At 38.8% G+C, this 69,706-nt stretch overlaps 10 protein-coding genes across 11 annotated transcripts in view; 3 read left to right on the top strand and 7 right to left on the bottom strand.

Moving 5' to 3' along the window:
• Positions 1-4,199, top strand: part of LOC133726402 (uncharacterized) — a 5,997-nt gene extending 1,798 nt beyond the window's left edge. The window contains exons 5-12 of one of the 2 annotated variants that reach the window (XM_062153946.1): positions 643-773; positions 879-987; positions 1,123-1,268; positions 1,422-1,498; positions 1,595-1,667; positions 1,829-2,034; positions 2,176-3,515; positions 3,632-4,199. In XM_062153946.1, coding sequence (XP_062009930.1) covers positions 643-773; positions 879-987; positions 1,123-1,268; positions 1,422-1,498; positions 1,595-1,667; positions 1,829-2,034; positions 2,176-3,515; positions 3,632-3,841 — 2,292 coding nt within the window. In that variant the 3' untranslated portion in view covers positions 3,842-4,199. Of the gene's footprint in view, positions 1-642; positions 774-878; positions 988-1,122; positions 1,269-1,421; positions 1,499-1,594; positions 1,668-1,828; positions 2,035-2,172; positions 3,516-3,631 lie in introns of both variants that reach the window. The other variant, XM_062153945.1, reaches the window with a different exon arrangement.
• Positions 4,200-4,941: 742 nt separating this feature from the next.
• On the top strand, positions 4,942-5,904 carry LOC133733840 (NEDD8-specific protease 1-like). The gene has a single exon (XM_062161486.1). It carries the CDS (start codon positions 4,942-4,944, stop codon positions 5,902-5,904), a length of 963 nt encoding a protein of 320 aa, XP_062017470.1.
• Positions 5,905-8,296: 2,392 nt separating this feature from the next.
• On the top strand, positions 8,297-9,686 carry LOC133733832 (FBD-associated F-box protein At1g66310-like). The gene is made up of 2 exons (XM_062161477.1): positions 8,297-9,358; positions 9,447-9,686. Exons 1-2 carry the CDS (start codon positions 8,297-8,299, stop codon positions 9,684-9,686), a joined length of 1,302 nt encoding a protein of 433 aa, XP_062017461.1.
• An 11-nt stretch (positions 9,687-9,697) lies between these two features.
• On the bottom strand, positions 9,698-13,521 carry LOC133726401 (DExH-box ATP-dependent RNA helicase DExH18, mitochondrial). Its single transcript, XM_062153944.1, has 3 exons — positions 10,883-13,521; positions 10,261-10,326; positions 9,698-9,851 (listed from the first exon to the last, which is right to left on the bottom strand). Exons 1-2 carry the CDS (start codon positions 13,258-13,260, stop codon positions 10,272-10,274), a joined length of 2,433 nt encoding a protein of 810 aa, XP_062009928.1. The 5' UTR covers positions 13,261-13,521; the 3' UTR covers positions 9,698-9,851; positions 10,261-10,271.
• A 907-nt stretch (positions 13,522-14,428) lies between these two features.
• LOC133746186 (putative NAC domain-containing protein 94) lies at positions 14,429-16,308 on the bottom strand. Its single transcript, XM_062174354.1, has 3 exons — positions 15,729-16,308; positions 15,259-15,560; positions 14,429-15,161 (listed from the first exon to the last, which is right to left on the bottom strand). Exons 1-3 carry the CDS (start codon positions 15,910-15,912, stop codon positions 14,556-14,558), a joined length of 1,092 nt encoding a protein of 363 aa, XP_062030338.1. The 5' UTR covers positions 15,913-16,308; the 3' UTR covers positions 14,429-14,555.
• Positions 16,309-21,790: 5,482 nt separating this feature from the next.
• On the bottom strand, positions 21,791-25,994 carry LOC133746178 (protease Do-like 8, chloroplastic). Its single transcript, XM_062174342.1, has 13 exons — positions 25,697-25,994; positions 25,396-25,523; positions 24,887-24,969; positions 24,671-24,769; positions 24,449-24,515; positions 23,875-23,950; positions 23,726-23,792; positions 23,241-23,458; positions 22,976-23,043; positions 22,778-22,857; positions 22,439-22,525; positions 22,211-22,318; positions 21,791-22,075 (listed from the first exon to the last, which is right to left on the bottom strand). The coding sequence occupies exons 1-13, from the start codon at positions 25,888-25,890 to the stop codon at positions 21,947-21,949; spliced, it is 1,404 nt and encodes a 467-aa protein (XP_062030326.1). The 5' UTR covers positions 25,891-25,994; the 3' UTR covers positions 21,791-21,946.
• Positions 25,995-26,753: 759 nt separating this feature from the next.
• On the bottom strand, positions 26,754-28,041 carry LOC133746172 (large ribosomal subunit protein eL34). Its single transcript, XM_062174336.1, has 4 exons — positions 27,886-28,041; positions 27,672-27,751; positions 27,135-27,244; positions 26,754-27,034 (listed from the first exon to the last, which is right to left on the bottom strand). The coding sequence occupies exons 1-4, from the start codon at positions 27,962-27,964 to the stop codon at positions 26,941-26,943; spliced, it is 363 nt and encodes a 120-aa protein (XP_062030320.1). The 5' UTR covers positions 27,965-28,041; the 3' UTR covers positions 26,754-26,940.
• Positions 28,042-28,810: 769 nt separating this feature from the next.
• On the bottom strand, positions 28,811-30,236 carry LOC133733826 (uncharacterized protein At5g03900, chloroplastic-like). Its single transcript, XM_062161468.1, has 2 exons — positions 29,267-30,236; positions 28,811-28,897 (listed from the first exon to the last, which is right to left on the bottom strand). Exons 1-2 carry the CDS (start codon positions 30,227-30,229, stop codon positions 28,811-28,813), a joined length of 1,050 nt encoding a protein of 349 aa, XP_062017452.1. The 5' UTR covers positions 30,230-30,236.
• A 16,566-nt stretch (positions 30,237-46,802) lies between these two features.
• Positions 46,803-50,815, bottom strand: LOC133726400 (uncharacterized). The gene is made up of 5 exons (XM_062153943.1): positions 50,132-50,815; positions 48,687-50,047; positions 47,510-47,932; positions 47,181-47,416; positions 46,803-47,088 (listed from the first exon to the last, which is right to left on the bottom strand). Exons 1-5 carry the CDS (start codon positions 50,251-50,253, stop codon positions 46,822-46,824), a joined length of 2,409 nt encoding a protein of 802 aa, XP_062009927.1. The 5' UTR covers positions 50,254-50,815; the 3' UTR covers positions 46,803-46,821.
• Positions 50,816-61,769: 10,954 nt separating this feature from the next.
• LOC133733816 (uncharacterized) lies at positions 61,770-63,032 on the bottom strand. The gene is made up of 2 exons (XM_062161459.1): positions 62,513-63,032; positions 61,770-62,374 (listed from the first exon to the last, which is right to left on the bottom strand). The coding sequence occupies exons 1-2, from the start codon at positions 63,030-63,032 to the stop codon at positions 61,770-61,772; spliced, it is 1,125 nt and encodes a 374-aa protein (XP_062017443.1).
• Between the last annotated feature and the right edge of the window lie 6,674 nt (positions 63,033-69,706).

Genomic DNA, 69,706 nt, shown 5'->3' with positions numbered 1-69,706 from the left:
TCCATATGTCCTGTGGTAGAAATCTCATTTTGCAGTTTTTTCTGATTAGGATGGTCCAATTGAATTATAGACATTGCTACTGGCCGCTAAATTATTGATCTAGTTCTTGTTCTCTTTCTCTATTGTGTTTGGGATTGGGTCCTTCTGGCCTAATGTGGTGGTGGGCCTTGGTGTTTTCTTCATTCCCTTTGTTGTTTTCTTGCTTTCGTTTAATAATGGGTTATATTAAATGGAAACAATTTACTACTCTGTTAGAACTTAGGATTACAGTACTATGCAAAATAAAGGTACATTCAGAATATGTAGCAGAAGCAAATCAAAATATATTGAATTATAATAGTGTTATTTGTGCACATTGCATCATAATAGCATTCTGAATGATCAGTGACAAAAAGCTCTTCATCTTCAAAGTGTTCTGTCTCCACTCTCCAGCATGCATAATAGTTAATCCATACTGGTAGCTTCTGAATAGAATGTAGCTAGAAGAAAATATGCATAGTAGTTGCATGGGAACAAATTTGCTATTGTAGAGCTCTGTTTTTAAATATGGAGTGAGCAATTATCATATACAGTACTTTATATCAATGTCGCTTTGGGATCATATTATGATACGTAAACCATAATTCAACAAAAATTTGATAGGGAGGAGACGAAGCAGTTATTCAGCTGCTTTTGAAGACAAATATAGATGTCAATGATGCTGATGCAGATGGAAATTCTGCTCTTCATTGGATCCTTAAATTGTCCAGATTGTTGTGTCCCCAACAGATCAAGTCTCTCTCTCTCTCTCTCTCTCTCTCTCTCTCACACACACACACACACACACTGATGCAGAGGGTTTAATTACCTTAATAACTTTGTATTCTTTCATTCCCCAGAATTTTATTGCTTCTTATTGATCATGGTGCCCGAGTAAGCCAAAGGAATAGATTGGGGTTGACAGCATTTCATATTGCTGCTGGTAATGGTAATTCAGAGGCACTTGAGGTATCATATGTTTCCTCGTCTACTTCTCCAATTTGCTTAACAAATCAACTTGCTTGGCAACCAGAAATACATTGGTTAACATCACCCTTTAAGTTTTCATGAAACTCAGTAGCCATGAATTTTTTCCATTGACAGGTCCTTCTGTTGGAAGACCCAGTTGGTGTCCAATATAGGACGGAAATGAAAGAAACCCCCCTGTTTTTCGCTGTGAAGAATGAGAGTAAGGAGTGTGCTGAGCTTCTTTTGACGTGGGGAGCAAATAGTGAAGTCCTTAATCTGCGGTAAGGAACAATGAAAAACTTCTTCTTCAGTTCTATTGTGTTTGTATCTTTCCAGTAGTGGGTTCTAGAGCCTCTTTAGTTAAAACTTTGAATGCTAACATTTCTTTTGTACATGTGTCTGCATGAATTTCTGCAAAACTTTTAAAATACCAGTAGACAAAGAGCTATAGACCTGGCAACCTCTCAAGATATGCGTTACATATTGCTGAATCCAACCACTGTTAGCCTCAGTAAGTTCATTATTAAAACATGTGAAAATAATATATCAAGCAACTTTATCCATCTTCTGTATATTTGATTTAACATCCGTACTTTCTCATGTGCAGTTAATCATGCTTTCCCCAATCAACATAAATGTATGGCTTTAGAGTTGACAGATGAAGACACCACTAACGAAAGGTAACCATTGTTATATGCATCAAAGTTGCTTGTTTTCTCTTTCAAAGAAAAGAAAAAATGTTCCGTCTTATATGCTTGTGTGTCAGCAGGCATTTACTCATGCATGTTTATATCTTTACTATGTTCATTGTTCTCAAGTTTCTACTGCCTGCGAATGCTAGAAATGTTAACTCAAGCACCAAGGCAGAGGTTTGTAAGTACTTTGACTCTCATCGAGGATGTGTCAGAGGAGCTAAGTGCTTTTATGCACATTGTGAGGAGGAGTCTCGGAAAGTGAAGGAGGGAGCAGACCGGAGTCATTTTTCTGCTGCTAAACTACTCAAACGCAAAATCTTTGTTGGTGGACTTCCTCCTTCAGTGGACTCTGGTAATGCACCTATGAACTTTTGTCAAAATAATTTATGTTGTAATAAGCATGATTATCTAGCAGGATCAATAATCTAAATAACAGATATGTACAAGTTTATTTTTCGGACTAACATAGTTCTGTATTCACTTTGTGAAGCAGATGATTTGGGAAAGTTCTGTGAAGAGGAGTTTGGATCAGTGGACGATGCTATAGTCATTGTAACTCAAATAGAAAACAAGATACAATCTCGAGGCTTTGGTTTTGTCACATTTAGAGAGGAGAAATCGGCTTCAGAAGCTATGCAAGCGCACTACATCACCATGAGAGGCAAGAAAGTTGAAATAAAAAGTTTAATTCCAAAATTGGTTTTGGGAGCTGAGTTTGAGAAGATGTCACCTCAACAACGACAACAAGAGAAGAATATTCAAAATCAGCTTCCACAGCAGAAGTCGAACGAGAATATTATGGAAGGTGATAACCCTGAACAAGGTTCTTGGGCTGATAGATTAGTCCTTGGACAACCAGTGGGGTGTTCCACTGAACCTCAAGTTACCAAGAGCTCTGAGGATCCAAGCACTCCTACATGGCTAAAGGTTTTCAAGAAGTGGTTTCCTGGTTTCTTACAAGGTCTGTCAAAGCATTCAAATTATGCTCTGTCTTCTCTAAAAGCTGACTTCAGGGCTAAATTTGGGTTAGAACTGGATCACTCATCTGTGGGCTACTCTAAGCTCAGTGACTTTGTGAAATGTTTCTCCGATTTATGTACTGTTGAGATTCTCCCCATCTGCAAACGTGGAACTCCAACTCACGTGATCCTCCGGCCAAAATTTTCTAGGCCTCAACGCCGACTCCTTCCTACACTGAGAACACCTCACACTCTGTCTCTGTCTGCACTGCTTGTCAAAGGCGGTGATACAAAATGTCTTTTGGACCTCTCAAGTGGCGATTGTGGTGATTCAAAGTGTCTTCAGGACCATTTGAAGTGTTTTCAGGACCTTTCAGTTAACAAAGGCAGTGATTCAAAGTGTTTTCAGAACCTTACAATTGAAAGCGTTAGTGATACAAAGTGTCTCCAGGACCTTTCAGCTGACAATGCTGCTAATTCAAAGTGCCTTCAGGACCTTTCACTTGACTTTGGTGGTGATTCAAAGTGTATTGAGGACCTTTCCATTTGCAATGCTGGTGAGAAGTTTGGCTCAAGTGTCACTAGCCATGGGCAAGAGAAACCCTCCTCTGGGTATCCTGAAATGAACTCTGCAGAGGATAAAGTACAATGTGTGCACCCGAGGTTCCTTCAATTCTTAAAACCAGATCCTCTATTCTATGGTCAGAAAGAAACTGACGTGCTAGCCGGAGAGACTGACAATGAAAAGGGACAGTGCAGTGCAGGGGATAAAGGACGTATAAATATTAGGGATCCAAGACGGCATCTCGTTTTGGAGTCCCTGTCCAAGAAATGGAGCAAATCATACTTCCTTCGTGAATTTGATTTCTACAAGGTGATATGGCCTGCAAACTAGATATATTTTGATGTTCTTACTGTTACAGTGCGTGTTAATGTGTTATATGAATCATCTGCATATTATCTATATCTAACTCTATGGTCTTCGTTCAGATTTACAAGGAAAGATTATCGGTAAGAAGGTGTTTTGCATGCAACCAGCAGAAGATGATATGGGCCAATTTCCCTTGTAAACACTTGCTGTGGTGCACTGGCTGTAAGTTGCGGGCAATAGAGGCTTCTGGTCTTTTCCCACACAAATGCGTGCTGTGTGACACCGAAGTACAGAAAATGGATTTAGTACTTCCATTAACTAGTAACTGAGGTAGCCATTGCAGTCTATGTTTCCATGCACAGGAGAACTGCAGGTGAACTATATAGATATGCCGTCTGTTAGATAGGATATATAGTATGTGGGTGTGGAAGAACTATAAGATGCACACCCAGGAAAAGTAAAGAGGAACTGCGGGTTGGGCTAGTGTCCCTCCCGGTCACACTAGACACACACTTTTGAACTGGCGGATTCCGTCCGGCCTAGATTTTGAGCCGACTAGCATGACTGTCACAATAGCGTAAGTTGGTCCTAGCCATATTTCCTAGTACTATTCTACTGATATCATGTTTTGTCTCAGCTTTTGACAATGGAATATGAATATGGAATCAACAAAAGCTGTTTTGTCCATCTATTAGCGCTTTCTGAACCCAAAAGATGGGTACATGTTTGTCTATTACCTTTAACTACTTCCATTCCATAGCATTGATGTCGTTTTCGCTGAATGAATTTCTTCCAGCCAAATGAGAAAAGGTCTCAGGGTTGAAAGAGATGTGTGTTTATAAATCTGATTCGAAGAAGCACTGATGATGAACTGGGTTTATAGATAACCCCATCATGTCATTGGATAACTCTAGTTTGGAAAAGGTTTTGATTAATCAGTTACTTGGCGAACAAGTGTATTGATTAAGATAGTTGACATGGAAATAAGAGCAAGGAAATCAAATCCTGATGAACCTGCATGCAAGGAAACCAAGTCCTTAAAAAAAAAAAAAAAATTACTGACCTTATCCTACAAGGAAATGGAAACGTATAGCTAGCGAGTATTAACAGAAGACAGATCTATTAATATAAGAGCTGAAAGTCAAAAAAAGAGATGTTTATATCATTATCATTAATTAGAATAAATGGTCATATTGTAATAGAAATTAAATTGCATTTTTTTTTTTTTTTTTGAAGGGATTTGGAACCCAGCCCAGCTAGAACCCAACTCCACGCCCGATTCTATTTATTGAATTAAATTTCGTACTGTCAATTTCTAGCATCCTATTTTGTACCATTGATCAGATCTTCTAGTATCGAAAAGAACTATATATATCGATCGATCAATCAGATATATTACAGCAAGTGATTACTTGCTGGTGCTCGCTTGATGGATGAGGAGGTCCTGACTTATAATGGTGTTGTGCTGAAAAGGAGCGACTTGGATCTGCTTAGCGGCCCGCACTACTTAAACGATTGCATTATTCAATTCTATTTCAGTTATCTTACTTCCCAATATGATGATCGCACCCTTCTGGTTTCCCCTACAATCTCTTTTTGGCTGGCGAATTCTCAGAACTCCGAGGCTGATTTTAGAGACTTTGAGGAGTCTCACCAACTTAGTAAAAAGCAAGTTGTGATGTTCACCGTGAATGATAATGAAGACACGAGTCAAAGCGACGGTGGAAAGCATTGGAGCTTGCTTGTGTATTACAGAAAATCGAATACATTCGTGCATTACGACAGCTTTGGGGGTTTCAATAGTTTGGTTGCCAGAAAGTTGTATCGAGCGGTTAAGAACTGCGTGGCAGCTCCAGCAACACAAGCACCAACTCCAGCTGGGACTAGTAGTTTGGTTACCCACATTAGTTCTAAAATGGGACACAAGTACTACTCTAAGCACTTGCGGCGAATTATAAATTATCCCAAGAAGAATATGCTGGTGTCTTTTGTGATCGGATACATCTTCTCAAAGAAGTACTTGCGTCGGTTTATAAATTATCATCCTGTGAAGGTGTGTTATGCCCTGCAAAAGTACATCATAAGTAATAATGGAGATGATGAAGAGACTATCGATAGGGATGATGATGATGATCCTTGGTTTAGAGAAGAGAATGTTATGCCTCAGCAGACAAATTGGTACGACTGCGGTTTATATATGATGGCTATTGCTAGAGTAATCTGTGAATGGTACTACGATGAGGAGAGGGCGGAGCAGGAGCAGCAGAATTGCTTCTTGAAGGACGACCGGTTTCCGAATATCACGAAGCATCTTGACAATTCTTTAGAATACACGATGCGCTCTGAGATGTTGAGGTTCATTCAACACCACATCGAACTTAAAACAAACTAGTGTATAGGAATGTTTTGTATACACAATAAAGATCAAATGGTTGATTCACTTTCAGGAATGCTGTTTGTGTCCCTTTTTTGCATGTCCGACTGCTAAATCCTAATGGTTGGATGAAAGATAGCACAAATAATTCGAAAAGCTATTGTATAGTCCCGAACCACTACGCAGTGTGATGTAGGACGATAGTTGCTCATTCGAAGCATTGAATTTCCAAAATCAAGAGAGAATAGATTACAAAGCACATGATACATCGAGAATAATCCAAGAGGGCACCGTGCATATATAAAGTAGTTAGTAGGGTGACAATAGCCGCACCTGTAATTCAATTACTTTTAGTTTCTTTCCAAATCCTTTAAAGAGATTATGATACATACAAAGAAATAATCATTCTTATTGAATTGAAGATCTAATTCTGATGGGAGCCGGCAATGGAAATTCGTGGTTTATAATTAACTTTGGGTGGTGCTATTCCCACACCCATTTTTTCTATTCACACACCCCTTCTATTTTTTCATTACTTTAATACAATTTTTTTTATAAATTACCCTAACTACCCTCTCTTTTAATTATGTTTCTTTTTCTTTTTTCTTTTTTCTATTTGGCAAGTCAATCATCAATTAAACATCATTATACAATAAACTAATTTTTTCTCATGAATGTCATTGCTGAGTTAGAAAAAAAAATGTTGGGCAAGTCGAAGTGTAATCTGTAAAAAATTCTACAATTAGTGTGGCAACATTTAGGGCTCAGATGAAAAATCACGATGTAACTGATTTTGGGGATTTAGGTATGTCATGATTGCTATATAAAACTGAAGCAAGCTATAGCATATCACCTAAACTAATGGAGATCCAAAACCTCTCACATCTGATTAAGCAACATTGATTTAAGATACCACTCCCAGTGAAAAAGCATTCTGCAGAGTGATGATATGACTAAAGTCAAAATGAAATCAAAGCGTCAACAATTTCAAAATTATCAATCAACTCAAGTCAAAACCATGATTAGCAAGCAAGCCATACCAAAATCAAACTAGGACAAACAGAACGCACACATTTAAAGCTCCCAATCCACCGAATTGCTGAGAAATTGATCTTTTTAGCGGAGAGCGATGGATTGAAATACACCAAAAAAATTTAGTAGAATCTTATCAGGAATGATGAATAGGGCCTCGAATGATCACTACACTCATATCTTCCATGTCTCTATTGCAAATCAGATGTAGAATTTTCTCCAAAGATTGGTCTAAAGTTATTTGTTCTACCATAATTAAACTTCAAAGCATCACGTTAGAGAGATAGAATGACTATGCTAGAGAAGTTTTTTATGGAAAAGAAAAGAGAAAATTGCAAAGAGCCCTAAAGTAATTTGTGTCTGCGGGAAAATAAGGGTTTAAGATTTTGGGATGATTGACTTGCCAAAAAGAAAAAAGAAAAATAAACAGAATTGCAATGGAGGGTAGTTAGGGTACTTCGTAAAAAAAAATTTTAATTAAAGTAATAGATAATAGAGAAGGTGTGTGAATAGAAAAAATAGGTGTGCGAATAGAATTGAACGTTAATTAAAGATCTATAGAATTGAACGTTAATTAAAGATCTACCAAATTGTGTTAATCTGTATGGGGAAGCAGTAGTAGAGTGGATGAATCTTTTGAAGACGAATGCAAGCTTTTATTCCCATGATTATATTAAGGGTAGATTTTTATTTGGTTGTATCATCAGTAGCATAACTAATGACTACTCAACATTCGAGTTTTGATAATAAGACCTCCAAAATTTTTCACCTGACCTCCACAGTTTTATTGATTAATTTACATATCTTCATGCTAAAACGGTAAAGCTGAATTCATTAGAAATCACTTCATGGCTATAGGCATAACAATCTAAATAATTTGGAAAAATCTCTCAAGATTTTCCAAATTAAAATTCTGTAAACCTGACTAGGTATGTATAACCCTAGTTGCATTAAACTAAACTCGGTCATCACCAAAACTGACTAGGAATAGAATTCTTTGTCTCCTTTGTGATTCTTTTCTTTCTCTTTTTATTGTTCAGCTTCCTCGTCTTCATCAACTTTTCAGATTCGTTGGCTTTGCTCCATCTCTATTAGAGTAAGAGTTATGGACAAGAATACAAAAGCTGCAAGCAAAAAGCCTGAAGATGGTCAAAACCAGATAGTTGTGAACACATCTCTTGTAGAATATTCTGTAAATATTTACTTTCTTTGTACGTGTAGATTACGTATTCTGTATAGTTGTAGAAGATTTTTTCCTATTAGGATTACTCTTGTATCTCTTTATAAACCTCCTATTTGGAGATGAATAATATTGAGGTATTGCAAACACACCGAATCCTTATTTTCTACTTCTCTATCAGAGTTACCTGACGTTGCTATGGAGCAAATCCTCGCTGGATCTCTGCTTTCCACCAAAAACACTGCCCGGACATGCATTTTTTCTAAGCAGTGGTTACGTGTATGGCCTTTGATTCCTGCATTGGACATTGATGAGGTTGAGGATAAGAATAATGAGGATGATGAGGATGAGCAGGCACGCCTTGCAAAAAACGGGATTCGACATCAAAGGTTCATGAACTTCTTGAGCATGTGTTTGAAGCGATGTGAGAAATATAACAACACATTAGACAAGTTCAGGCTTCGTATGAGATACTTTGGTGATCGGAACTATGATGATAATGGGATCGTAAGCAGGTGGTTGAGTTATGCTGCTGAAAGAAACAGAAACGTTAAAGAGTTAGACATCTGCTTCATATATATACCAGAGTTACCGGCATACACCCCGTACCGCTTACCACGAACACTTCTCATCAACAATGCAGGATCTTTAACCATTCTAAAGTTGGAGAATGTGATGATACAGGGCAGCAATGACCCTACGAGCTTCCCATGTTTGAGAACTATGTCCCTCAAACTAGTGGAATTCAGTAGCAACTTCGCATTCTTGCAGTTAATTTCCGGGTGCCCTTACATAGCTTACTTGTCCCTCAAGCTATGTACTGGCTTGTCACAGACTCTTAAACTTTCTAGTTTGAGCCTCGAATCCTTGGAAGTTATGCATTGCGGCTCAGTGCGTTTTCAAATTGAAGCTACGAATCTTAAATCTTTTAAACTACATGGAGGGCTGTACAGCTGGGGCAACGTTGACATTGCCTCTTGTAAAAATGTTGAGAGTCTAGAGTTCTTTGATACATGCTTGACAGAAACATGGCTTAGAGGCTTTGCTTCAACGTTTCCCCTCCTGGAGAATTTGGTTTTACATGACTACTGGGAAGGACGAATGAAAAGTACCAAAATCATTCCAAACTTATTGGATGCTACAATTTCAATCCATATAGGGAGGGAGCCTAGCTCGTCTTGGAATCATCTTCGTCTGATTAGATTTCTTGAGAATTTTGATTGCTCCAGAAAATTAAGTCTGCATGCTGCTGCTCCTGAGGTATGTACTATTCACTAGCTTTGTTTGTTCAAATGTCTTATTCCAACTTGTTAAAATCCTATACTTTCTCTGTGTCGTGAATGTCTAGGCTCTCATCTTTCCAGAAGAAGTGAGAAGGTGCCCACCATTACCAAACCTCGAGCATCTTCAGGTAGAGATTAGTTTTACAACCACAGTAAAGATTTTCTCATTGCTGATGGACTCCTTGCATTGGATGGCACCATCTGCGGCGGTTTCTATCCACAGAACAGATATCGATCCATATCCAGAAACAGAATTACTCAAAACAATAATCGGTTCATTTATGAAAACTGATCTTGGTGTTTGATCGGAAGAATCTGTAATGAAAAAGTCTCAATAATTTCATTCTTTTCTTCAAATATTATAAGTACACAATATGAATAACTGTGTTCGTGTATTGCCGATTTCCAATAAGAGCCCTGTGGCCCTGTAACCATTGTTGAATTGTTTGGTCGACCAAATGGAATTAGACCTGCAGTTTTATTGAAAGGACAGATCGTTTAAAGTACAGAAACTTCATATTCGTACAACCTCTACTCTACTACTTGTCATTACATTTTGCAAAACTTTAGCACATCCAAAGATACTTGTCATTTATTTAGAGAACAAAAGAACGACCAAAATTAGTGTAAGCATCTATACATGTACAAAGGTCCAAGATATTAAACTGCCAGCTCAAATCTTTTCACATAATTTCTTTTCACACCATCTGAAGGAAGCAAATCATTTGGCGGACGCTATGGCTTCTTTAGGTCGCTGTTCTGTGTATGCAGACGGAAGCAAATGCATGCTATATTTTGTTTTGAACCCTTAATTTGTTCTCTTAATGCATTGTACACATATTCTAGTCTCCTTCCTATCCATTCTGACAGTAAAATTACCTGCAAGGCCACTAAGCAGCTACCTTCTCTGAGTGCACAGAATTTACAGACTGGTCATGCCTGTTCCTGCAAGTCATAAAAAGGGATCATAACAAGGTCAACAGATCTAAACAAACATATAAAGGATGCAATCCATACACAAATAATTTGAAATAACACACCCTTAAAGTTAGCATACTTCTGCTAAATACATCTGTCCATCCATCTTCTGGTTCTATTATTGATGAGGAGCTTTTATAAGGAGGAAATTAAACATGTTACATTATCATTTACCATGAATAACGGCTATTTCCTGCCACTGTCATATAAATGACACCTCAAAAGCCTCAACCACTACCTTTCAGAACACCATTCACAACCAAAATCATAGGAGCTATCTTTTTATCAATAATAAATTGAGCAAATTTTTGAAGAAACTAATCATTACAATTTTACAAATGTCCTGGAAATCGATAATATCGAGCCAAATAGTAAGAGACAACAATCAAAACACGCACCTTCTTACAAAATAAAAGACAAATGTAGAACCAAGGACTAACTAGAGATGCCATAGTATTTATTTGACTAAACAAAATACACCAGTTCAGTAAAAAGTCATAGAAACAACTATTCAAGAACTTACTTCTGATACAGTTTGATGCGTGACAATGGCCTTTCATGACTATCTTCCTTCCGTTGAGGCTTTGATGCCTGCCTTGATTCTGGTTTCCAGTTAGCGTTGGCTAGAGACTGACCCAGCAATTCAGCAATATCTGTTGCCATTGCTTCAGCCTTCTTCACGTATGGAAAAGTTTCTTCCTTGAAGTGGTTTGACAACCACATATACATAGACAACACTTGATGCTTAGTCTCGAGATCCAAGAGTTCCTTATCATTACGAGCAGAACCCGTTGGCATGCCCATAGCAATATTGACAGGGAGATTCTGGCTATATGATGAAGCGAACTTTAGAAGATGGAACATAGCTTTTGGGTCTCTTATATTTACTGGGGCAAAACAGAAGTTAAAACGATCCTCCAGAGATAGTGCCTGAATCTTCTGTAACATATTTGCAACCTTCTTTATATGATCATGTCGACACAAGAAGTATGACCCATCCAGGCGGCAATTTTCACCAAATTTTTCAAGTAGCTGGCAGAACGTAATGTTAGAAAGTTGCCCTGCAAATAGCTCAACCTGCTCGTAGAAAGGAAACAAGCCCACTTTCTTAACTTCATCAAAAGGCTGCTTTAGACACTCAATCAAGTAATCCAGATCATCTAAATTCAATGTGGTAGTAAGTCCATCTGGATAGATACTTCCTCTCCGACCAGCTCTTCCAGCAATCTGCTTCACCTGAGATGCTGGAACTGGGAGAACTTTGTCACCATTGTATTTTGCAAGACTATAGAATACAACCCTCCTAATATTAAGATTCAGACCCATTCCCACCGCATCAGTAGAAACCAGAACATCATATTCATTATCTTGATCATTAAATAAATTTGCTTGCTGTCTACGAGTTTCTGGCGGCAAGGCACCATAAATAACACAGCAGCGGTGGTTGGTGTGTTTTTCAATTGCAATTTTAACCTCAAATACCTCTCTTCTTGAAAAAGCAACCACACAGTCTCCAGACCTAACATTTTTAAGATCTCCCAATAGCGTTTTTGCTTCAACCACTAATGGCTTAAACCTCTCATAATGCTGCTCATACAACTCATCACCAGTCTCTGAACAGATCTTTCGAACAACATTGAGAACGCTTGGATCTCCACACAAATGTATCTCATCAGCCTTTAAGCCAAGTACTGCTCGCGTCCATGCAAAACCTCTACATGGATCTGCCATCATCTGAATCTCATCAATGACAGCAACATCATACATTTCGTCGGTTGACACCATTTCCACTGTACAAGCAGCATGGTTTGAGAATGGGACAAATTTCTTTTCTTGCCCTGTGTGAAGACTACAATACACCCCAAGCGCATTTACTTTGTCAAAGACTTCCATAGCCAATAATCTCAGAGGACTGCAATAGATACCCCTCTTTGCTTCCATAAACCGTTGCAAGGCATTGAAAGTTTTCCCACTATTGGTTGGACCACAGTGATAAACTATCTTACGCTTCATAGCCCGTGCAAATGGAAACCAAGTATGGGGCTTCGTGAGATCCGCGGATGCAATCATACCACGAAAGCGCTTGATCTCATCAGGAAACTCTTCTAAACAATATTCAACAAACAAAGGAAACAAAAACTTAACTGCTTCATCAGATGGACCAAGGGACACCACATACTTGGCAACATCAGCAGAACACTTCTTGAAGAAAAAGCTCCGAAACTTATACACAGCATTGGGAAAAAATGATCTGCCAATGTATATTGCAAGAGCCTGATCAGTCGCCCAACCCGAATTTCCAAAATACCGGAACGTCTCTTGAAGAGTCTCCCAATCACTCCGTGTCTGCTTTGCACCCTTCTCATTATCACAAAGCTCCCTATACAACTCAACAGGGTCGCGCGACGCAACGTGCTGAAAGCTCACCGCTTTCACTGAACTCACATTGTCATCACCACTTCCCAACTCTTCCACCATTGAATCACTAATAACAGCCTCATTCTCACTATCAACATCATCATCTGATTCCGACCAAATATATTCCTTATTCTCACTCGGAACCTCAAACTCAACAATCTTCCCCACATCCGCATCAAAATCATCAACCACTGTTCTACTATCACTCACATCCTCATCCCCATCTTCCACACCAGTAGAGAATGGCTTAACAAAAACACTATCCCACCCCACAGATTTTGGGTTCTCTGAAGATAACCTAACACGAACTGGGTCCACTAAACTCGTAGAAAATGAACGATTTTGGACCTCTAAAGCAGGAAAATATGTGAACTTTGGTGATACAGAGCGGTCATATTGATTCCAGATCAAAACCCTAAACCTAGATATGTTTTTCTTAGAACCATAAATTCGAAAAAGGGAACTTACAGGGCCTCTAGCCATTGCTTAACACTCAATTCAAACTCAGAAATTCATAGAAGAACAAATCAATAACTTCAATTTCAAATTAAGAACCCAGAAATTTGGGAAAAAGTTGAAGAAAATTAGAGAGCAGGATTATAGGAGCAGACCTGAGACATGAGAAAATGAGTGATTTGAGAGTGAAAGCGCAAACTGTGGGAAAGTGGTGGCGAGGATTTAACACAGCTAAAACCCTAAACCCAAAATTGGGACGACAACGAAGCAGAGTAGAACTCAAACGACGACGTTTGGTATTGAAGTCGGGAAACATCGATTACTGACCCGGATTTCAAAAATTGGACCAACTTTGGAGTGGGCTTATATCATTCATCTGGCCCAAATGTTTTGTACTTTCTAGTTTTCTTCTCTTCTTTTCTTTTCTTTTTTTGATCAGCATTTTTTTTTTCTTTTGGCCAACATTTTTATCTTTTTTCATTTTTTTTTCATTATCAGATTTCTTTGTATAGGCCTCTCCCAAATTCCTCTGTCTTTTATTAAACAAAAAAACTGAAAATAAAAATATAGCAATAATGAGGAATGTGTTCGAGCTCAGGACCTCATATATGTAGGAGGAAGTACTGTTATTTGTTAGTTTACCATAAAATTGTACTAAAATCTCTATAGTAATTTTGGTTTGGGTGCGGCTATTGCCACCCTACTAATTTCTGATTTATTAAACACTAAAATATCATAATATAAAATTACAATAAAGGACAATATCTAACTAAAAATTACAATTATTTTTTCTATTACTCCTACATAATACATACTTAAACTTCATTCTTAATCTTTTCATTGATCGTTCAACCCAATGAGACTGATTGACTAAGATTTCATGAGATTGATTGAGAGAAACGGAAGGAAGCCAAAAACAACTGAGAGAGACGCGGATGGAGTCAAATAGAAAAAGAATTTGAATTCAACCCTATTTAAAAAGGGTATTTTGGGTATTATAAATGGGTGAACAATGTAAACATGAAATTTAAAAAATGTGTAGGGTGAGAAGAGAATATAGGGAGAACAAAGTAGTTAGTAGGGTGGCAATAGCCGCATCCTTTTGATTTTAATGTACTGCTTGTCTTGGTTGGTGTTAGTTAGTAGTTAGAGCTTGAAAGTAAAACTGAACAACCCAAAAGAAGAAACAATATGGTGCCTAAAATGGTATAATTAGAATTTAGGAAACTGTACATTGACTAGTAGCTAATTAACAAACATTACATGGTAGTCTAATTAGAGCGAGAAGAATAGATTCCTTGTACTGTATACTATCAATTCTATCAAGTATAACATTTGCTTGTAGAATAGCTAGTAGACATGTCACTAGGATCATCTGAACCCAAACTGAAAGGAAACCCAATTGATCTGATAGTCCCCCAATGACTATTGTTATTGTTAGCCTGGCTTGTGTTGTTGTTTTGTTGAATCTGATCTTGAGCCAAACTGATTGAGAAGCCATTACTAAACTGTTGTTGTTGTGAGCCATCAAAGTCTATGCTCCCTGAGGTGTGGTTGTTACTCAAGTCACCAACTAAGGCGTGGTTGAAATTGGGTGGTGATGACATTTCAATTGGAGAGAACATGATGCCATTGGGAATGTTTTCTCCGACTAATACAGGATTGAAGTTGGGTTTATAAGGGAGAGCGTCGAAAGCTGAGTAAGTTGAACCTTGTTGATGTTGTAATTCATTGTTGTTACTCCAAAACTGGATGGCTGATCCTAAGTCAGTGGTGCAAGATATGTTGTTTTCGGAACTGAACTGAGGGCATTGAGTTAGAAAACCGGATGCTGTAGGTTCGGGCAGTGTAGATAGCCAAGATTGAGAAAGAGCCCTCTGTGCCATTGAGTTTGTTTTCTTGAAAATCCTGCAAATGGCCCATGCATCCTGTATAACATGACATCTCGAATTAGAGACCGAAAGATCAGCTGAAAAATACAAAGAGGAAAAATGGGAAATAGAACCAACTAGTACTACTACTTACATTTGGAGGAAGGCTTTTATCTAACAGCTTCTTGGGTGGTGATGAGTCTGGGATAGAAGGGAGGCGAAACTCGTGCATCATCCAATCAGTTTTGATTCCTTTAGCAGCTCTGCCTCTGTAGAACACAAGGGACTTCTTTAGGCCTATGCACTTGGAGCCTTCAGATGAATAAATAGGCCTGTCTGTTCCTGTTGCTTTCCAAAACCCGGCTCCTGTGACTCGGTTAGGCCTAGCACTGTTGCGGTATTTTCGATCCCTTGGGCAGTAGAAGTACCACTCTTTCTCCCCAGTACTTGCCAGCTCTGCATCAACATATGAAATAAAACTTCAGTCACAAGAAACAATTGCTAAGCTCACTTAAAATATGTTCTTTCAAACCAAACATGAAAAAAGGGATAAACTTTATGTTGAAAAAGGAACCCAAACATGAAAACTGGTTAAGAAAGAGAAGAACTAGAGTCATTTCTTACTTGGAAGATCCCAGGGATCATATTTATAAATGTCCACTTGCTTAATCAGTTCAATGGGGAGAAGCCTTTGCTGAATTTTTCTCTTGAGGTAAAAACCCACAAGTTCCTCATCAGTTGGATGGAAGCGAAAACCCGGCAACATGACATCATCAACCTTATCCATCTGATCATTCTTCTCTTCCATGCTTCTCTATTTGATAAATTTCAAAGGTGAAAGGTAGAGTTCAAAAGTTCAAACCAGACCCTTGAGAAAAAGACTAATAGGCTTTGAAGCAGTTCTGGTTCTTTAACATATGCTTAAAAGACTAGGCAGTTCGATCTAGTGATGAGTCTCACAAATAAGAGTTTGCTTCATCCAAAGCAATCATGTGCCACCTGAAAAGGGGTCTGGCTCCGAAGCTTCGGCCGCCCTTTCAGGGGTGAGTAATGGAGAGTACGATTGCACAAAAATCGCGGTGACTTGGTAAAGAAGAAGCTGAGACTCGCAACCCTCTTTAAGAACAGCTACCAAGGAACACAAGTCAAGTACTGAATTGGATTATTGAATTGGGAATTTGGGAGGCTTTTTAAGTTGGTGATTCTTGAGGTACTGCATAAGGGTCTTATTTAAACCAAATTAAGGATCTCAAAAGAGGTCTACAAATTCAGCAAATTTTGGAATTTTTAATTACCAAGTTGCTATCACAGTTGCTCATGTTCAGTTTTCAGAGAAACCACCCTCATTTATCTTCAAAGAACCAAATACAATATGACAAATACTGGTTCCTTGTCAAACTATTATAATCTAACCCTTAAAATAAACTATTTTTTCTTTGGCTTCATAATACATTTAAATAATCATCATGTATAAATGGACCAACTTCCAAAACTAAAAAGCTTAATATTACAGTCAAACTAAGAGATATGTATGCAAAAATTGGAAATTCCTCTCAGACCCCTTTTCAGTTTTTAATCTAAGGAAATAATGAGTTAATATCATTTGACATCCCTGGATCCAAAAATGTCATCTCTATTCTAAATATTCTGAGAGCTTCTATTTCTTCATCTGCCACATATGAAAATCTAACATGTCAGTGGATATTATAATATTAAGATATGGCCAAACTAGTGATTAAGTTTAGCTCAAGCACATCAACCTCTCTTCTATTGGTCAACCAGAAGAAAAGGCCACCATGCAAAATAAACAAGGGGACTAATTAATGTTTAAGAATTTTCGGGTTACATACTTTTTTTGAAAATTTTGGCCTACATTGTCAAAATATATTAAAATATTACAATATGGGAAAGAAAGGATGATGGTAAATTAGTAAAAGTTAACTTCTAGCACCAGCATATCCAGAAATTCTGAAATTCCAAATATAGACCAACTGCACTGCTGCAGTGACTAGTGAGGACAAGGTTAGGCAAACTGTACTAATTTGAACTCTAATTAGTATTGGAGTACAGTATTTAAGGTAAATTTTGTTCACCAAACTGTGAAAAAGGGGAGTTCAACTACTAGAGACTAGAGTTTATGGTTATACTACTGATGTCATCTGACATCAGGAGCGCAATTGTCTTATTTTATGACTACAACAAAGTCTGAACAAACAAAAGAAAAGTACCAATAGTTCATAGTTGATCTTTAATGCAGAAAAGTATGTTTAGCTTTGAACCCTTTTCTGTTTGGTTTGATATGAATCATATTGGAGCAAGGAAAGGATCCACCTAAATTTTCTCAAGACTTGCCATTAGCTAATAAGAAATTGGAAGGCATAGGTCAATCCCCTTGATTTCAAGAACATTGGAATCCAAAATCCCTAATCTCCAAACTTTTTGGTATTTCCAGACACCAATTTTGAGCTGCTGCATTTCTTCTAAAGGGTAGAGATTAGGGCTTTTTCTATTCATTTTATTCTTTCTATGGTGTTCGTTAAACCATTTTAGTTTCGAAATTTAAGGGTTCATCACTTTGAGTTAAATGTATAAAGATTTTTTATAATTCTAAAATGACGAAGTTTTAGAATCTAATAATTAAGCCCCAAGTCATCACAAAAATTTCAGCAAAGGACCCGAATCCAATGAAAGGGATGCCAAACTAATCTAATTGTCGGTTGCTCAAGTTTTGCTAACCATATCTACTATATATAAATAGCAAAACATGAAGCATTAGTTAATTAATAGATTATGGCCAGGGTCATGAAGATCATTAGGTCAAAAACAAATATGGCCAAATGGGAACTCAAATTTAGTGAAGTTCCCCAGATATAGACCGTCGTTTGCAACCCTTTTTGTCTGTTTTCTGACCTGGGGTTTTGGAACCCATGCGTGCAACCTAAGTTTTAAAATTGGATCAAAACTCTTCCAAACACAAACTTTCTGACCTCTTTCTCAGCAAACATCAGCTATCCAAGCATAACCATGTTCCCTACAGGACAAATCCACATCAATGATATTGACTAATGCATTGTTTCAGATACTTTAACTTAATCCTAGCATTAATATATGGTTTTATTTCCTTAGCCACTTCAAATTCCATGATGGCTTAAGATTTTTAATATATGATTTCTATTAGTATTATGTGTATACTTGTTAATTTAGGCTTAATTAGCGTATGGGGATTGTTAGCTGAGTCCAGCATTATTGGTTTTTCTGGAATATAAGAGTATATCTGTGTTTTCAAAGGCTGAAAAATGTGATGCGTACTCGATCAATAGTCAATAATTTAAGTTGGGCAAGTTAATTACTACTGCATGCTTTCACCTAGCTCGTTCTTATCTTCAACTAGATCTTAAACCAATTAAACTACTTAAGATTCCAATTAAGTTCCATGTTTATTTACTGATGCGAGGAAAAATTAAGGTTTACGTTTTCTAAGATAGGAGTCAATAATAGCAACTTCAATTCATACCAATAAATGAGTTCCAAACATACATAATCAACTTGCAATTATTAAGCCAAGTATAACAATAATTAAAGGTTATTTCCTTACAGATTTATGCATCATTGTCAATGTTCTCAATCACATATGTAACCATATAGGCCTAAAAATATATTGCAGCGTAATTAAGTGAGAAAAATCTCTTTGAAAGCAACATCCTTGAATATCATATAATTTAGATAATCCAAATTTTTTCGTCTTGTTGCTTACTTGCTAAGTTACTATTCAAACCTTATCATTAATTTGAGAGCCTTAACTATAATAGACAAAACATAGCTCCACTAAGTCACCTTCATCAAAATATGACTTTTATATGTCACACATTTGTTACAAATGTACTTTCCTATAAATTTTCGCTGTGAGAATCAATTATTATTATGGTGACGGACACTAATGCATTGTACTAAAAGTATTAATTCTTTTTAATACGAACTCTTCTACACTGCTTAAACTTAAACTTATCCAGAGCACGATCTCCATCCCTAATTTGTTCGATCACCTTGATATTCTACAAGAGGAACGATCTCCGTCCTATGTAAAATTTCTGCCCAAAAAGCACTCAACCTTGATTTGATGTTGTTGATACTAAGGAGATCGGTGTAAAAAGTCAGGGGAACAGAGAAGAAATATTTGAATTAAAGTCCTAGATTACTGGAAGTTAATTGGCGATCGATGTCAATTTGATTCGGAGGGTGTGTTCAGCCTTGAACTCTTGAAGCAAAGTGGACAAAGACAACACAAAGACAAATAGTCTTAATAATACTAATTTTAATTTATCTGATAAAAATGTCTTTCACATCAACTACATTAAATAATTTTCTTCATATAGTTTACATGAAAATTAAGGAAAATTTAAAAAGAAAAACTTGCGTTCGGGAATATGTTGATAATACACAAGCTGGTGGTGACTTGTAAAATTAATCAACAAAAGCCAATAGTATGGATGGGAATTTGGAGACATGTGATATGATCAACATCGATAAACATATTAAATTTTCCTTTTGCTGAAAATTCTTTTCACACTTATTCATACATTTTTTTTCTGGCATGTATGTTCATACTAGCTATATGCATGGGCTTTATAATCTGTGTTACATACCTATACCGATACGGGTTGGAAATTTTGGGTTTTTTACCTTCTCATCTATCAGACCAAAAAGAATGGGTTAATTCTAAGAATGTCCTTTTAAGAAAATAAAAATCTTCAATAAAGAAAAAAGGAAAAATCTAATCCAAGAAGGATAAAATTGTGAAGTGAGGAGACAATGCCCACACTACTCACTTTTTAGATTTTGAAGTTTTTTTTTTTTTTTTTCTCTTCAACTCAGATTTTGAAATTTTTCTTCTTTTATTTATTATTATTATTTTTTTTAATCAAATCAACAACTCAGATACAATAACTAGCCTATGGGTTGAACTCACGATCTCTCACTTACAAATGAGAGACTTATGTCATTAGACCAAATGGTACTAGGCAGATTTTGTAAAGTTTTGTTCATTTTTCTACAATTTTATTTTTATTTGGTCAAATTTCTTCTCCCATTTTATATGTTCTTATTCAAGTAAATCCAGAATATTTGTCTAGCTCAAACTCTAGGTTACTTGTGCAAGTTGTAATAGGGTTTGTATTAGAGATATTCTCGGAAATATTCGTAGACATCCAATCATTGTACGATTATGTTTTCATGTACAACTCTGATTCTATACTTGTAATCCTCTATATAAAGAGAACCCTTATTATCAATGAAAGCACATCAAATTCTCTCTCAAATCTCAATTCCCTAAGACAGTTCTAATATTATTTTTTTATTTATTTGAAAAACTAAATGGAAAATTAAGGAGTAGAAAACCTATATTGAATAGGAGAAGGAAACCATTTCAAGTTTTATTTGGAAATGACAAGCCCACCGCTTGTTTCCTTTTCCTATTCCTATTCCTAGGCGGAATTGACTCGACCTCACTCACCAAGTCCGCTTCGAATTAGGAAAACTCTGAAACCTACATATATATCTTTCCCTAATAGACCACACCCTCGATCATTCTCTCTTTCACTGGTACCTAGCTATCTCTCCTACCCTACCCTTCTGTCATGGATGAGATCATTTACAAAAAAAACCAGTTCCAATTCTATCTGAAAGTTAGCTACCTTGAATGTGACGAGACAGAAGTACCTGACTCCGAAGCTCCAGTACCACTTGAGGTTGTGTTCAAGTCCCGTGTCCTTCACTACGCCTTCGATCATTCTTCAGCTACTTTTGATCCCGCTAACGACTTTGTTAGTTGCGATTACAAGAAGACAATATGTGGATGTTGTGATCTTCGCATGTTGTCTTCGTCGACAGAGATTCTTTCTAAGTCGATGTCTGCAGCAAACCCTGACATCAAGCCGGGAAGTGATTTTCACGATGAGATTGTGAATAAAATTGTCAGAGTTGTCAACCACTACTCTGACTCCCAGTACATTGATTGGATCAAGCTATTGAAGGTGAAAGTTGAAATAACTGAACAAGTATTGGATCGCTGCGAGTGCGACGAGTGTAGAGCTACAAGGGAATCGATTTTGATGGCAGAGAGGGAAGCAGAAAAGTTAATAGTACCCGCGAGTGAGTCATCGATCAAGAAGCTACTGAAGAGGGTTAGGGTAGTGGCCGCAGACTTGGAGGAGGGTCATGAAGGTCGTCAAAGAAAAAGAAGAAGAAGTCGTGGCAGTAAGAGTGGTAACAATGTAGTTGCAAGGCCAAGTGATAGCGATTGCTGTATTGTTTGTTCCGATGAGTTTACTGCCGGAAAGTATGCGGTTCAAATGCCATGTTTGCATTCGTTTCATAGATCGTGCATTGAGAAATGGCTGAGACGGAGTCACCATTGCCCTATTTGCCGATATGAGATGCCCGTGGCTGATGTTCAAGAAGATGTAGAGACATTGTTAAGCAGCTAGCTAGTTGCTGTAGCTCCAATTCCATTGTTCAAAAGAATTGCATTCGTTAGTTTAAAGTATCGATGTAGTACTTGTTATTGTTCTATCTATTCAAATCATTTTTATCATTGCATCAACCACTATAGTGGTTGACAGAAATTTTGATTTAAGATGCCAAACGAGGCATTGGCCTCATTTTCTTCTGAAACTGGATGTATTTGAAAATACCCAAGACTGGTTGATTCAACTTATTTTCCAGAACCGTTCAATTTATATACAGGTAATTCCTCATTGTACATCTCAGGACCAAGAATAATAATATACTCATACAAATGAGGAAATGTTATGCTGACTAACAAGTAAAAATCATCAGCAAACCAATTATGAACTCTTTTCCTCTAATATTATGGGAACCTCCAAATTTTCACCGCTTCTCTGAATATTTAAGATTACTTTCTCCCCCACGCTAAATTCATCCAATACGCTGTTCAACTCTGCTTGGTTTTTAACCTGATATAAGATATAGAATCGAGCTAAGTAACTATCTCCATATAAGGGGTTGAGGATTATGTCCAGATTTACTCCAAGTAAATTTTTATCTTAGAAAAGAAGAAAGGATAAGAGTTTGAATAAGCAATAGCTCACAGGTTTGTTGTTAACTCCAACAACGACATCCCCGAGGACTATGTTACCCGCAAATCCCCTTGTGGTAGGAAGTAGGCCAGCCTTCGCCGCAACACTATTTTTAGGGACCTGAAGCATTGCAAAGTTGATTAAAAACTTTTGAAGCAAATTATTAAATGGATGGATATGAATATATGAAGCATGGAGAATATTAATTAATTGATTTTCAACTCGAAATCCACAGGATACCTGTAAAATAAGAGCTCCATAACGAACATTGAGTTGATTTGCAATCAGGTCTGGAGCTATATCCACATTCAAACCAGCTCGAACAACCTGACATGGAGGAATAAAAGAATAAACATCAAGTATTTTCTGGTTGGCATAATCCAAATGCTTCTCTAGTTAATGTTCCAGATAACTGTTTTCAAAAAGGCACAAGTATGTCAACCAGCCAACAAAAGTATAATGGTCAAAGTGCATTGAAGCACACTATACAGGTGTTATTTTGCGTGTTGACTTGCGAAAAGGAACAAAAAAAAAAATCAGAATCAGTGGAAGCTATAAATACTTGGCAAGTATACTTACTTTGCCGAATTGGATCAACTGAGGGACAATTTTTAGCACAGTTGATGATTGGATAGCAAATCCTACACCTGCTGATGTACCTGTCAAACCAATGAAATTTTCAGAAAATCATTACAACTATGTATATTCTCAAATTTCAAGTTTTGAATACATATTAGAGTTTCTATAAGGGACTTTACTTTCATATACATTACTTACCTGTCTGAGTAAATATTGCAGTATTTATCCCAATCAAATTTCCTTTTGAGTTTAGCAGGGGTCCTCCACTGGCAGAGTAAGAAACAGTTAGGAGCAGGTGATGGTCAATTTTTAACACCACTGACTATGAATAAAAGAATATTTTAAGTCCAAACTTCAAAAACGACAGAACAGTGGATGCACTGGCTGCAGCCCCATGTCAAAGAAGAAAATGGGGATGGGAGCTTCTGAACTAAGTCTTTTACATTAGAATGAAGAGACTAACCTGTTCCCAGGATTGATAGCTGCATCGGTTTGAATTCCACCATTAATGGTGACTCCTGCTTGACTAAAAATGTCTCGATTCAGTCCACTAATAACTCCAACAGTAAGGGTATGATCAAATCCAAATGGATTTCCAATTGCTAAACATTGCTGCCCAACTCTTAGAGAAGATGACTGCCCCACAACAATAGGCCTCAACAGATCTTCAGAGGCTTCTACCTAGCAATTTAGAGATATCAGTGCCTAGCTACTAGTAAACTGCTAAGACACTGCAATTTAGAAAGTGCAGCCACAAAATACAAGTGATGAATCAGACTTTAAACTTCAGGTCGACAGTTCAACAAAATAACAGAGGCAGAAGTTAATTGAGTTGACATGTTGAATTAAGCAGAAATTGGGTACCGGACGGCCAAAGTGGACAAAAATCAACAACGGTTTCATTGAACAAAAAATTATCCATGGCACAGAAAGAAAGAAAAAAAATACCTTCAAGACAGCAAGATCCTTCGCACGATCAGCACCAACTAGAGTTCCCTCAAAATTCTTTTGTACCCTAAATCAAGAAAATGAGACAGGTGAGTTTCTTGAGTTAGACAATGCTTAGTAGTCTCTCCATAAATGCACTGAAATCTTACCCTTCCGATGCTAGAATGTTAACTCGTGCAACAACCTGCCCAAGACCTGGATTTCTTGAGAGTGCATTACCAATTACTGGAAGTAAAAGAAACAACTGTCAGCTTCAAATTCCAATCAAAATCAGCAGTGTCATAGTGTGTCAAAAAATGACCCAAAAAATCACAAGTTTAAATCCAAAGCATCTCAAAAGAGCATACAGACAGCAGGACATGAATGTTAATTAGAAAATAAGCTAAAATTTCATCAAATATACTTCCAAAATTATATTGTTTAGAAGTTTGGTTGAAAAAGATGCTGAAAGATGTATGAGATTGCAAGTGAGAACTTGGTTGTGATTCATCAAACATGTAGAAGAATGAAAAGAATAGGATGTACCACATGGAGGGGTATCAAAATACAGATAGTCAGTATCAGTGAACGTGTGAATGTGAAGTCGACAAATATTTTTAGCAATACCATAAATAACATCTCTAGTGGAGAGAATAATGCAAGATATATTCATTTAATGATATGAGGCCAGGCGCACTATTCATTTTATACAATAATAATTAAAGTGGCTTCACCAGCTCCTACCATGATAGTTCGTTACAATGTGTCCTTGTTTATCCCAAACTACTCCTGAACCATTTCCTTCGGGAACCTGCTGATACGTACATAAGATATTATTTGCAGTGACAATATATTTCACACTAATGAGCACTGAAGAAGTTTAATAAGAAAACATAAATTAAAAGAAAGTGAAAGAGTTGATAAGTCTACTTCCAGAAACAAAAAATATAAAGAACAGCCACACACCTCGACCACACCAGTTACATTAAGTTGAGGGCGCAATGTTACATCGAAAATGTTAACAACAGAATTTGTGTTCTTCTCAAAGAGTTCGACAATTCTTTCCTGTCCGTCAGGCGTCAGACACATATTATATAACAATCAAGCATCAAAATCACAAGAATGATAAAAAAAAAACCAACCTTCCTTATAAAGGGACACAAAATGTGGCGAAACACAAACCTCAGTGGGGAAGAGTGCTCCGGAAGCGAAAACTGGGGGAGTTACTTCTTCAATTGTTACAGATGGATCCCCTAAAGCTAGAGCTGTAAATCCATAGAAAACTGCATTATCAGAAGGCAATTGGCATTTGCTAATAAGTACTATAGCTACATTAAGCATCACTGCCCGGTAAATAAGGGGATCGGTTGACCAATTTGGTGCTCAGAGACTCGGCTGGTATTGAGATCCAGCAGACTCATTAGTTACAAACAAAAGAAAGCGTCATGCTGCTAACTTTTAAACAAATACAACTATCGACCACATAGACTCACAGGATACTCTTCTTCTACTCACAATTTAACTTCACAAACTTCAGAAGACAGATGCTTAGAGCCAGCTAACAATCTACATTGCATATGAGAACCTCAACATACAAAAAGTCCAAACGGCTTAATTTGGACACGACATCCTTGACAGGCGTAATAGATCATCCAATTTGAAATGAACACAAAGCCGAAAACTGTGCGAACCTGACAAGTACCTTGAAGGATCATACAACGAGTACATGAATATACTCGCAAACAAAGCCCTCCTTGTTGTGAAAGCAGTACTCTTACGCACTAATGGCTCGATATCCTTGCTCAGTTCTTGAACACTCCTAAAAGGGTCAAAAACCCAGAAACTTAAACCATAATACCATATGATACAAGGTAAAAAGCATCAATATATACCCCCCGAAACTTGAACTAGAATATTCAGAGCTTAGTAACACATATGAGACCAAAAATGGTTCAATTTAAGAAAGTGTGTAATGCAAGGTGCAAAAAGGACCTTGGAGTGGAAATGGGGAAGGGGAAAACGGCGCCGTCTGGGGAATGAGTAGAGGTTGATTGAGATTCAGAGCAAGCGGAGGACATGCCAGTAAAGAAAAGCTGTCTTCTTCCAATGAAGCGGGTCTTGGGGGAGCCCAATCTCAATGCTTGAGATTGCAGAGGAGTACTAGAATTGCATGCCAACACTTGCATTTTTTTCAGTGGTGGCTCTGCAACCCAATATTTCCAATTTTTCAGTGGTAACAATAAAGACAAAACTAAAAATCTCTCTTTTAAGTTTTCTGGGACTTGAGGAAGAAGCAGTAACAAGAGAGATAAGGCTCGTGTACTCTTCGCACCTGTCGCTGATGCGAGGTGATTTACCATTCTACCCTGCTGCGATTTGCAAATTTTGCCATTTTTTTTAAATTTTTTTTTTTTATCTTGAATGAAATTTCATTAAACGGAAGAAAATGTTGTGAGTAGTTTTAACAATACAATCTGGAGATGTTATTCATGTTATAAGTCGGATTAATATATCTGAACATATCTTTTCAAACAAGCTACAAAATCTCCGGTACACCACGAGGCTAGAAAGGTCATGAGACCACAGAGACCCCGACTCAATTAATAGTATGATGAACATCGGCGTCACCAATCAGGTAATGGCTCCAACTGAAGGAATTACATGTGCTCGGATCAACTCCACCTCTTGAGTCGTGAATATTTGAACAAAAACCGTCATCAGCCATCAGCGATGTCCTGCAAATTTTGCAATACTTATGACTGATAATGGTGAGACTTTTGATTCTATTTTTACTCTGGTTCAGTTTCAAATGTCACTGCAATTCCTTCGGGGCAAGGAGACGACCTATACAGTTTAGGGCTCAATATGAGAGCAACGAGCTACATTTTGCGGTCTCAAAATTTTTTGAAGTACGGATTCCAAAGGTTCGTATTAGTTGTTAATGGTGCTAATAGCGGTGCAAGCAAACCCCAACAATTAAAGGGCCGGTTTATCATGAGCTACTGAGCAATAGCATGGCCAGATTACCAGATATTTATTTAGGCAGGAATTTATCACAAGAAAGAAACACAATTGAGTTGTCATTGAAATGAAATAGCCAAGTAATCAAAGTAGCGAATAACAATAAAAGCATTCCAATCTAGCTCCAAATCGTTCATCAACACAACCTAAGTCAAAATCTTTCCTCAAGCATATCTTATAATTCAAAAGGCCTTTGCTTCATTGCCGCATATCATTTAGCTCTTGGCTGCCTGCCTTTCCTTGGCCTTCTGGATCTTCAAAACCTTCTTCACAATCTTTTGCTCTTCTACCAAGAAGGCTCGAATAATCCTACATAAAATTGAAAATAAAGCCCAGTTACTAAACCGGGGAAGAGAAAAAACAAACAAAACAGAATGCAGAACAATTAGAATGATTCATCTTAACATACCTCTCTCTGACAGCACCTCCAGACAAGACACCACCATATGCCCGGTTCACCGTCCTGCGGTTCCTGGACAGTCTGGACCTCTTGTACTCAGCAGGTCTCAAGTGAGGAATCTGCAGATAACAAAGTGAGACACCGACTCCGTGAAAGTAAAAAGTATTCACTCTCAAATCAAATTTGATATAAACGCGCCAGTCTAGAAGCAAGAATCATTATTCAGCAGAATTTCCTAAAAACGAAAATCAATGAACTACCTTCTACATAACCTATATTTAGATATCAGCTAAATGACTTGCAAAGACAGAAGAAGGTTCACATCCAAAAGAACCACACAAACTAGATTTAGATTACACAGTGGATCACAAACCTTCCGCTTAATGCACACTAATTCTAGCTTTTCAAAGACGAACATAGTAATTCCAAGGAAAAAAAATAACACAAAACAATCTAAGGAAACAACTACAGAGAACTCGCGATCATCCATCTAAACTCAAAAACAGAAATTGATGAAGCAAAAGAATAGAGAAGAAGCAAGCATACCCCTTGGATTCTCTTGCCAGTCACAGGGCATTTTGGTCCACTGGCTCTCTTCTTAGTAGTCTGATACACAAGCTTCCCACCTAACATTCAAAACCGACTCAGCTATAGCAACAAAACGACATCGAAATCAAAGCCGCCCGCCGTAACTATTTGAATCTGGAACGGAACATTTACAGAGAAATGGTGAAATCGAAGAGCGAGAAGAGAGACGTACCGGGGGTTTTGACCACGCGGTGCTGGTTTGACTTGGTGGCGTAGCTGTGACGGGAACGGTAGGTTAGCCGCTGCACCATTTTGGAGAGAGCTCTCTGGGGGTTTGGGTGCGACGGATTTGCAACGAAAGGGTTTGAGAGTGAGGAAGAGAGAGCTTATATAGGGTGCTGAGGGCTCTGAAACCCTAGATCTGACGGCTGTGGGGAGTCTTTGTTTGTTTTGACGGTGTGATTTAAATGGGAACGTGGGGAAATATAATCAAGTTTTGAGAATTGTAAATCGGCCCCTCGATTTTAGTGAATTGCTAATGGAACCTCATGTTCAAACTTAATACAACTTCTCGCACTCTCTTTCTTAGTTTCTACACGTTAGAACGTAACATTTGTTTATATTTCCGTAAAATTTGTGAATCAAATGAATCCTAAATGAAAAGGTACATGAGGTTTTCTTCTCCTTTGAAAGTAATATTCCAATTCCAATTGTTGGGTCTTCTTTCATTGATCGAAGTACTACATACTATGATGGTCTTTTGTGAGTCCGATTGTTGGGTCTTCTTTCATTGAAGTGGTACATACTATTATGATTTAATTGTGAGACAGTTTGTTCAATGTTCTTAGAATCCTCTTTTCAATTTACCACGTAGAATGGACTTTCAGTTTGGACTCCCACCATGTAATCAAAACTCTATTATTCGAAATATACGGTATCCGAGAATACCATAGAAAGTCTTTGTAGCAATGTTCATGGACGAAAGTTATATGGCTCATTGCCCTTCCTTAGCCTCCACACAGCCACACTTATCATTAATTGCATGCTTTAGTCATACCGTCAAATATGAAAGAGTTTAGAAATCCATATAATCGACATCCAAATCTAGTTGCAACGAAGCAAAAACAATAAGAAGCTCAAACAATGCAAAAGACTACTCAAATGTCCTCAATCAAATCCCTGCTTCTGTTAGTACTATAGCTAGTACTCCTATTAGTACCATAGACATTAACAGGCATATCCTCCTGGCCCGCAGTCATGACTATAGTCAACCTTTTGGCCATGTCCCGAGCAGCTTGGAGCTTTCGTCTCAGTGCTAGATCCGGGGACTCAAGATCCCGAGCACATCGCTGTCTTGCTAGATTCCTTTTCTTTTTTTTTTTTTTTTTTTTTTGATCGGGTTAGTTGTTAGTAACTCACACACCCATGCAGTGGTATCCCAGCGCCAGGACACCTGCACCGACATTGCGGCGAAAGCCAGGCAAAACCAGACTAATCCACTGCACCGCAGACGCACGAACCCAAAGGTCCCTCAAATCTGCTGGCCACGGGATGGAGCTGGGATTCGAACGCTAGACCTGGGGGTTCCAGACTAGGCCATTCGACCAACACACCACATTCCTTTTCTTAATATCAGCATTTCTCTTAAGGAAAATGATGCAAAACAAAACGAATCTCAACGAAGGAATAGCGGTGATGGAAATAACACAAGCCTGAAGTACTGGAAGCATTGCAGAGAAAAACGTAACATAACCACCGGGTGCAATTGGAGTTTCTAGAAGCAAACCCTCGGTAAGCATAAGAATCCCTTTCCAACAAAGTCCACCAAACCCTACCATCACTGCCTTCTCCAAAGTGCTAGCCTTGCTGAACCACCACTTATTCTCCATGAAAAACTTTTTCTTAAGTAGTTTTCCTTTGACAAAATTAGGATCACTCGATTCCTTGGCTGTGGGTTGTAGAGATATAAACCGGTATAGAACGTTTCCGTCTTCTTCAATCACGGGATGACCCTCGTACCTCATCAGAACCGGTAGCATGTATGTTTCGTCGTTGATCGGAAGGCTGTCATTTTTCCCTTTAGTTTCTAAAGGGTCAAGATATGGAGCAAGTTCTTCAGCTGCAACAACACCGCCCTTGGAGGTTATGTATTGCCCAATCAACTTCCATCTCTCCTCTTTCGTTACCCTATTTGGATCGCCATCGCCAAACATGAATGACCGAATGGATTCGACGAATTGGAGTATGATATTTTTTTTGGGTTCAGATGAGGTCTCATGATCACTCTGTGCTCCGACTGCTCGTGGCCTCCAAGATGGTGATCTTCCACCCTTGAAATCAGCACCGTCGCCGTCTTTTCTAATCCCAGTGGCGGAGCAGAGGCACGCTCTGGAAACCGGGACCAAAACCCTAGGTTCTTGAAGCTTCGCAGAAAAGCATACCTGGAAGATCGGTGTTAGAATAGGATCAGGAAAGGTTTTGAGAGGTCTAGGGTTTGGGAAGAGTGAACTGTTGAAAGCGAGACGAGGATGAAGAGTTGGTTGAAGTGTGAAGCAGGTCGCCACCATGGACGCCATAGCTTGATGTTGCAATCTCAACTTTTCGGGTTTAGGTTTAGGGTTGGGATATATGTATGCAAAGATATTTTACTTCATTGGGTCAAATAGCCCAAATAAATAAGAAACAAACAAATCACACTCTAAAAAGGTAATTAAATAGCTTATCGAACGGATATTATAAACATGATCATCAACCCAATAAGAAACAAACAAATCACACTATCTAAATAAACAGGCCCATGCTTTTCAAAGGTTGTAAGTATGATTCTCTAGATTTAAGGGAGGCCCCATTCTGAAAGAAAGAAAAAATTTACTAATGCATTTTCAGTGCGTAGTATAGGGTCAAGCGGGGGCTTTAGTCTCCAAATCCCGAATTGATTGCATGAATTTTGTAGTACTTCGGTTTTCGATCGCTCTGTGTAACGATTGTTTCAGTTTTTTTGGCTAAAGCTCCGGGTAAGGGTTTAGGAGACTAACATTTTGCTTTTGTTAGTATCAAGGCAATGCCAAGGGATTCACCGATGACCTAGCTCCTGCGGCCGAGCTGGAGGTTGCTTGTCTCAATCGGGTGGGAGGGGAGCTCGCGTGTCCACCCCAGTTGCTACTTTATGGCGGTTGCTAGGTTGCGTCCGTAGGCCTTCGTCTACGACGGTGACTTTTTTATTGTAATTTGGTATCATGTTTGGTGACTACGACAGGACTTGGATATCCCCAAAGTTTAGCTGACATTCGTCAACCTTTGGCATGGGTTTAGGTTGTGGGAAAATCCATACGTGTTTATATTCAAGTATGCACTAAATACTCACTCATCGTTTCGGCGTTGGTCGTCGAATTTGAAGGGAGAAGATTATGAGTATTACTCAAAGATTAATATGCATGCTCTTCAAAACTTCTCAATATATATAGTAAATGATTGAGGAGTACTAATGTCACGCCCCGAATTTTGAATAACAAATTCAAATCCGAAACATAAATAATAATTATTACAATAACGTTCTGAATTTTTTTCTCAGAACAAACACACCTCACACCACCCAATATTACATAACTCAATCCTCAAGGAGTTTATTGATTACAGCACACTCTCTCCAAATATAAATGTAGCTCAAATGAGCATAACACACCTCACAAAAGAAAGTCAGATTCACACAAATGCAGCTACTCTACGCAGCTCGATCACCTTCCTGATTTTCCTGACCTGTAGGATTACCCGCTACACCGTTTGAATAGTGTACCGGGATTGCAACAATACAAACCCGGTAAGCTTTTTGCAAAGCTCGTATGAGTAAATGAAAGGATTGCACGATTTAAAGTAACCAAATCAACTCAAGCATAAATTCAACTCAAGTATTTTCTTTGCATAATAATTGAAGTGTACAACGTCACTTCAAGCATCAATCAACTCACATCTCAACATGACTACTCAAAAACAAACAACTGTTTACTCAATATATACTCACAGGCTTATGATTTATTTATATAAATCATCCCATGCAGTATATTATACTTACATGCTTATGATTAATTATATTAATTACCCCATTCAGTATATCATACTTACAGGCTTATGATTAATTATATTAATCACCCCATTCAGTATATCATACTTACAGGCTTATGATTAATTATATTAATCACCCCATTCAGTATATCATACTTACAGGCTTATGATTAATTATATTAATCACCCCATTCAGTATGTCATACCCAAGGGCATAGATAACTCGTTTATCCCCCAAGCAGTATGATGGCAGACAGACTAGAGCTCTAACTGAATCGTAATGTGTCACCTGGGCCAAGGTTCACGCTTACGAATAACTGCTTTCCTCAATTCACTCGACTCCTCATTTAATTCATCTCAACGACTCAACTATCGCACTTTACTCAATTACTCTTTATCATAGACAACTCAACATCTAAGATAAATCACATATTCCAAAGGGTAATGCTCAAAATATAACTCAGTAAATCACATCAATATTTCACCCGATGTCACACCATCCAATATATATTCTACGTAAATATATATATACGTAGTCACCCACACAAGAGTGACCACTAATACCAACTATAGTTCACATGCAATAAAATCTAGAAATTCATTTTTTATAGTTTAAATACATTTTACTTACCTATGGACCGTAGTTGAGCAAGTCCATATAATTTAAAACAAATATTTATTTTTATAAAACAATTTCCACAAATTCACAATTAAATAAAATCACCGAATTTCGGTTCGTAAATGAACCATGTGCGATTTACTCACATCGATATTCCCGCTGCGTCTTCAATTCAACACAATACACACCGAAACCGCTCACCCAAGGAAGACCGTCAATCACCTAATCAAACATGACCTTAACTCAGCCAACAACTCAAAAACATACTCAAACGACAATCCAACAGTCGGATCGAAATTAAATGATGATCCAACGATCGGATCCTCACAGATCGCCTTAGGATCATCCTCCAAAAATCATCACGAAGATCCAACGGTCGGATCTTCCTGAATCGTCCTTACTAACATCTTCACAAATTTATACGAAAATCCGACGGACGGATTCTCACGAATCGCCTCCCTAATCACTATTTAGCAATTATACGAAGATCCAACGGTCGGATCTTCGCCCATGACCACACAAAGCCACTGGGACAGTCATAAGATCAACATATCAAAACTACAAGTCCATAGGACGGTCCGATCTTCACAGATCATGAATCGAACGATCGAAATCGATCGAAACGTAAAAATTCATAACTTAATCATACGATATCCAAAAATTGCGTATAATATATCGAAATGATCGTATTGAAATATAGAATCTAAAAATGTACAGAAAATATATTGTTGACCCCCGGAGGTGGCCGGAAAGGGCCGCCGGAGTTAGTGGCAGAGCCGCCGCCGCCGCCCACCGCCAATGGTGTCGGGGCCGGGCTGCCCTTCTTCATCTCAACAAGCTTAACAATTTTCATAACTAGCATGAAGTCTGAAAGTGAAAGGAGGTTGCCGAAAATTACCTAGAACAGTTGAGTTTGGCCGGAAATTTTCCAGAAACCCGCGAAGAATTGCAGAAACCGATGTGCTATGATTTCGACGTGAAAACTTCATCCTCCGGCCTCGATCCCTTCTGGAGAGTTGTTAAAAACATCAAGGTGAACTCACTGGTTCAAGAATCAATCAAAACGATGCACTACAGCTCGAGATATCACGATCGAAAGGTTTTGGTTTTCGATCGAAAACCGGTCGAGCTCCGACGAACGTGAAACCGGTCACTCCAGGTGCGATCCTTCTGGTATGATGATCAGCAGGTTGAGGCGAGTTCATAGAGCTAAGGATCGGAAGTTTTGGTGGCCGGAGCTAGGAGAAAACCGGCGTTGACCACAATCGAACTCAAATCGGTTCAAGCTCCCCGCCGCCGCTACAGACCGCGCCGCCGTGGAAGGCTACCACATACGGGTGCGCAAGGACCAGGCGAAGCCAAGGGAAGAAGTTTGGTGAAGATTGGTGGCCGGTGGAGGAAGATATGGCCGGTGGAAGTTTGGAGGCGATTTCCGGCTTCGGGAGGAAATCTGCAGCCGGTTTCCATTTTTGGAAATTCTGAAAATATTTTCGGAAATTTCTGAAAATGGAAGCTTTATACTAAATTGGAAACTTTTCAAAAAAAACATAACTAATTCATACGAACTCCGATTTTTGCGTTCAGCATATGCACGCGATCGTATCGACGAGCTCTACAACTTTCGTGAAGGAAGTTTTCCCAATTTCTGTACGTATAAAAAGTCGATTTTCGCGTGCCCCTAATTAACGTACGTTTTCGAAATAAAATCGTTCGAACTAAATCTACACTTCTCCAAGCTTCGTACATTCTCCCATGACCACGAAATCATTCTAAAATGTTCTCGGAAAATAACTTGAATTTTTCGGGTATTACAACTAAACGAGACGAAAAACATATATTTGAATTAGCCCATGCAAAGTCTATGCAATAACCAAAAATTCATAAGAATTTTGTTCCATTTATGTAGTACCTATTGATTGTGTCTTTCGTAAAATCATTTTGCATTACTTTTAAACAATCCAAATCATCAAAAAGGATGCTAAACCCTGGCTGCTACTACCGGGTAGGGCTCCAACGTCGCCGTCCAGCGCCAATCTTTAGCGGGATTATATATCCTTCCCGCAACTCGAGGCTGTTATATATGCAATCTTCCACCTCGACCGAGTTTGACAAACACCAGACTGAAACTGCACAGATATGGATTGGGATATGTCTTCCACTCCACGGGCATGTCCTCAAGCTAGAGCGAGTTCACAAACAGTTTTGTGGAAATGGGTTGGAAGATCCAACCGGCGAGGGAGCGCCTCAAGGCTCTGAGTGAATTTGGGGGTTCTGATGACTCGTTGGGTTCAAGGAGAACATGGCTGATGACTGGTGTCCGACAACTCGGAGAGCGCCGTATGACTTTGAAGACCGATGGGGGTGACTGAATTTGCAGAGTAATTGCGTTGGTCCAGAGGCGGGTGTCGATCGGTTCTGGCTAGAAGGCGACACAAGGACCCGATGTTCGAACTTCGAAGCAGAGTGCTGAAACGTCTTGTACTCCAATCTGTAGAGGCTGCGGATTGCTTTGTGCTCCGGTCTAGGGAGTGCGGCGGAAAGAGTCTCTAAGACGGCAGACAAGGTTGTGATCGCTGGTGATGCAGATGGAGGGCGGCTCACCTCAAGCTAGGTGCCCAAATTAGTTAGGTGGCCTAAGTCAATGGGGACGCCCAAATCAGTTAGTGAGGTTTGGGTGCCCAAAACATTTGGAATTATGTTGGTTTAAGGCCCGAATGTGGACCAAACAACTGCGTTCTGGTTTCGTGGGGTCTCATATTTGGGATCCCGAAGGATTATTAAGGCAACTAACTACGCTTATATTTACCATAGGTTTGAACGTAGTCTATTTACTATGATTTCTTTTTATAGTGTATAAGCTCGCTTTTAAATAAGTGAACATTGGTTGTCTAATAGGTGATGTTAGGATGTCCCGTCCTAGACTTGCTCGTAAAGATGACAAAGAAATGTATGTATTCGTATCATTCTAGCTTGAGTTGAATGAGAATTGATTGGTATGGATTAAAAAAAAAAAAGTCTAGCAATAACGATATCAGAGAAAAGACATACATACATAAACCACCATTATTAGGAAAATTAGTAAAACTAAACCACACATCTATTAGCACAGTAATCTAGTATCCCATGTACTTTCATATGTCAAAGTGAAGGACTTGTATCTTGCTAGATCTTCCCAGAAGCGGTCAATAAGGTATAACATTGTGATTTGGTTTCAATAGTCTTGATATGTGCCGCTTTATGGAAGAAATAATATTTCTAATACTCAATTAGAGTGTGATCGTGTTTGTATAATACGGATCTCTAATAAAATAGTTATAACTTTATGTAACATTTCGTATTTGTATCTGCTACATTATCAAATATGAAAAGTTAATTAAAAGAAATAAATCAAAATAACTGATCATACCCTTAACTGTCAAATAAGACTTTACAGCAAGGTTATGTGTGGAGCGAAAAGTTGTGAAAGTAACCTATTATATGTTGCTTCTTCAGTACTTCAGAATTCCAGCCATATTCCGAGCACTGGCGATCTTTTGTCTCAGCAACAGATTAGGCGATTCAAGTGCTTCAGCAGCCTGTTGTCGTGCTCGGTTCCGTTTTTCAATGCGAGCATTTTTATAAAGAAAGATGAGGCCAAATAACACAAACCTGAGCAAAGGAATCAATACAAATAAAGAAATAATAGAAATCTGGAGTAGTACGGCACCCCATAACTTAGTACTACCGCTTTTCATAAGTAACCACCCGTTGGTCAGATAAGAAAGGACGTCCCGGAGAACTAAACCAAATAAGACGACCTTTACTCTCTCAAAAAAGCTAGTCTTACTGAATCGCCATTTCTTCTCCATGAAGAATTTATGCTCAACGTCACGCAATTCCTTATCTTTGGGCTGTAGTGACATAAACCGGTAGAGAACGTTCCCGTCTTCATCAATTACAGGATGGCCCTCATATCTTTTTAGAACAGGTAACATGAACTTTTTCTCATTGATTGGGTTGCTCTCAATTTTCCCTAAAGTTTCTAAACCATCAAGATAAGGAGCAAGCTCTTCGGCTGCTATAACACCACCCTTGGAGGTTATGTATTGCTCAATGAACTTCCATCTCTTCTCTTCATGAACTCCTTTGTTTGGATTACCGTCGCCGAAAACGAATGACCAGATAGAATCAGCAAATTTCATCAGGGAGTTCTTATTTCTGGACACTTCCGCCGCCGGAACTAGCTCAGAATGATTTTGCACCACTGGTCTCTTCCAATGGTCACGTTTTCCACAATTGTTATTGTAGGGGCCAACGCTCGCTCTCATAACGGGTATCAAAACCCTAGATTCCCGAACCTTCAAGCATCTTGGGAAAGCCGTTGTTTGGATAAGATCAGGGAAGATCTTGGGAGGTTTAGGGTTAGGGAATCGAGGATGAGGCGTTGGTAGAAGTACTGAGCAGGTCGCGACCATGGGGGCACGAGGCGTTGGTAGAAGTACTGAGCAGGTCGATACCATGGAGGCCATTGGATTCTGGTTTAAAAGTTCTGGCTATGGATACGGTTTTCTAACTTTTCTTCTTTTCTCTTGACGAAGATATATTAAGGGTGTAGGCGCCGTTATTAGGGTTGCGAAAGTAGTGATCACCTTAAATAGTAAAATAAACATATATTATATTCAATGATTATCACATTAGATTGTGGTGACTCACAGTTAGATTTAATTTTAAGGGTTGAAATTAAAATACTTTAAATTCATATTTTTAATTTTAAGCTTTGATATTAAATCTAAGAGTGATTGACAATAAAATTCTTGATAACCTAATAATCGAGTCGGTCGAGCCCGACCGCTGTCTTGCTTGATTTATTTCTTCGGTGCCAGTATTTTTCTGAAGCAAAGATAGCAAAAACCATGCATCACTACCGTCATAAGAAATTAGACATGTAGAAAAAGTAAACCCACAATTAGACTTCATAGATCACATGAAGCCTTACACTACCATAGATTCTCCTAGCCAGCAAGAATATAAGTACCCATACGCCCAGGCCCATAACTCCTCGGTCTTACCCCAACGGACATACCGGTACACCTCTATTGCAATTTGCTCAAGTAATTAAGAACGGAAAAGGCAGCACCGTTAAATACGCAGGAAGGGAACCTCCATTCATGAACACTCATAAACCAAATTAGGTTTTGTATGATCCTAGCAAGGTAGTCACGAGTAATGATAGATTGTGAGGTCTCTAATTTCTCAAGCAAATTTAGTAAAGCTGTAAGAATACCTAGACGAAAACAAAATTCGGGCGGCGAGGACTGGTATTGCAGCACAACGATAAGTCACAAAGGCAGAGAAGAGCAAAAAGTAGAAGAGACCCCGGGCCAAAAAAGCAGCTAGCCATTTAAGGCAACACCAGCACGGCCTAATCAAGCTGAGGAGCTTTCCTCTTAAACAGAACTCCATGAAATTCAAGCTCTCGAATACGTTGCTGTCTTGCTCGAATGTCAGTGTATTTCTTGAGAAGCCTTGCAAGATGAGGAGCATACTCTTCAGGTGGAAGATGAGCACCAGCATTATAGGATATATTCTGCAAAATTGACTCACATCTCTCTTCTAAAATTCCTTTATTTGGATCACCATCCACAGATAAGAATGACAAAATAGAGACGAGGATTTTCATGACCTTGTACAACTCCTCATGAGAAATTTCACCCTCATTGTCAATCTCGCTTTGTATTGCTTGTTGCCTCCAATACTTATACAATGACCTTCATCCGCGCTTCGTCAAATTTGAAGGTAACTCTTTGTTCTTCACAGCACAGCCGCCAAACGCTTCTCGCAACGGGAACTAAAAACCTAGGTTCTCGTACCTTAGCAGAAAAGCCTCTAGGAAAAACCGGTGTTTGGACAGGACGAAATGTTTTGGGAGGAGCGATAGGGAGATTAAGTGATGAGCCTTTGAAAGTGAGACGAGGTTGAGGTGTTGGTGGAAGAGTCGAGCAGGTCGTGACTGTCGCCATAGATTGATTTGTGTTCAAAAGTTGCGTTTTTATTTGGGTTTAGGCCTTTAGGGTTAGGATCAATACACACGTACGCATATAGCAATCTGGGGTAATTTTTTGTTCATAATTTAGTCCTTGAACTAATTTATACTTTCAAAGAAAGTCATTTGGGAATTCTAGAAGAGATCTGTCCATGAACTACGGTAAAACCTCAGGTATTATTCTTAATGTTCTCTATTTATTCTCCTCTCGGCCTCTTCCCTAGGGTTTTCAGGCAGCAGTTTGGTTTTGCCGATCTGGAAGGGAGGTTTCCCTTCCTCTCTGGATCTGAATGGCGGTAGTACTAGCGGTAAGAGGAAGTGGTTGGTGGCCGGCCGGGATTGTGGTTGGCGTGATGATCCATTCCAACGGCAGTGTTGATGGACAAGGCTTGCGGTGGTCTGCAAGAGTCGGTACGGTCCGGCGGAGCTAGGGATTTTGTTGGGCTCTGGGCTTCTTCCTCAGACATTTGGGCCCTGCCTATGGATCTTGTTGGGCATGAAGATTGGTGGCTGGCTTAGGGTGGCTGCTGGTTCTTTTGGGACTTGGGCTTGTCTATAAGCCTTGGGCTCTTCCTATTACTAGTTTTTTTACTTGAACCTGGGGAGCTCCTCCTTACACGGGAGGTCCCAGATTCCCGGATTTCATTGAATAAGTTAGGGTTTTTATTTTCTTTTCTTGCCCTAATATTGTCTCGAGCTTGGTTCTTAGTCCTATTACTATGGTGATTTCTTTACACATCTTTAAGCTGACACCCCTACTGATTCTCCAAAAATAATATAGAGTGTCCCTGCTTTGGCTTTCAATGATGAACAAACACATCATACTATCATAGTATGTAAGCAGAAAAATTGAAGATTTCCTGGAAAAAAGGTTTTTGTTCATCATTGAAAGCTTACAATACTATGATACTATGAGTGATATTGAGTTTCATACTTGCTCGACAGATTATAGGCAGATGAAATATTATAAGTGTCGTTTTGATTTGATTGAATGATATGAACTTTTTACTCAAAAAAAAAAAACACATTAACATATATAACGGGAGCAAAGTTAAAAATGCATTTATCAAACACAAGCATCATTAGGAAAACTGGAATCAAACAACAGATTAAGAATATAATGTCCCACATTCGCAAACAAAGTCTGCAGTACGTATTAACCTCTCTACATTTGTGTTGGAAAGAAGTTTGATAATTTTCCCAAATATACTTAGCAAAGCTGCAAAGATGTAACAATACCAAAACCAATAAAGTCGGCGGTAAAGTTGCTTTGTTACCTATTCCATTAGCAACCGCAGATGATTTTTTGTTTGCGCTCATCATATGTTTACTGTGGGCTTAGACGTTGAACCCGTGCCTACTTTACCGCAGCTACCATGATCATCACTGGAATAAAAATCTTTAGTTGGATCGCTAGCGTCGCTAATCTGACGCTGCTCAACGGCAACAAATTTTTCACTAGACTCGGATTAAAGCTGGGAATGAAGGTGCTCAATGGCAACAAATTTTGCACTACACTGGGATTGATGAACGGCAACAAATTTTTCACTACACTGGGATTGATGGGCGGTGGCGAGGGGGGTGGGTCTGGTCTTCGAACACAACATTTCCAAATAAGAAATACAGGCAAGAGAAAAATACAGAGAACCACACCGATGGCACAAAGTAGCAATAGAATGCAAAACCACGGCGGCCCGCCACTCCAGCTGAAAATCTTTCCTATAAAGTCGAAGAACTTACGAATCCAGCTGAGGACCTTTCTCATTAGAGAGATAATTTTCGAGAGCTTTCGGAAATCAAACTCTCGAGAACGTTGCTCTTGTTCTTGAATATCAGTATGCCACTCCTTAAGCAGCCTAGCAAGACAACGATAATACTCTTCGGCCGGAACAGTTGCACCACCATTAGAGGCTATATACTGCAAAACCAACTCACGTTTCTTTTCTTCAACTCCTTTGTTTGGATCACCATCTACGGATACAAACGACATTATAGAGGCGAGGAGTTTCAGGATCCTGTGCAACTCCTCTTGACATAGAACGAGCCCCTCACCATCATTGTTGGCATACGATGATCTTCCTCCTCCACGCTGCCTGAATTCCGAAGGTGACTCATTGTTTTTTACGGCGTCTCCGCCTCCGCAAAGGCTTGCTCTCGCGCCGGTCACGAAAACCCTAGGTTGTCGAAACTTCCCAGGGAACAGAGAGAAGGTCTTAATAGGAGGATTAGGGAAGTTAAGCGGGCGTTTGAAAGTGAGATGAGGAAGAGGCGTTGGTGAAAGTGTGAAGGAGGTGGTCGTCGTCGACGCCATCGATTGATTTCTATTCAAAAGTGGCGTTTATACATTGGGTTTAGGGTTAGGGACTACCGGACTAGGGTTGAGAGATAATACTGTATTCACTATTTTCCAATTTTGTGTTTTTCATTAAATTCAAATTTAGAAAGAAATGGAAGGGGAGCCAAATTCAATTATATCATGATCCAAAGAGATTGATAGAGAAGGCTGAAATGGAAGGGAAGCCCAAGTTCTATAGTATTATTCCTGATTGCACTGTATCTGTTAGTTTTAAAGCCCAGACGAAACATAAAAGTCATAGAGGTCAGCCCAATGTCCTTATACAAACTAAAAGCCCACATTTCCTTATCCTCTTTTTTTTTTTTTTATACAAAAAAAAGGGGTCATTGACCCAAAGCACTAAAATTGACAAAAATTATCACACTTATCCCAGTAACAGATTTTTATTCTCACTAACACAATTTAAAGTGAAATAACAATTTTGACCTCAGCCTAATCAAAAAACTACATCAATGCCATCGATCTCTCTCCTCTCTCTCTCATTGCTCTCAGAGTCTCAGATCATGCGCTCTCCTCTCTCTCTCGAAGGCTCCGCCACTGTGTTCTTCCTCTTCCCCTCCGACCTGGCCGGATCCAACTCAACCACGTCAGAGTCCAACTCGTCTGAGAAGCTCACCCTGGACATCTCGTTCTCGTTGACAATCAAGGTCTGGAACCGCGACTTCTTCAGATTCCTGCCGCCATCGAACTCACTTCTCCGCCGCCTTCTCCACACCTTGAAAAACATTGTCTCTGCCGGAGATCACGGCGGGGACGAGCTTCTTTCGCCTCGATTCCACTGCAGCCCACCGGAGAATAGTCATCTCCGGCGAGATTTGGGTCTGATTTCAGGGAATTTTGAAGAGGGGAGAGAGGGTTCTTGTTCGGCCCAGTCTCTCCATGTCCGACCAGCTCGACCGTGGGCTAGTGGTGTGGCTCAGCTCCAAGAATCTGTTCGCAGTCGACCCGTCGTGATTGTGGAGGTGATGGCTTCTTCTGCACACACAAGTCAAACAGTACAAATAGCCTCAGTGTCTCACCTTCCAACTCGTTTTGTTCAATACTCTGCTCTGAATCTCTCTTCTCATCTCCCTTCTCCAAAATAGGGAGTGAGTGGATTTTCATTAGTAGCTCAGAGTTTGCATTGTAATGTCTGTTTGGGTATGATTTGTTTCGTTAATTTTTTTTGTTTTTTTTTTTTTAAAAATTTGGATGGAGGTTGCAAAACAGAAGGCCCAGCAAAAAGAAGAAAAAAAAGTTTTATTGGAGGGCAATACGGGTCTATTGGGGGGCAATACATGACTGATAGTCATCTATTGGGGGGCAATACATGGCTGATAGTCGTCTATTGGGGGGCAATAGACGTCAATTAGGGGGCAATAGACTATTGGGGCAATAGACGTGTAATACCCCGAAAAATCCAAATTAATTTCCGTGGATTTTTAGAAATGATTTCACGATAGTGGGAGCGAGTACGAGGCTCGGAGAAGTTGTGGAATTAGTTCGAACGATTTAATTTTCGAAAACGAACATTATTTAGGGGGTCTCAAAAAGTGACTTTTTATACGTTCAAAATTTGGGAAAACTTCCTTCATGAAAGTTGTAGAGCTTGTCGATACGATCTCGTGCATATGTGGAACGCAATATTCGGAGTTCATATGAATAAGTTATGAATATTTGAAAATTGAGAATTTTCTATAAATATGGAAAAATTTCTGATTCTGTCATTAAGGACAGAAAAATCAGAAAAATTGCGTTTTGGCCCCCGGAATCCTCCGTTCTCTCTCCTCCCTACGCGGCCGAACCGCTTGACCCGACCCGGACCCATCTTCGTCCTCCGCCGTCCTCCGGCCACGATCCGGCCATCCCTGGCTTCGCCGTGAGCCGCCCAGTCGCCCTGTGGGAGCGCCTTGCCCTGTCGCCGCCCCCAGACCTGGATCGAAGCCACCCAGCCTCCGATCGGTGACCCGGACGGAAATACACTTTTCCGGCGTCACCTCGGCCGATCCTTTTCATTTTCGTGATCGTCTCTTCCCCCTGATCATCCCCATGTAAGTATTTCATCACGATTTTGAGTGTAGAACACTAGATCAAGGTTTGACTTTTTCGACGTCCCTGATTTAATCTGAAATATGATCGGACGCACAGGATTAATCTGACTTCCAAGCTTGATCTAGGACGATCTAGACCGAATCTCGCTTAGCTCCAGGTATGAAAGTCGATCAACCCTTCATTTTGAACCAGTTTGTAGTTGGTCACTTTGCCATCTGAGGTTGTTGACCTGCGTTGACCGCCACGTTGACCGCCGTCTGACCTCCGGGTGTGGCGGCGCGTCGAACCTTTTTTTGAGTTTTTATTATCTAGGCTATGTTCTACGCATCCATACGAGCGTTTTGATATATTACAAGGTTATGTTAGAAAAAGTTGATAAATAGTGGATTTACGTTTTTACGTTACTATTTAACGTTTTTACGTTTTATCTTCAGTTTACGATCTGCGAAGATCTGACCATCGGTTTTACTTCAAATTTAGATATGTTGATCGTATGACTGTCCCGATAACTTTGTGTGGTCACGGGTGAAGATCCGACCGTTGGATCTTCGTATAATTGAGAAATGGTAATTCGGAAGGCGATTCGTGAGAATCCGACCGTCAGATTTTTTTTATAATTTTGTGGAGATGTTTGTTAGAGTGATTCAAGAAGATCTGACCGTTGGATCTTCGTGATAATTTTGGAGGATGATCCTAAGGGCGATCCGTGAGGATCCGACCGTTGGATCATCGTATAATTTCGATCCGACCGTTGGATCATCTTTAAATTAGAATCCGACCGTTGGATTTCCGTATATGTGTGGTTTATGATTGATTTACTAAGTCAAGATAGTATCTGATTAGGTGATTGACGAATCGAGTTGGTGGACGATTCGGATCGATATTTGGCTTTTAGAAGACGCAGCGGGAATTAGAGGTGAGTAAACCTCACGTGGTTCATATTACGAACCGAATAAATTTAATTACTTTATTTTTGTCGCAATTGTGTGAAAATATTTGTGGAATAAATATTTGTTTTAAATCATATGGACTTGATCAACTACGGTCCATAGGTAAGTAAAATGATTTCATTTATACAAATGAATTTCACGGTTTTTATGCTTGAACTATAGTTGATATTAGTGGTCATCCCTGAGCGGATGATTACGTATATATATATTTACGTAGAATATATATATTGGTTGATGTGTGATTGGTGTGATGAAATGATTGAGAATGGATTGGATATTATTCAAGCTATTAATCTCGCATTTTAATTGTTGAATAATAAAATGTTGATCATGTGGTGTGAAAGCTATTTTATATGCCCAAATGTGATTATGTGGAAATTATTTTAAGAAATAAAGATTTATCTTGAAATAATATGTCTCTTTATGTGGGTGTACATATACATATATACGATCTATAAATCATAAAGATTGTATTTTGTGAATTTGATTATGTCTGAGAAGTACAGTTGTGAAGCCGGGTGATTCCTACAACCCCGTGCTTAAATGAATTACTGGTAAATATGTTTTGGTGTTATGAGACGTTAAGCCTGGGCCCTAGTCCCTACAGATAGTGCACTATTATACTCATAGGAAGGAAGTAGCCGACCTTGGGTATACATACTTTGGAAGTAGCCTTAGTATGCTGCGGCTTACCCGTATTTTGGGTATAGTAGACATACCCTAGTACGTGGATTTGTGATTTGTTACCAGTTAATCCGAAAATTCACTAAAAAGAAAAGTGTACTTATACTATTTTGATCAAGCTTTGCTAATTGTGATATATTTGTGATATATTGTTAATATGTGAAGGAGTTAGTGAAAAGAGAATCAAGCTTTGCTTTAATGTTATTTCACATATTAATGTTGTAATATTTGTTGGTTGTGATCAGTCAAATGTTGAGTTTTAAAAGAAAGCATCAAGAATATACTTATATGTTTCTGTGATTTTTTTTGGAGTTACCTTGTGAGTGTGTTGATTGTTTACTTGAGTTATAATAAATATAATTGAATAAATCAACAGTTCTTTCTTGTTTACTCATACGGGCTGTCAAAAGCTTACCGGGTTTTGTGTTGTTGCAACTCCCGGTACACTATTCAAATTGTGTAGCGGGTAATCCTACAGGTCAGGAGAATCAGGGCAGTGATCGTGCGGTTTAGAGTATTAGTATTGGATTTACAACATTTGTTTTTGTGAGGAGTGTTATGCTCATTTGAGCTTTACACATTGATTTGGTGAGAGTGTGCTGTAATAAGTAACTTGAGGATTTGGTTATGTAATTTTTAAGAGGTGTAAGATGTAGTTGTTTTTGAGAAAAAAATTCTAAGATTATAAACAGGGTATTTGAGTTTCATGCTTCGAATATGAATTACTTATTCAGAATTCGGGGTGTGACAAGACGTCTATTGGAGGCAAAAAAAACTTTCCGGTGAAATTTTCAGCAAATTCCGGTGGGCGGCAGCCGGTGACCGGACTCCGGCGAAGTCTCCCATGGTTTCTCTCTCTCTCTAAGTAACAAAGGGGTGAGGGTAAAATAGTATTAAAAAAATTAAAAAAAAAAAAAAATCTTAATGGGGTATTAGGGAAGACCTCCTTAGAGTGTTTTGGGTAAGAGGGAATTAAAAAAACTTAATGGGGTAAGTGAGAAAAAAATCTCTAAAAATAGTGTAAATAGACAAAAACCCAAAAAAAAAAATTACAATGAAAAGCCACGAACACAACCCTCACCTAGTTGATCCAGATAGAACACTAGGAACACAGAGACGGGAAGACAAGAAAACCACACTGCAGGGTTATCATGACCAAGGTCAGTAACTTGTCAGCTACAAAATTAGCTTCCTGGAAAATATACGCATGGGTTCGTCACCCCCCATTCTCCATGGTTCTGGTTCTCGGTCCTCTTTCGGCAGCCACGACTCTTTCTTGGTTTGGGTCTTGATGGTGGACAGTATATGGTTGTTTTGAGAGATATTCTTCCCTGGGTTGTTGGTTTTCCTATGATTTGTGTTCTGGGTTTTGATTGGCATCGATTATTCATCATGGAACTACTTGGTGTTCTGCTTCCGGCGACACATCGGCGATTCTACGTGGTCGGCGGCGCGAGGTGGTCTGCAGTAGCTAGGTTTTCTGTTTTGGATCGGGCTTGTTCTTTGGGCCTATGCATTAGTTGTTTTACAAGGGTTAATTTCCTTATACTGGCTTTTCTGAGCTCAGTTGGAAATTAAGTTTCCTTTTCTTTTTGTCTGTTTGGGCCTGTCCATCAGACTTAACAGTTGGTTCTATTTTCAGCCTTTTAGGCTAGCTTTGGGGCAGCTTAATTGATCCCCATTTCCAAAAAAAAAAAAAAAAAAAAAAAAAAAAAGCTTCCTGGAAAATATGAATGAAATGAGCCAAGAGACGAATGTCCTGCACAAACAGCTTGATTCTCCAATGAGTTAAAATCTTGTTGAGTTGAGCACACAGTCAATGAGAACTTTTAAGTCGCTCTCAATTCCCTTTTCCTCTTTGGTCGTCCGGAATTCATGAAGTTTCTTTGCATTTGGCAAAGTTGGAATTTAATATACTCGAATTAGGTTTAGCAACTAAAATGTTAGTTAAGGAAGCAACATCTCTAGGACTAATGGAAGAAATTGGAGCACAAGAATAGACTACTGGGGAGACTTGAGAGGACTTTTTGGGTACGGCAACCTCCTTACAAAGGTGAGGCCAACACGATTAGAAAAAGGTCGCCGCATACGGACAATCGCACTTAAGAATTTCTGTTACTGGTGATTGAAGGTCGTTAAAGCTTTCGATGAGTTTTAGGGAAATCACTGAACAACATTACATCGTGAGGGTGATTGTGAAAGTAATGGTGTAATCGTTGATAGGGCTATGATTATCAAACATGTGAGGACTTCCTCCGCTCTACACAGTACACCATCATTTCCAATGTTTGAAAAGTTATCTTCCTTTTTAGAGGCTTGATTATCTGATCCTATAGTCTTCTTTTCTATGACCCTTAATGATGCCCCTGAGGACTCAATATATGAATGATTATGTGCAGTGAAAATGCTAAAGTGACATTCTGCCAAAGACAAAAAGACTAACTTTACTAACATGGAAATAGTAAGAAAGAAGGATCTACACGAATCTTTCGGTTCACAATATGTATCCTGCTTAGCTTATTGTGACACCAGACTAGTTGATCAGTTGTTATGCTTGACATGTTTAAAACCCTCGACACTAATTTGATGTCAACTTGACAAAAGAAGTAGAGGTGTTCTGCGCTCTCTTCTTCCTCTTCTTCTTCATGGTGCTTTTTGAATCTCTTTAGTATGCAGTTCTCACTCCGGGACAGCTCTTTAAGCTTCTTTTCTTTCTGCATTTCAGAATAAAGCAAAAGTTATTTTCATGATTAAAACAGTTTAACATTGATCGAAATAGTATAATATATCACAACATATCAGTAACCTTTTGAAGATCTGCTTGAACTTCCACTAATAGCTTTGGATCCAAGGAGTCTTCAACTTCCAAGTTTAATCTTTTTCGACAAGCATCCGTTGTATTAGCTGATTTATCAGCTCGTATGAATCGCCAAATGGTCCTTATTGATTCCTGCAATATCTCTACTAGAATATCACTTCCAACTGCATCATCATTGTCTTTGCCTTTTCTCTTTGCTTTCTTTTTTTCCTTCATACTGTCCTCTGCATTGCAACATACAGAGGTTGTGTTAGTCTGTCCAAGTTAATCTGTAATATCCCTAAGGAAACACACAAAATTGAATTTAGATTTCTCACCCCTAATCACTGGAATTTGCATAAGATTCCGCATAACACATCGATTTTTGACATAGGTTTCAACCCTTGGCCCTTGAAAGCGTTCATTCTCCACAAATCTTTGCATGAGCACTTGAAATTGTTGAAATTCCTCGGCAACTTCATTATACGAACGTAATCCAAATTCGTCATATTCCCAAAGCTCCAATGCCTTCTCATATTGCCATTGAAGGAATTCCCAAGAAAGGCACAACTGTCCAACATAAACCACTTCCAATTCACTATGCAATTCTCTAATGAACTTAACCATTGGGTCAGAATCAGAATTAGAAATTTTCTTCGGTTTGCATAGCCCAAAGTTCTGCAAAAGAAAGGATTTGATTGCTGGAGTTGAGGATTTGCAGCTTGAAAAGGTTTCGAACGTGTCCTTGGACTGCAAAAATCCTATACATGAGAATTAAAAAAATATAATAAGACCACAAATACAGACCAGAAGTATGAGATCACCTGACAGCAACTTTAGTCAAGTAATTAGACAGTAACTTTTCATGCACATGAATTTCTGCAACTTGTCTTCATAATAGAAACCAACAATATGCTAAGCTCATCAAACTGGTGGAGCACTAAAGCAATTCCATCATTTGGTGGAGCTGAGATCAGCATGCTTAAATAGTTTTAAGCATCATGAGTAATGGATATGAATCTTTCACTTTTAAGAGTCTACCATAAATTAAGTGTAATGGTGAGGCTCTTGGTACTATGTGGATATCCCACTAGAATGTCAGTGGTACTTTACACAATATTTAAACAGTGACACATGCAAAGGAGCCTTTTTTCCTGAAGTACTGACAATTGAGAACCATGAAAGGTATGTCCTAATTAGTTCATGTATTGTGTATAGGTACCTTAATGTAATAATCACTCTCAATGGTTGGGTCCTAAGTCCTAACCAGGCTCATGCTTATTCTGTGATCAACCAACCAGATTTGGTGGGTCCTAACTTAATAAAATCACCTAAGGTAGGTTGAGTTAATCATGTTAATGAGTTGAATTGATTAGAACAGCTAGAACGTCTATTTTGGGTTCTTCCAACAAACCTGAAATGGAGAAACTGGGGAAGAAAACACAAGGACAATGTTTTGAATTTTGAAACCTTAAAGAAATAATAATTGAGAGAAGTTATGAAGTGATAACTGACCTATTGCATATAACTTCTGGTAACTCAAAATGTCGAATTTTCGCAATCGTTCTCTGTAGGTCTTGTAGAACTTGTGAAGCACACTCATTCTGTCTACATGATGGTATTTTTCATCAATCTTCCATGGCTTCAAATCCTCCATATTCGGAGACTCGGATTCTTCAAGGATAGTAGGCAGACCAGAAACCCGGACTTTCTTGAGCTCCATTTTCAACTGTTCTATCAATTCTTGATGTTCCCACAGTGTCTCCAATGTGTTCGGATCCTCAGAATCTTTAGCTGCCATATCTTGACCACTGACCTGTTCAGAATTTTCTAAACCCTCATTTGGTTTTTCATCTTTGGCAGTAAATCCTTCAGGTTTAGACTCTTTTGGGTTGTGATGTTCATCATTCCTAGTTGACTCTTCTAACTCTTTAAGTTGTTCCATTATATCTTCATCTTCTTCATCAAATCCATCAGGCTCATACCCAACATCCAAATTCTGCAAATCGATGTCTTCCAAAGCACCAAATTCAACCCTTTCCCCAAAATCTCTTTCTAACAAAAACCCATCACCACTAAATTGACCTATAAATGAAAGCTCAGGGCTTGAACAAAGAGAATCCGAATCAGAATCAGAAGCAGATTCTACTAAAACAAAGTCCTTTTCTTGCAGAAACTTATCTTCATGAGAAGCAACTTTCTCATCCACAAAGTCATGTTCTTGAGACTTCAATTGTTCCTCTTTATCCGAATGAGAATCTTCCCCGACTTGTTTCTTCTTCGAATCCTGAGGATTTTGAATGTCTTCATGAACACAATCTTCTGTGACCAGTTGCTTAACACTCTCACTTCCGGTCACAATGGAACCAAAATTTGATTTATCAGCAGATTCTTCATCGACAACAAAGCTCGCAACTTTTGCTTCTTCTTCTTGAACACATTCTTCTGTAACCAATTGCTTAACACCCTCGTTTTCAATCACCATGGAACCACAACTCGAGTCATCAGCAGGTGCTTCTCTGACAACAAAGCTTGCAACTTTCGCTTCTTCCTCATAGAAACTAACATTCTTTTTGGCTTGAAACTCGTACCTTCTGCTGCTAAATTTCTCGGGTAGGAACTCACTCTCTTTGTTGGTTCCAACAGAAGAATGACCATAAGCATTCACTTTCTCCATTGCTTCTAACACGGCTTTAGTCTGATACTCAAATTTGAACACAAAACTTGGCTCCGGCGTCTCTTTTTCATCTTCAACATCATAGTACTCCGAATCATCATCGCTTTTTGAAACCTCAGACTCAACTTTTTGGGGCATAGCTGCTGGCTCAATTGAAGAACAAGACTCATTCACCAGAGAACTCTGTTCTTTTTCAAACCTGCGACAAACGAAAACAAAAAAAAAACGTTATTCAGTGTCAGATATAGGAATTAAGAAACACCAAAATCGGAATTTTACATACCTGACAAAGATTGAGCTGAAAAATCTGAACAGAGTGTGCAAAATGGATGAGACAAAAACCGAGAAGGACCCAGAAAGAGGAGACATCTCTTTTTTGAAAATCCAATCAGAAGAACCACCCATGTTCACCAAATCAAAGTTGGTGTTGATTTAGCACAGACTTCTCTGAAATCCATCGATCACTTTATTTCAGTTTGAAGCAAAAACAGAGCAGTTCATGCACACTGTGATTCTCACGTTGAATTTTCATCCAAGAGATGGACTTACCACCTGTAAGAAATCCATATTTAAGATAAAATCCCAAAAAGGTTGCATGAATGCGATCGAAGGAGGTTGAAATCCAACCTAATCAGGGAGATTTTTCGCGAGAGACAGAGAAATCAGGGAAGAAAGGAACGTGGGAGCGACTTGGGTGGGATTGAACTAATCTTATGGATTGCTTAGAGGCGTGGAATTCTGAGGACCGTTATGTAGTGCTTGTGAGTGATTCACAATTTGACAATGGAGGAGACCCGATTACGTTTTGGTTGAGGGGTCTGTTTTTGGCTTCTGTTTCTTTGGGTACTAGAGGAATGAGAATTGGGTAAAATTGAAAGCTTACGCCTTTGATGGGTTTCTTTTATGGTCAATCTTGCCCCTTGACCTCAGCTCAGGAGTCATGGAAGAAACTTAATGCTTATGATTTATGAAGACCAAGTTATACACTTCCCTAATTTTGACAACCGTGTCGTGTTTTACCAGACCAAAATAATGGAGAAGACACAACCCTAGACCCTAGATGAACTATGAACTTGAAAATTGAAATTAACCCCATTTTTAGGATGCAACCATATTACCTTGGGGTTTGGTTGTTTTATCGGTTTTGATAATGCTTATCGTATAAATTTAAGAAATGGATTCATATCTATTCATTTAGTGAATTGTCTTTTTGAATTTTTAATTTCTACCCATTATGATTGGATGACCGTAACTAAGAAAAGCAAAAAAAATACCACTACAATAATCATATTTGTTTCGTTTTTCACATTTGTGAATAAGTAGAGGAATTGAGATCGTGGTGGGTTCGGCGGTGGCGGAGTAGTTTCTGGGTTGGTATAGATCCGGATCTACAGTCGATCGTCCGGTGTAGGGCTGCAATTTCGGCATAGCACCGTGACGGAGAATTCCTGAGTGGGAGAAAGGCGGCAGTGACGCTTCCAAAGCGGGAGTCGATCGGCGAGACAGGTCGGGGTACCGGCTTCCAGTGGGTATTGCAGGGGATCGGATCCTTTCCGACTGGGTCTGATTGTCGGCGCGTAGCAGAAAGCCAGCGGACCCGGGGATGATGATGCAGTGCTGGAGAGGCCGGCCGCCGGAGAGATTGGTGACGGCGGTGATGGGGCGGCAGCAGAATTGGGTTGCTGCTCACTTTATTCAGAGTTGGGTTTGGGTCTTTGGGCCTGGGCTCAAGTTTGAGTTATTGGGCTTCCTGTTATGGGCTAGTAGGGAGGGTGTTTTACCACCCTCATTTGTCACTTAGTGATGAAGGTGGACCTGACCTGAGATGTGGACATTCTTGGGCTTTCAGGTCGACTTTTGGTCCAGAACCAATCGTTTCGGATCAAGACTGCTACGGGAGTTGGTAATTATCTGGAACAAGATTGGCGTTCAAGTGGCTTATGGATAAGGAGTTGCTCCTATTTGTTGGCTAGGAAGTGACTTTCTATTGGTACCACAATTGCGTGATTGGCTAATGGGAGGTTAGAATATGATTTTGCCCTAGAAGACTTTAGAGTTTCTTTGTCTATAAGTTCGCTAATTATAGCGAGCTTATCAGTGACTTGTAATGAGTTTGCTTTGCTTAGACTAGGGTTCCGGATTTTCTTGCCGGCTATCTTTCTGTAAGTGTAGCTAGACTCTAGCCATTGGCTGAATGCCGGGCTATTGATTCTAATGATATCAATTTCTATTCAAAAAAAAAAAAAAGAGGAATTGAGATAAAAAAAACGAAGAAATTAAACACTTTGGACACTTCTTCTTCCAGAAACATCAAAACCGTGTTGATGTAATCAATTTAAAGTTCCAGCCGACTTAAGTGATGAGCTCTTTGTACCTTAATTGCTAGCTAGCCAGCTAGCTTGTTGTGTCGGTAATCCATTCACATCAACCAAAACAAACCAAAAACAAGCCAAAACCATGCTCAAAACTTACAATTCTTTGGCTCTATTAGGTGGTTAATGCAAATCTTTTCTTATACTGACGTTTTTTTATTAATCAAGTAGTTAGAAGATTTAGGGACCCAAATAAGTATTTTATAGATACGCAGAAATAGAATTTGTTCCCAATTATAATATCAGTATTCAGTAACAACAAATGGTATAAGGTTATACATGTATCCTACCTTGACCCCTCTTATCAGTCAAATGAGTACATTCACAAACAAACAACCTAATTACTTATGAAAAAAGCTTAAATATATATATATTGGTCTAGCTTTTTCAATATTATATAAAAGAGCTGTAGATGTACATGTACCACCATATTTGACGATATCTAGATGCATAAAATCAATGGTTTATAATCCATCTGTATGGTCTTTAGCTAAAACGAAGATGCTCAATTTCTTATAAGTTAGTTATGTTTGACAAAATGAAAAATCCAAAATGCATGAATACGTAGTCCAGGGTTCTATTTTGGACTCGGGAGGAGGGCATCGCTGATCTTCTTGTTAATTATCTGCATGCCAACCACGTGGCTAGTCCTATGTATGGGACGATGAGAAAATATCTCAAATTTTTCTACGTGTTCTGGAAGAGAGAGAGAGAGAGAGACTTTGGGTGGGTGCTAACTGGCATATTTACTTGAAATGTAGATTGCTTGGACTCTTGATTTTTTTTTTTTGATCAGGTAGTTAGCGTTTAGTAACTCACACACCCATGCAGTGGTATCTCAGCGCTAGGACACCTGCACCGACATTGCGGCGAAAGCCAGGCAAAGCCAGACTAATCCACTGCACCGCAGACGCATGAATCCAAAGGATCCCTCAAATCTGCTGGCCACGGGATGGAGCTGAGATTCGAACGCTAGACCTGGGAGTTCCAGACTAGGCCGTTCGACCAACACACCACACCACGTGGTTGGACTCTTGACTCTTGAGTAATTCTTTTTGGTAATGAAAGAAAATCGTCGTTTACACAATCGAGTTACCATATATGCTCGTTAATTGTGTGCATGCACCTTAAATACAAATGAATTACATGCATGTATCAGGAAACTTCGTAATTAGCCCAATTAATGGTTACACGGTTACACCTGTAAAAAGGGTGAAGAAAAGGTTTACTCAGAGTCTTGAGCGGATCAACAAAACGTGTTGAGAAGTGAGAATGTGAGAAGACGGTGCATTTGATGAATTGTCTTGATATTTAGATGTTAACTCGATAAACACACACAAATAGGAATTGCATACAAAAATTGGGATACCATAATCGATCCGCAACTGTGTCGGTGTACCAAAAAGTATCAATATTCTGCAACTCCTCGAGAAATCGAAAACATAATCAATATCCGAGCAGACTTGGGTTACAAGCTAAATGGAACCGTATCAAATATGAAACATGCAGGACGAAATTGCAAAATGTGTATAGCCGCACTCACACTCTCAATATTCAAAAACGTGTGGGCTATGTACTATGGCTAAGGTGTCACACTCATGCCACAGGTATTAGTGTGTTACAGCCTCGATTAACTTAATCAGAAAGGGCATGACATACACGAGTCAAAGAATGAAGCTAGAAGCCTAGAATATTATTGGAGGTTTCTTAAGGGGTCGTATTTTCTTACCTTCCCATGGCAGAAAATTCCTTTTATATATTCTCCACTGTCAGCATGAGATGGAGACGCAGGAGAATATTAGGCTAGAAGAGAGAAGAGGACCCCGACACTGCCCCAGTGCTTAACCTTTCTAGAAGAGAGAAAACAAAGCCATGAAGGAGAAGCCACCCCCAAGACCAAGTCGAAACAATAATGCTCAACCTTCTAGATCGATCACTAATCTATCTCTATCAATCTCTAAATATATACACACGGCATTACTACGCCATTGGGATCGTTTAGTTCTTTATTCTTGGTAGTCCTAGTCGTGAGTGGTAAGCCTTGAGCTAATATGAGTGCAAGATCTTCGTAATATATATTCCGACTCAAGCTTCTCGATGATCAATATCACTCATATTTCTCATCGATGGCTTCATGTTTTTCTATGTGAAATTCGTATTCTTAACAATTACCCTCATCTCCCTTCCAATGGACACATGAAATGCTCAGTTGATTACAATTTTCTTTTTCATATTTCCTCTATTTAATTAAAAAAAAAAAATTGAAGATTGATGACAAATTAATGAAATGAGGATTGGACTGGGCCCATCTTTTTTTGGACCGGTCTAGTTCTAGTTGTTCACGTAATGGAGTAAGGTTTTCTTCGGCACCAACAACGTTTAGACCGAGGCCCATGTGGTTTGTACCTCTCTCCAGGTACTCGAGGGGGCAGAAAAAGAGTCTCTTGCCGGAAAAAGGAGCGTGCCATACTTGGTGGGCTTATCAAATGCCTACAATATCCAATCTATTTATATCGCATATGTATGAGATTGGATATTGTATGTTGGATATTGTATGAGATTGGATATTGTCCAATCTAATGCCTACAAAATCCAATATATATATATATGACTTCCTTGTGTACATTTTTTTTTTTTTTTTAATTCACCCAAGCCGGGCGCCAATATATTCATTTAAAGTCAGAATAGGTCATTACATACTCTTCCGCTGTTCATTCAGAGACAGACAAGAAGCTAGTGGTAGTACCCACAAGTGGTACATACATATAGTCCTACTCATTATACACTCAAAAGCGAAAAAATACCGGATATTCTCCTTCGGTACTACGCCAGAGACGCTAGAAAGACATAGAGTGTTCCTAATACAAGGAATTTATTGTAATTAGACAAAACTAAAAACATAGGGATTGTGCCTAGGGCAAAAACCTAGCCCAAACATATCCAGTCCAGAGCAACATCAAGAGAATGCCCGCCTAAGCCCATTAGGTCTGGCTTGGCCCAGACCCAGCCTCCACCTCCAGCAGACGTTGAACCAACACTGTAGTTGCAGTTCCGCCGACCCACGTCACCGCCACGACTGCTCCACCAGGATCCTTGCTGCCACGCACCAAAACGCCACAACTAAAACCCACGAACCAGCCGCCACAACCCGCATCGCCCCGAACCTGCACCGATCTAGTACCCTTCGATCCTTGTCCCCATGCATCGCCGTCGACCCAGGAGCTTCAAAGGAGGACCATCGATCCTGCACCGCATGGCCTCGCATCCCGGAGATTTTGTAATGGAAATCTGAAAAACCAAAAACCAGCCTGCAAGAACTCCAAGCAACACCCCTCTAGATCCCCTGGAATGTTAGCATCAATCCCCGTCTGGCAGCAGACCGAGCGGCGTAGGTGAGCCTATGCCAGGGCCGCCACCGGACGAGGGCGATCTGTCAGTTGGAAAACCTGCCGCCGACTAGGGTTTTGGACGAGGAGAATAATCCTTGCACGACACGGGCAGTGTAGTTTAGTCCTTCCCCAATCAAAAAAGATGATAGTTCACTTTCTTGTGTACATCAATACAAAAGAAAGAGAAAAATTCAGTCACCGTCCCCAAACTATGCTGCCAAGGTCAATTTGATACCCGAACTCTCAAAAGTATCAATGTGATACCTACGGCTGTCAATGGGTCGTGTCAGGTTGGGTTCGTGTCGGGTCAAGGTATTTGTCGTGTCGCAAAATATAAACTCAAACCCAACCCATTTAATAATCGTGTCAAAAATTTAAACCCAAAACCAACTCATTTATTAAACGGGTTACCCGTTTCCAACCCGCTTAACCCATTTAATAAATAGGTCGTGTCTTGTTAGACAAAATGACCCATTTAAGCGTTAACAATGGGACCCATTTAACTAAAAAAATGCCTAAATTGATTAAATTCACTAAAAACTCCACAAGACGAAGAATATAAATAATTATATATAATTCATAAATAATTAAATCCAATAATTAAAAAGCGAAATATTTCAAATTGTCTAATCCTATGATAAAATACTCCGAACGTCCAAAATTTCAAGAAGAAACATAGCACAATTGGGTTATACGGGTTCACTTCGTGTTGGCGGGTTGACCCGTGGCCGACCCATTTATTAAATGAGTCATGGCGGGTTGACCCACCGCCGACCCGCTTTTTAATCGTGCGGGTTCAACCTGCTTTATTTCGTGCGGGTTTCGAGTCGGGTCGGAATTGACAGCCCTAGACTGATACCCAAAGATATATTTTGACATCAACGTGATGCTTCCGTCCAAAATTTGTGACGGTTCCGTTAAAAATGATCACGTGTCATACGTGTGACAGATTTTTAAGGGCAAAGTCGTACTTTTACACCAATTTTGTTGTATATATAAATATTAAAAAAAAATGTATGCTTTTCATCTTCAACTTAAACCGAAGAACAAGAACCCAGGAAGAACAAAAACAGAAGAACAAGAATCCCCAAAATTTCAACTCTCTCTCTCAAAATTAAACTGAATAAGCCCCAAAATTTCATTCTCAAATCGGAAACCAAAATCAACCATGGCAAGTTCCGTCAGCAGCTTCGAAGATTTCAAATTCTTGCAATTCGAAGACTCCGATCAAGACTCTCTCTGGGAATTCATCTACCCCTCCGACGCTTACTCCGACGACAACCTCCCCACCTCAACTCCGACACCGAACCACCACAAAACTCCGAGCTCATTGGGCCCAACACTTCATTCGACTCCCCAATCACTTCGCCCATCGCCGACCTGATCCGGGCCCACACCCGCCGTCGTCAGACCGCTCTCGTTCGCCTTCTCGATCTACCTTTCCTGAGCCCTCTCAATTTCGATGACCGCCGTGGCCATGATGATAATGACGTCGGCGGTGAGCGACAAGTTTTGGCTGGAGAGGATGAGGAAATTGGGGAAGAAGACATTTGCTCAAAGATTGCAAGGAGGTTTCCGGATTGGGTTTTCTCATGTGAAGGTGAGAGATTGAGCTTCAAGTGGTATAATATATTGGTTTTGTGAAGGATTTTTGGAATTTGGTTGATGCTATAAAGGAAAAAGTGTTATGTATGTGAGAGGTTTAATCGTGTTGTGTTGTATTTGTTTTGTACAATGTAGCTCAGGGATTGTGATGTTCTGGATGACTATAAGCTATTGATTTTTGATTAGTTCTTGTATTGATTTGAACTTCGTTGGTTTTGATACAGAAAAAGAGGGCTTTTTGGTGCTTAATTGGGGATTTTGAGATAATGCTGAGGAAGAGGACCAAGTCAACTCAAAAGGATCAAGATCAACACCAAATGGGGCATATGCCAATTTCTAATGCTCAGTCTGAGTCACATTTCCGGTCTAATGTTCTTGGACCGAATCTGAAAAGCAATTTTTTTTTTCATTGTCCCTGGTCTGTTTGTGGGGTTGAGTCCTATAGATTTAACAAATTTTGATTCAGTTAGGAGCCCAACTTCGCCTCTAGATTTTAGGGTGTTTTCGAATCTAGGCAGCCCCTTTAGGTCCCCAAGTCCACCTCTTCATGGGCATAAGAGGAGCTGGGGTAGTAGTAAAGTAGGCTTAAGCATCATCGACTCTCCTGATGATGATGATGATGATGTCAAGTTTTCTGGGAAAGTTCCCAGATCATCAGAGAAGAAGAAGAAGAAGAAGATGAAGAAGAAGGAAAAAGAAAAAGTAAAAAAATGAATTAACAAAAGAAAAGGGTACATTGGTCTTTTTCTTTGTTTTTGGTCTTCATGTGCTTGCCACGTCACTTTTTTAACGGAACCGTCACAAATTTTGGACGGAAGCATCACTTTGATGTCAAAATATGTCTTTGGGTATCACATTGATACTTTTGAGAGTTCGGATATCAAATTGGCCTTGGCAGTATAGTTTGGGGACGGTGACTGAATTTTTCTCCAAAAGAAATCACAATCAAGGCCTACGTCAATTAAGATTCATTTTATAGCCTTTATGGCTACCCCAAAGGGAGATTGGTTAGGATTAGCCCTTGTGGTTAGTTCAAGGGGGGATTGAGAATTGGATTAGCATTATAGATCAAAAATTTGATTCCTCTCCAATATTTCTTGTTTGAGTTTTGCTATTGGAACCTCCAAATTTACTCACTTAATCTCTATGCTTTTTGCACCTCTTATCAAATTTTCAAATACTAAATTTACTCACTAAACCTCACTAAAGTTCCTCAAATAAGCTCGCTCATATAATTTGCAAACAAATTATTATCTTTAAAATAAAAAACTTAGTCATTTCAATGATTTAATTACTCTATAAATCTTAACTACATATACATTTCTTAATCAAACAACATGCATAAATCTCTTTTCCAATAAAAAAAAAAAACCAAACACAAGGTATTGAGTTTCAAGAATTAATTTCTAATCAATAAGAAAATAATATGAACTATTCTTTTTTAATTTTTTTTTCTATTTTAGCTGTGCAAAAATTTCTTTATTTTTTGTACTTCATGATTAATTATTAAAATTTTTTTTTGTTTTTTTATTGCTAGCTAGCTAGCTTTTTTTTTTTTTTTTTTTTTTTTTTCTTTTCTAAATATAATGGATAGAGTTAGATTTAGGTCATAAATAATAATAGGATTTATTATAAATCATAATAAGATTTTTTTTGTTTTCCCTCACCAATATGTGTTTAACATATATATCATGGTTTCATGGTTCTTGTTCTTGAGAGTTCGATTGCTAACGTCCGAGTTTTTGACACCCTTGGTCGCCTTCGTCCTCTCGGGAGCCTCACCTTGCTCTCTTGAGGTGTATCTCCCAAGCTATGGTTACAATCCTGGTTACGGTTACTATTACATTTACACTGCTCTAGTGACATATGCAGTGCAGCGATGCCAGTCGGCATCAAGTCACATGGTTACCTGGTTACCTTTCCTTCTCGATGCGATTGTGCATCTAGTTATGCTTTATTATTTTTTCTTTATTATAGATGCGTCTGTGCATCTCGTTATGTTTTATTGCTTTCTTTCGATGTTTTGTGCATCGCTCCATGTACTCCTCAGTTTCACTTAATATAGCTTGTCGTCATTCCTTAAAAAAAAAAAACATATATATCATACATTTTTTTGTCTCATGATCTTACTCATATTTTTAATTCTCATTGAATATATATATATATATATATATATGAAAATTTTAATGAGTATGTACTGAAATTGAAAAATGAAAATGGGTCCTTGACTAAAAGCCCCAAAATAAGCCAAAGTTATCCCACTTACCCCAACAATAAATTTTTATTCCCACTAACCCAATTTAAAGTAAAATGATCATTCTGACCTCAACCTAATAAATAAATTACATCATTAATCCACTCTCTCCCCTCTCTCTCTCTCTCTCTCCTCTTCGCCGGAGAAAGTTTCCCGGCCACATGGCCGGTAATTCTCGAATTCTAAGGCAGATCCTTCATTATCGCCACCTCGCGCCTCATGTCCTCTGCACGGAGGTGTTACGTCGGCGAAGGTGCAGATCCAATCGAGGCGGCGCCATCGATTGTGCAAGGTAGGCCGGCGGTAATTGTGAGGTTCACGATCGAGCTTAGTGAGAAGCCCAATCTCCGGCGCAACCTTTCCGGACATAAGGAGATTGTAACCCCAGTAAAATGGTTGAAATGCTTACCTGAAGTTGAAGATGGCACCCACCACTGCCGATTCGCTGCTCCTTGAGTCCTTGGTATTATTTCCTTTCAAATTATACAATTTCGTATCAGAAACTCTAGTCCAAAAAGCAAAATGGGTCTGTATGTGTGATAAAGAGTCATTGAGAGATGGAGGAGGAGAGAATTAAGCACCTTTGACTGACTGGGTCGGTGGGTTTTTGGAAGCCATTTTTGATTTTGTTTTTGTTGCTTACGAAATAGGGAGGCTTTAGAAACTTAGTTTTTTGTGAAGCTTTTGCTGTAGGGGGCCAGAGGCAGAGTCTTTGAGGTTTCTATTGCTATTAAAATGTCAAATTTAATGCATTTTGTTGCTTCTGTTCGTGACTTTTTATTTTTTTTTGGATTTGATCATCTTCATCATTAGGTGTGCAGCGGTGCATTATAATTAATACAAAAGAGGTCGCCATGGTAACCACATGAATCAAATACATGTCAAAAACTTGGTCACTTTGAGTCATCCATGTGACACAGACCTTGCCATAATATTATTTTCCCTCCTTTCTTGTCCATCCAATAGCCCACGAACAGACATAATTTGATATGAGTTGTAGAGATTACATGACTATCCTTTGGATTAAATATTGTAGATTTGATTAATATTCATATTTGTTACCTAGGACAAAAAAGAAATCGAGTATTAATATCCATATTTGGAGGCAATAGACGTCTATTGGGGGGCAATAGACGTTTTGAATTAATGTAATATTTTCATTTTTTTTTACTTAATTACAGTTTTATTTGTCTAATCTTAGGAAGATTAGTTCCCATTCCGGCGACCCAAAGTTCTATTAGGGAGTAATAGACGTCTATTGGGGGGCAATAGACGTCTATCAGGGGGCAATACATGGCTGATAGACTTCTATTGGGGGGCAATAGACGTCTATTGCCCTTCTATTGTATTTGTTAAAAGTAAAATGTTGTTATATAGTTTATTGATCGATTTATAAGAAGAGTTTTTTTTTTAAATATTTTATTTACTTAATATTAAATGTAGCTCATGAATGTTAAATCAACGTACTACGACTCGGAAGGTTGCGATTTTGTGTTTGAGCATTGTTGGCAATACTTGAAAAATACGGAAAAGTTTGGGAAAACGCCATCAATGGAAAACACCCACTTTAGTCCTAATCATGTCAACTTGGATAGCGATGAACCACCCACTACTGAGGATGAGCTGCCCTCATCAAGAAAGGCACGTCCTCAAGGACAGAAAGCTCAGAAGCTAGCTAAGAAAAAAAGCAATAAGCAGGATGCGGATGGCCTACGAGTTCAAATGCAGAAATGTTATGAACAAACCGAACGCGAGTACCAACAAAGGCAAAGACAGTTTGAGGAAGGTCAACTAATTGAGCAACGCGCTGAGGATGCTCGCACGATGCAGGTGGATCCATCAATTTTCACCCCAAGAAAGAGGAGTAGTTATTGGGAGAGGAAGCAACAACAAATAATTGATAAGGAGGCCGAAACTTCAAGCATCCCGGAACAATCTCAATATCCTACACCCCCTGAAGGAGACAACACTGGATTGACCACTTATGATCCACTTGGCGAGACATCTTGGATGTAATTAATATTGTTAGTTGCTTTGAATGGTTTGTGTTTTAATTTATGATAATAAAAATTATTATGTTGAGTATATCATCTTCGTAAAAAAGCATTGAACTTTTATTTTCTTGATAAAGCAAACCACGCAAATAAAAAGCACACAACGGAAAGTAAAAGCAAACCACAAATAAAAAGCACACAACACAAAGTAAAAGCATACCACACAACAATACAACCAAAGTAGGCCATGACCACTTATCATGACAACATGGCCACTTATTGAAAGCACAAAACAAAACAAAAATGCTCACTGGTGGTTCTGATCAGCTTGTAACTTCATGGTCCATAGGTGATCGACTAGATCTTCTTGGAGGTTTTTATTCATCACTGGACATCTAACCTCCCTATAACGACGCAAGAATTGATTTAGTTGTTGCGGATTGCGATCAACATCGGTGTCCATTACTGGTCTCTTATATATCTCTGCTTTCCTTGGTCTGGTTGGGATATCATCCGGATCAAATGGCTGCGCTGCATCTTTATCATGCTCATCTTCAATAATCATATTGTGCAAGATAATGCACGTCATCATGATGTATTGAAGGTTCTCCTTACTCCACCCACGTGCTGGTCCTCTTATGATTGCCCAACGAGCTTGGAGAATACCAAATGCTCTCTCCACATCTTTTCTGTATGCTTCCTGCATCCTTGTGAAATGTTGTGTCTGCGGCGACCTCGGGTTTCGGATTGCTTGTACAAAGGATCCCCACTTAGGGTATATGCCATCAACTAGGTAATAACATTGACGATAATGCCTATTATGTACCTGGTAGTTCACTTCAGGGGTTTCACCGGTGCATACGTCATTGAACAACGGTGAACATCCAAGGACGTTAATATCATTCAGGGAACCTGGAAGTCCGAAGAAGGCATGTCAAATCCAAGTATCGTAGGAGGCCACCGCCTCTAAGATGATTGTGGACTTCCCCTTGTAGCCAGTATACTGCCCTGCCCATCCGGTGGGACAATTTTTCCATTGCCAATGCATACAATCAAGACTACCGATCATCCCCGGGAATCCCCGTTCTGCAGCTTTGTCAAGCAGCCGTCGCAAATCTGCCGGTGTTGGTCGGCGGAGGTACGTCTCATGGTACACATTCCAGATTGCTTTTGTGAAGTGCTCAAAAATCTCAATGGCAGTGGACTTCGCAATATCTAGGTAATCATCGCAGAAATCAGCTGTGATGCCATACGCGAGCATTCTCATGGCGCATGTCAGCTTTTGTTCAGTGGATAAGCTGAGTCTCCCACAAGCATCTCTTGTTTGAACAAAATATGGGTCGTAGTTGGCCACGTCGCGCATCATCTTGTCAAAGACCCAAGGTTGCATTCTATATCGCCTGCGAAAAATGTTTGGTTCATACCTGCACGGATCCGTGAAGTATTGAGCTTTGAGTCGAAGATCCATCAGCTCTCGATCCCTGGCCTTATAGGTACGACCTTCTGAAGAACCACCCCATTGTGAATCCTCATATTCCAGAGTTTGGATTTGCAAGGCAGCGGCAGACATCATCAAGTTTCGTCGACGGTTTCTCGTGACGGCCTCTTCTTGATCTTTCTGCAACCATTTCGTCAAACGATTCATTGCAGAAATGGTTTGACAAAATCAAAACGGAAAATAAAGAAAGATTTGTGTGATTTGGATATGAGAAGTGTTTGTGAATTTGTGAGAGATGAGGATGATAATGACCCCATATTTATGGACGGATTAAGTTCATTTCATTAGATAAGATATGACACGTGGCGGACAAAGACTCGACCGTAATTTGGACAGCCAATTAGAGATTGACACGTGGCGCTGATATCACATCGAAATTCGGCTGTTTGGCATATATGCCGACACAAAACATCAAAATATCTTCTAAATAGTTAGATTTTTTGTCGTATGTGCCGACACTTTTGTCGTATATGCCGACACAAAAAAAAAATATTAAAACTTTTTTTAAATTCATTAAATAAATTATCATAGTTTTTAAATATTATGATAAAATGTTAAATTATTTTTTTTACCTTATTTAATTAAATTAACATATTTTTAATATAATATTCATCAAAACTATACTCATATTATATTTTAGTCAAGAATAGTGAAAATAGCACCCCCCATGGTTGGAGATGAGAATTGAGTCCTATATGAATAGTGCAACAAGGGGGTGCTAAAATGAGAATAGCACCCCCAAATGAATCCCATGGTTGGAGTTGCCCTAAATGGACAAAAACCCAATGAAAATAGATAAGGAAAATAATAAAGAATATAATCTAATATTATTGAATTAGAAAGTCTACATAAATTAAATATAATATTTTTTTGGTATAATTTATTGTCCTTAATAGTAATTTTATAGTAGGTTATATATATCATTTAATAATTGATAATAGAGTGAGGTCAAATGAGCAGATTTGGAAATCTCAATAGAAACACTCTTCTTGATTTTCGAGAGGGTAAGTCCTCCTACTACTCTAATAAAATAAGACAAAAGAATAAATTGACTAATATGGATTGAAGTCATGCAGCCCAGAGTGCAAAGTGAACTAGTTTTCCCGCATACCAAGATGACCCATATCATGTCCCCTCTTTTTTCCAGCTTTCATATTGGGCTCACAAAATGGGCTGCTGCCTGCTAAACTCCGAATAAGGAAACACAGTCAAAACACTTCAAGAGTTCTAGTTCTTCTTCCATCCATCTTCTTTCTCGAACCATCCACAAGATTAGATTACAGAGCCCCATACCTATAGGCTATAGCTATAAGTCTTAACTTGTTTTGTTGATTGGAGATCGAATTCACTCGGTTCAATCATCAATCCACTCTGATACACCAAATGATAGATGACCACAATATATACCAACTAGATACTTATCAAGTTCAATGTATACTAGTTGAAATTAGTTGAAAGTCCCTCCCCATCTTCAAACACCCTAAGCCACCTCTACCCTTCAATTTATTGTTTCTGACATACGTGTGCGGTTAGAACTGGTTTTCAAGTTTTCATACAATCAAACTGGTGGCTCAACATATACACATCAAGGGGCACATGGTCTCTCCTCTACTTATGATCAGTATGGACATTTATACTTCACAGTCCACGCAGTGCAATGGATGAACATCGATCAAAGAAAGGCAACCAACACTCCTAGATATGGGTTAGGAATGAAAATAGTAATAAAAAACAAAGTCAGTCGGCCGTCGTCTCGCTTATAAATAAAGATAAATTTAGCTATTAAAATTTTTACGAGTAATTTAATGTGTTCATTGTGATAACCAGTTAATTACTCGTACGCGATCCGTTTACACATACATTTTAACTTTTAAATTTAATCTTCAAAAATTGACAAAAAAAAAATGAAAACTTCACAATAGGTTACACATATCAGAATTTAGTGTGCTAATTTCATCAGAAGTGCTTAACTCACAACTTACAAGTATGAGTTGATCAGTTGATGCTAACTACCAATCTCATCAACTGAATTTGCATCAATTATTTTGGTAGATATATAAAATGTTAGTTATGAAATTATGATGTAGGATACTCTTGTATATTACTATCTTAGTGTCTTACCATTTGATCAGATATACTGGGAATTGTGCAAAAGGCTGCAGACTTAAAAAAAACATGCAATGCATGTAGAATTTCTGTACTGATATCATATTGTTGATACAATATATATGTGAAAAACCCATATATGCATATAGAACTAAATTAGTCTACCACCCGCAGAATCACACAGAAATATCAAATAGCACAAAGAGTGTTTGATCAGAAAAATAGGAAGAAGAAGGCATTGATGATTCTTCTGCGTATTAAACAGCACATGGAAATTTGCAGTACTCTGCGTATTAGACCAAATAAACATTCACATACAACAGAGAGGTGGATCGATCTGCCATTCTTGCATCTGCGCGCCTAAGCTTCATCTAGCTAGAGCAGGCCGGGTCCAAACTAAATGAGATTGAGCGTTTTATGAATAGATTTGAACAAATGAAACAATATTCACAAGCTCCGTTATCTAAACAGATTGGTGAATAAAACAATACGTTTTACTGAGGTCTAGATGTACGTGGTCCTAAGTCATTATGCATGAGTACACTGTAGAGCCAGATTTATTGGAAATCCCCCCAGATTTATTCAGTATTCACATTGAAAGGTTAAAAGTCTTGGAAAAGAATTGAATAGCTAGAGAGTGCATTGGAGGTATTAGGTATGGCTTTTAATGGTTATAAATCATCTTTAACTCTATTACTTGGGCAAGGATAAAACCAATTATAGTAGCATTTAAAATTACTTATTACATTGTTCATTGTAATAGATGTAAAAGTAAATTGAGGGCGGTGACAATTTTTTTTTTTTTTTTTTGAAAAGGGGTTTGGAACCCAGCCTAACTGGGATGTTGAGCCCCACGCCTAGTTCCATTTATTATATTAATATTAAAATTTTGCAACGGGGGGGGCGTAAAATCTGAACCCCGTGCTATAGAGAAACAACTACAATAATCCTCGTAGAGAACATCCTGAATAATAACAGGCGTCCCATCTAACCAAACATCATCAAGTGCACCCCAACTAGCAAGATGAGCTAGTCTATCAGCTACACCATTTGTTTCACGGTAATAGATGTAAAAGTAAATTGAGAGCGGTGACAATTCTTGATTCAAAAGAAGAATCATTTAATTTTTTGCTTATACATTTTTTCATAAACCGACATGCTTAATGTGACACCGTCTTTGGTAGAAAAATTGGTATTGAATTCAAGGTATGGGAACCAATAGGGCCATTAATTAGCCGGCTTGAATTAGAGCAAAGCCCGAAGAAGATTGATGAAAATCAGTCTATCATTTTCGTTGGTTTGATATCTTTTATGTCCAAACTCTTGAATCACCGAAGACAGACTACCCCTTACTGAACTTTTAATTTTCAGTATTGTTGTTTTCTACTATTTGTCTAGAAGCTCTCTAATTAATGACGACAATCACGCATGCAATTCATTTTGTAAATCTTTATCTACAATATTTTTTTCGAACACTTGAATCGAGAGAACATAATAAATCTATCATATAGTACTAATTATTCTATAATTAATCGGTGAATAATTGATTGGCGGGGAATTTCCACCCTCATTCGTGATCTCTCTTTTTGTAGTCGAGATTGGTTGGGTCTTCTAAATTTTTGTTTGTGTCAATTTTTTGTTTTTGAGGTTGGTTTTGTAGAAATAAGATTCATTTTCCCGAATTTTATTTTTCTTAATTTTGTCGGATAAGATTTAGGTCTTCCATCTTATGGTATTGATTTACTTTTCTGTTGATAACTTCCCTGCCGAACAATTCACAGATCAATTATAGATCAATTAGTGCTCTATGATTTAAACTATATTCCACGTCCTAGAGTACTGATTATAGAATAATTAGAACTCTATGATGTACCCTAAACCCTAAAGACAAATTAGCAGTTCAATTAGTAATCTAAATTATTATACGTCCCTCTTTAATAGTAGAAAACAAGAGATAATAATAGTACGTAGTTATGAAATATACGTATAAACACTGTGGGTAATGGCAGTAGCTTAAGGACTAATCAGTCAATGCTCGATCAAGGATAAGAATATAAGATGATAAGCACTGTGTACCAGCTGGCAAGTGTTTCAATGATGACAATGAGTGTGGTTGACTTCCTTATCACTATCGCTATTCACACCACAACGACATGCATGATGCACGAGAAAACAAACCCCTCATCAATATTGTTTATATGATCAATATGATATACATATATATATATATATATATTATATTGATCATATAAACAATATTGATGAAGGTTTGTTTTTTCGAATATGGAATTGTTTGTAATGCCCATTTTTCAATCACATTTTGACAATCTAATTGTTTAACTTTTAAGTCTCTATATATTTATTATTTTTATAAAATTTCAGTTAATTTGGAAAATTATTAAAGACATTAAAAATCGTAAAAAACGCATTGTTCATCATTGTAAGGAACGCGCCTCACGCGAGGCGAAAAAACAGAGGGAGTACTAGTGGTGCCTCTCCCGGCCGAACGCCGCCGGTGCTCCTGCCGTAGCGTTCCGGTCCGGGAGAGGATGATCGATGCAGTTTTATGCCGGAGGCTTGGCCTAGGGATGGATGGCGGCTGGATCTCGGAAAGAGAAGACCAATCGGTCTTCTTTCTTCTTGGTTCGGGGGTCAAGGTGGCTCGGCGTGGTGCGATTTACCGGCTGATTCTGGTGTCACGGCAGAGGATGGTGGCTTGGCGTTGCTTGGCGATGGCGGGGATGAGGTTGGAGGCTCGGCGAAGGCTGGGTTCTCGATCTCATGGCAGAGGCGGGCCTGGAGGGGATCTGATCTCTCTGGGGTTTCTGCTTCTGTTGGCGTCCAGGTACTGGGGTGGCCCGCTTTGTGGTGCGACGATGTTGTGGTGGTGGGATTCGCTGCGGCGGCAGGGCAGTGCAGAGGGGCGGGACGGCGGAGCGCGCGGGCACTGGACTCGACCTTGGTGGATTGCGGCGTCGGATCCTTGTGGGGAGTGGCTTTTGGGCCGAGCCTTTGGGCTAGGGTTTTTGCTTAGTCGTTTGTTTAGTTTACTGGTTGTGCTGTTAGTCTTTAGTTTGTTAGTTGTTGGATCTGCTCGTCAGATCTCAAATAAGTCCATACTTTTTAGAGTTATGGTAGTCGTCGTGGTTTCCGGCAATCGGATCGATTTGGGTTGCTAGCTCGTCGTCAGGATCCAGTCCTACCTGGTCTTTGTGCTGGGTTTTCATTATCAGCCTGTGTTGAGGAGAAAGGGTGATCCTGGGATAGCCCGCCCAATAGTGTTCTATTGGTTAGTACCTATTCTAGTTAGTGCTACTTATTTTGGTCCGATTGGCGCGAGCAGCGGCTCAATTCGATTGTGGTTGTTGGATCCATTGACGCGTCCTTTTCTCTTTGTCGGAGTGAGGATATGGGTTGTTAGTCTGAGTGTTAGTCATTTGGTGTAAACTCTGATGGGTGCTGTGATTTGCAGTAGTCTTTAATGAATGAAGTTAATTTCCGATCAAAAAAAAAAAAAAAAAAAGACATTAAAAATCGTGATTTATTATGAAAGTTAGACATGTTTAATTTAGGATTAAATATTGTTTACTCCCTATACTTATAGGGTTTCATTGTTTTAGTTCTTGACATTTGAATTTCACCTAAAAAGTCCATGAACTCCTAATTTCCTCCCAATTGGTCCCTACACCCTCATTTACTTTAAAAATATATATATTTCTCTTCCTTTTTTTTTTTTTTACCTCTTTTTCTTCCGGCTCTTTCGCCTCCTTCTGTTCATCTCCTCATCAAGATGGTTCCAATCCACAGACCTTCAAGAGGTGAAATGAAAAAAAGAAATAAAACAGAGAAAAATAAATTAAAAAAAAAAAAAAAGTAAGTGAGGGCATAATAGACATTTTCCGCAACTTTAACAGAAAATTTTGACGGCAGGGACCAATTGGGAGGAAATTGAGAGTTCAGAGACTGAAACGATGAAACCCTATAAGTATAGGGAGTAAACAGTATTTAATCCTTTAATTTATGTATACGAAAGTAGTAAAGCTGAGCTAAACTCTCCCTTAAAGCTTTCAAAGAAAAAGAAAATCATGTTTTCTTTAGCTAGTGCGAAGAAAAGATAATAAATATTTTCGTTTTTCTTTTAGAACTTACTAACCTATGTTCCTATTGACTAAGTGAAGAGAAAGACAATCAAAATTATTTTTTCTGGTCAATGAGATATTGAGATTGATTGATGATTAGCCAAATTAATTGATAAACAAAACAAAACACACTTATTTTGAAGACCGGGTAGACTATTATTCTTAAAATGGTGGAATACAGGCTTAATTAACCTATCTGTTACATAAGAAGCAAGAAAGTTGCATGTGTGAATCCTCCGTCTCTCTCTGTGTGTGTCAATTGAAGCAAATCATCAACAATGATCGATCGATGATATTTTATCATTCCTTGACGAAGTCAAAGACAAATATATAGAATCAGCAGAAATCTAGGGGAACAAATCCGACATCCCTGTTTCAGAGATCTTTCTGAACTATATAGCTATATAACAATACTGATTAGCACATGATTCTTTGGTAGATGTATAATACTAATTAGCATATGATATAGAGATCCATGATTATGTTTTTCAGATTTTATAC

This window comes from Rosa rugosa, chromosome 1, assembly GCF_958449725.1.
Source record: "Rosa rugosa chromosome 1, drRosRugo1.1, whole genome shotgun sequence".
Taxonomy (NCBI): domain Eukaryota; kingdom Viridiplantae; phylum Streptophyta; class Magnoliopsida; order Rosales; family Rosaceae; genus Rosa; species Rosa rugosa.
The sequence above is the reverse complement of the archived record's forward strand: the minus strand, read 5'-3'. Positions and strand labels throughout refer to the sequence as shown.

Bases quoted from the DNA above. Each gene is read 5' to 3' on its own strand.
- LOC133746178 (XM_062174342.1), bottom strand. From the start codon at position 25,890: ATGCAAGTGTTGGCATGCAATTCTAGTACTCCTCTGCAATCTCAAGCA. The intron at 24,970-25,395 runs GTTCGCACAGTT...ATGGATTTACAG, and splicing joins TCCTTCAAGGTACTTGTCAG to CTCTAGCTTTAGGGGATCCA. The intron at 23,951-24,448 runs GTAGGAGCTGGT...TTTTACTTCCAG, and splicing joins CATTGTAACGAACTATCATG to TAATTGGTAATGCACTCTCA.
- LOC133733826 (XM_062161468.1), bottom strand. From the start codon at position 30,229: ATGGCGTCCATGGTGGCGACCTGCTTCACACTTCAACCAACTCTTCAT. The intron at 28,898-29,266 runs GTGTGTTGGTCG...ACTGCGGGCCAG, and splicing joins ATATTAAGAAAAGGAATGTG to GAGGATATGCCTGTTAATGT.
- LOC133746186 (XM_062174354.1), bottom strand. From the start codon at position 15,912: ATGGAAGAGAAGAATGATCAGATGGATAAGGTTGATGATGTCATGTTG. The intron at 15,561-15,728 runs GTAAGAAATGAC...ATGTTGATGCAG, and splicing joins TGATCCCTGGGATCTTCCAA to AGCTGGCAAGTACTGGGGAG. The intron at 15,162-15,258 runs GTAAGTAGTAGT...CATGTTATACAG, and splicing joins ATAAAAGCCTTCCTCCAAAT to GATGCATGGGCCATTTGCAG.
- LOC133733816 (XM_062161459.1), bottom strand. From the start codon at position 63,032: ATGTCTGCCGCTGCCTTGCAAATCCAAACTCTGGAATATGAGGATTCA. The intron at 62,375-62,512 runs GTATGCATTGGC...TCGGACTTCCAG, and splicing joins GATGATCGGTAGTCTTGATT to GTTCCCTGAATGATATTAAC.
- LOC133726400 (XM_062153943.1), bottom strand. From the start codon at position 50,253: ATGGGTGGTTCTTCTGATTGGATTTTCAAAAAAGAGATGTCTCCTCTT. The intron at 47,933-48,686 runs GTCAGTTATCAC...TCTCATGTATAG, and splicing joins CCAGAAGTTATATGCAATAG to GATTTTTGCAGTCCAAGGAC. The intron at 47,089-47,180 runs GTTACTGATATG...TCTGAAATGCAG, and splicing joins TTCAAGCAGATCTTCAAAAG to AAAGAAAAGAAGCTTAAAGA.
- LOC133746172 (XM_062174336.1), bottom strand. From the start codon at position 27,964: ATGGTGCAGCGGCTAACCTACCGTTCCCGTCACAGCTACGCCACCAAG. The intron at 27,752-27,885 runs GTACGTCTCTCT...TTTGAATGTTAG, and splicing joins CCGCGTGGTCAAAACCCCCG to GTGGGAAGCTTGTGTATCAG. The intron at 27,035-27,134 runs GTATGTTAAGAT...AATTTTATGTAG, and splicing joins GGAGGTGCTGTCAGAGAGAG to GATTATTCGAGCCTTCTTGG.
- LOC133733832 (XM_062161477.1), top strand. From the start codon at position 8,297: ATGGAGCAAATCCTCGCTGGATCTCTGCTTTCCACCAAAAACACTGCC. The intron at 9,359-9,446 runs GTATGTACTATT...GTGAATGTCTAG, and splicing joins TGCATGCTGCTGCTCCTGAG to GCTCTCATCTTTCCAGAAGA.
- LOC133726401 (XM_062153944.1), bottom strand. From the start codon at position 13,260: ATGGCTAGAGGCCCTGTAAGTTCCCTTTTTCGAATTTATGGTTCTAAG. The intron at 10,327-10,882 runs GTAAGTTCTTGA...TATGACTTGCAG, and splicing joins CGCATCAAACTGTATCAGAA to GAACAGGCATGACCAGTCTG.
- LOC133733840 (XM_062161486.1), top strand. From the start codon at position 4,942: ATGGATGAGGAGGTCCTGACTTATAATGGTGTTGTGCTGAAAAGGAGC.